Below are 72,089 nucleotides of genomic sequence, written 5' to 3' on the forward strand. Positions count from 1 at the left end.
AGTCATGCAGAGTTGCAGAACCCAGAATGATGCAATATATATATATGTAAATAAAGAAATGAATAACACTACATTACATAGGGTGTAGAGGTACATTGGAAAATGAGATTCCCAATCTCTGGCCATGCCTCAGAACAAGTCAACAATATCCTAAGCTGCAGAAGTCTATTATTCGGTCAACAGATTTGGGTTGATTTAAGAAAGAATGAAGACTAGCCTGGATGGTTAGGTGTTATGTTGCTCCTGGTGCCATTGTGCGCTTTGATCTGTGCTGATTTAGGAGCCATTTAATTGGATTTGGATTCTCACTTTTAGGGGGATAGTGACAACTTCAAAACAATATTTTGTGAATTGGAATAAAAAATAGGCTTTTTAATGAAGAAAACCCATTAATGGGGAATATCCTAACAAACTGATGAGCACTTCAATTTTGCTTTTGATTTCAAAATGTTTTTATTGCATTAAAATGGTAACGTAGGTACCAGTATCAGATACAGTTAATTAATCTTGTGGCACTATGCAGATATTAGGAGCATATTTATGAATTTTGTGGCACAGGGCAGCGCAGCAAGTAACAATGCTGCACTGACCTGCTTCCCAGGGAAAGGGCAGGAATGCATTCCTGTCCTTTTCCCTTGTGCTGGTGCCGTTTTGGCAGCCTAGCACCAATGCAGGCACCCTTTCACCATGTGCAAGGGTGCCTGTGTTGTTAACAAGATTATTTTGGGCCGGAAGGTGTACCTTCCTGCACAAAAACAATCCTGAGAGCCTTTTTCCTCTTTTTATTTGTGCTACAAACACAGCACACAGAGAGAGGAAAGAACGAGGGAAAAAATATATATTTCTTCTCGTTACGGCTCTCCTAGGGAGGCCTATCTTTTTGGTGCTTTCCCAGATTTACTGGATCTGCAACACCCATGGAAATGCCTCCCTGGTGCAAAGTAATATAAAGCAGATATTTGCAGTGCATTACATTACTTTTTTTTTATTTTTTTTATTGGTTTTCACAAAGTCGGAGTCTTAACAAAGTTACAAAAGAAAGATAATTCATGACCCCCCCCCCCACCCGCCTCCCACCTTCCATCTTCATTACAAACCAATGGCACAGATACTTATAAACAAAGATGAGGAAAAAAAATAGGATAAAGCTGGAAAAAATGTGACAAGAGAATATGTCTGAAAAAGAAAGAAAAACAAAAGAAGAAGGAAAGAAGAGAGAAAGAGGTAAAAGGAGACAAGGTTTTGTGGATTTCTGGTGGCCCTTCTATGTCTCTATATCCACCTGCCCTTGTTGATCAATCCATTTGGAGAATGCCCCCCAAACTTCAATACCCATCTTCCTTTTTCTTCGTCCTTTCTTAGCATATACAGATTTTTCAAGATGGTATGTGGCAACTAATCTAGCCAACCATTGTGCATAGGAGGGGGACTCTGAGTCTAACCATCCAGAAGAAATGCATATCCTCCATACTGCCATTGAAACAAATATCAGCCCTTCTTCTTTTACTCTCAAGGAGTCCGATTGTGTTCCCAAAAGAATAGTAGTAGGGTTCAGAAGAATTGATTGATTTGTTATTTTACTCAGTAAGTTCTGTATTCTGAGTAGGGTGGAACTAATAGTTGGGCATGTTGCAAATATATGTATAGAGTCGGCCCCTATCTCAGAGCAGCGTGAGCATAATGTTCCTCTCCCAGATCCCCATTTCATGATTTTGCTAGGTGTCATATACAAAAAAAATATAGTTTTAAAATGTTGTGCTTGTAGTTTGGCCGAAATAAGGATTTGCTGTGATAAACACAGGGAGTTGAAAAATATGCTTTGAGGGGAATCAAGTTTAGTGTGCCATTTGGAAGCAATAGTTTCTAGATCATCAGGGGTTTCCTTGTTTATTAATTGGTATATACTTCCAATGCGAGTAGAGGTGTTATTCCGGAGAGTGTTCATAAGCTCAACCTCGGCAAATCCGTTGGCTCCTCCCACTTTCCTGGCAAGGTAATCGTAAATAGCCATATATTTAAATAGGTCTTGACTTTTTAATTTGAATCTAGTCTGCAAAGTTGAGAAGGTCTCAATTCCCCTAGTTGTTATAAGGTCCCCTAATTTTGTAACCCCTGCTCTATGCCATTCGGATAGATAAGATGAACTAAATATAACAGGTAGGTTGTTGTTATTAATTATAGGGGAATAATAGTTATGTCTACCCATTCCAAACGTTTTCCGGACATGGCGAAAAACTTTATAAGAATTCATTAGCGTCTTAAATTTAACACGGTTGTAATATCCATAGGCTGTTTCTCGGACTAGACAGCCCCATTGTTGTTCCCCTAACAAGGACCGGAAGGGTGAGGGCAAAGACGGATCAACTCCACAGGAGGATTCTCTTCACAAAACTGAGCTGTATTGAAGGACTGCCGCCCAGTAATATAGGATGATGTTGGGAAAAGCCCATCCCCCTCTGTCTTTCGGTAACGTAAGATGTTTTAATGCACGTCTAGGTTGAGCGTATGACCAAATGAACTGGGTAAAAATTTGTTGAAATTTAAGTAGATCTTTTTTGCTGAACTCAAGAGGGATACAGCGAAAAAAATAAAGTAATTTAGGAAAATAGGTTATTTTAATGACATTGCACCTGCCAACCAGCGTTAGGTGTAGATTATCTATTTGTTTTAGTGCCTTCTTAGTCTGTACAGCAAGGGGAGCCAAATTAGTTGCAACTATTTCCTCCAGTCTAGGTGTTACTAGTACGCCCAGGTATTTGGCCTTTAGTACCACTCTAGCATCGGCCCAGATGATTTTATTATTTGCTAATATCTGTGTTTTGCTTTTATTTAGGGCGTACCCAGATAATATCCCAAATTTGTGGGCCTCCCTTTCTAGGGCCTGTATAGAATTGGCAGGGTCTGGAGTAGTGATGGCGAGATCGTCAGCATAGGCCAGGATTTTACAGCTGTTTTGAAAATATGTTACTGGAGAAATGTTGTGATTCTTCTCTATTTGTTTAATAAGAGGGTCTAGGTAGAGCGCAAACAGTAACGGGGAGCAGGGGCAGCCCTGCCTAGTACCTCGTGAGATTTTAAAGGGCTGCGTCAGATGTCCATTTATAACGACGCTAGCGGTTGGATTGTGATAAAGTGCCTGCGCCGCCTGCATGAACCTACCCCCGAATCCCATGCTGTCCATTACTCTCCAAAGAAATTGCCAAGAGACCCGGTCGAAGGCCTTTTCGGCGTCGAGTAGTATTAATGACATCGGATCTCCAGCGACTTGAGCAGCATCAAACAGAGTAATAACTCTCCGGACATGTTCAGTGGTCCCTTTCTTAGGTATAAAACCATGTTGCCATTTTGAAACGAGGGGTTCCACTACTCTAGATATTCTAGAGGCTAATACCTTGGAGAAAATTTTAGAGTCGCAGTTGATGAGGGTTATTGGTCTGTAGGAGCTCATATCTAGTGGAGATTTGTCCTTTTTTGGAAAGATAGATATTCTGGCACTAGACCAAGAGCTTGGAGGTAAAGTGCCGCTGAAGATGGAGGTAATTACTTCTGAGAATATAACCTTGATTTGGCTGGCAAAGATTTTAAAAAATTCGACAGGAATGCCGTCAGGGCCAGAAGCTTTTCCGTCAGGAAGACTTTTGAGGGCATCCAGGATTTCTTCCCATGTGGGGGTGAGGTCTAATAGTTCACTTTCTTCTAAGCTAAGCTTGTTCAATTCGATCTCGCTAAGATATTCAAGAATCTTTCTATCTAGAACTTCGGTCATGCAGCAGTTTTCTTCCTTGTATAGCTTAGCATAAAACTCCTGGAACTCAGGTCGGATGCAGCTAGGATCGGAGACCTCGGTGCCTGAAGACAATCTAATTTTGTGTATTTCATTAGAGGTAATTTGTTGTCTCGTCTTAACAGCTAAGTGATGTCCAATACTGTCACTACACTCATATGTCTTCTCTCTTGCTGCTGCCCACTTAGCTGCTATTTTACCCGTAAACACCACCCCTATTTCCGCCCTAGCCAGGATCGCTTCTTGCTGGACTGGCTGGCAATCTAGTCCTGCATGGATTGTTTGAGTTAGCTTCATTTCTATTTTTCTTAATTTTTCCTGGAGATCTTTGACCTGGGCTTTTTCTGTTCTATTTTTTGAGCTGAGAACCTAAGGGTCTCACCTCTAATCCCTGCCTTTAAAGTGTCCCATACTATCATCTGGGAGGCAGAGCCAATATTAATCTCCAGGAACTCTGGGATCCATCCTCGCATATGATTGATGTAGCTTGGATCATATAATAACGCTTTCTCAAAGCTCCATCTAGAAGCCTCTCTGGGTTGCCCAAACTCTCTTATAGTAAGAATGATGGGATTATGATCGGACATAAATCCGGGTGCTATATCTATAGTAAAACTAGAAGCTAATGATGCGGAAACAAAAAAATAGTCCAGCCTAACCAATACTTGGTGCGGAGCCGAATAAAAAGTATATCCAGATAGTGAAGGATTTTTGCTCGCCCAACTATCTATCAGTCCATGAGTTTGTAAAAGGTTGGTTAGGGCTTGGAAGACTTGGGGTTTCCTTCCTTTGTATTTCCAGGTTGTGTTAACATCCCAATTACCTGGTAGGTGTATGTTAAAATCCCCGCATAACACTATCGGGGTGGGCCAGTGTGCTAATTCATTTGAGACCTGATTAATAACCCCGGGATCATCAGCATTGCTCCCGTATAGTGAGCAAAGAGTAAAAGAGATGTTGTTAGGGAGTTGAATCTGGGTGATAGCCCACCTTCCTGATGGATCTGATTTAGTTCGTGGGTTGCTAATAGCAAATTTTCTATCGGTTAAGATTCCGACCCCCTTTGTTTTAGCTCCTTGTGTGGTGGCGCCCACTACTTTGAACCCTAATGTGTTTAGCAGATGTTTTTGGGATTGTTCTACATGGGTTTCCTGTAAACATATTATATTTCCCCCAAGCGTTCGCAAACCCATAGCCACCTTTTGTCTGTTTGATGTATCATTCAGGCCACAGACATTGACTGAGACAATTCGTAGTGGATCTAACCTAGCCATCTAAAGGGTGTTGGAATGGTCATCTGGATTCCATAAAAAATTTGGTGTGTGTATGTGTGTGTACAGTGAGTATCTCTATGTGCCTGCAGTAACCCAACCCTCCCCTCCCACCCCACCCCCCAAGGACCCCCCTCCACCCACCCACCCTCCCCCTTATGTGAGCAATCAGGCTGAGCCTGAATGATGGAGGTCAGTCATGAGCCATGGCCGCCAGCCATGCCAATCATCTGTGAAAAAGTGGCCAATGCTAGACAAAATACTCAAGTGATCCATCATTTAAAGTTACAGTCATCCCCAGTTCCTTCCGTCCCCTTCTTCCCGCCCTTTCCCCATCAAAGGAGGAGTCAGGTTCTGGGAAAGGACATGGGGTACGAGAGAGAGAAGAAAAAAAAAAAAAACAAAGGAGAAAAAATAGACTAATCTAGGGGGAAAAAGGAAAAAGTAGTATTGTTATACACATAGAGTATGCGCAATCCAGAATGTATGTCAATGTTTTCCTTTTCTATTCTATCCCTCTATAGAGTGGGAGATAGCGTCAGATTAACATCAAGTAGCCAATTAGGTCGTTTGTTATTTTGCCCCTTTTTGTCCTTTCTTTCGTTTAATCTCTTCCAGATACTCTTTGGCTTTGATCTCTGATGTAAAGACCTTGGTAGTACCATACAGGATAACTTTCAGTCTTGCCGGGTTCATAAGGTATACCTCTGCACCTAATTGTTGTAAGGGAGAGATCAGCTGTCGCAGGTGCCATCTACGCTCAACAGTCTGATGGCAAAAATCCGGCTTAGAAAAAAAGGTAATCCCATGAGCTCCTTTTTTTTAATTGGGTCGAGCCTTGTCGTATACCAATTGTCTCAGGAGGAAGTTGCCAAAGTATACAAGGAATACCCGGGGCTGACCTTCAGTCACATTACCATTCTTGTATTGCTTCTTCAAAAAAAAGGGAAACCTATGTGCTCGCTGTACTTCACGGTCCCAGTCCCATTCTGAGTGTTCTGGGAACGAGTCTTGCAGCAATTTGACAATGAACTGTCTGGGGTCTTCCCCCTCCTTTCCTTCAGGAATCCCCAGCAGGCGCAGGTTGTTCCGGCGTTGCCTATTTTCATTTTCTTCCATTTTCATCATTAGATCTGTAAGACAAGCAGAGTTGGAATCAGTGACTTGTTTGGTTGCCTCTGCTTCTGTCTCCAAGTGTTCAGTCCTAGCCTCGACCATGCCCACTCTCTCGCTGATGTCTATGCAGGTCTTGTTCAACCGTCTGAGACCACCCTGTAATTTCTTCGCTGCTTTTTGGCTGCCCGATTTTCACCTCTCACCTCTTCCTGGAAATCTTTGATCGAGGTAAGTATGGCGGCGAGTGAGGGTTCCAATACCTCATTTGTTTTAACTTGTAGTCTTCTCGGGCTACGCCTCTGTGATAGTGAGTGTGATGTGGTCGGCGCATCTTCTTCTAGATGATAAGACATCTGTGAGTCCGAGTAGTCCCATTTGAGCTGACTCCTTCGTTTAATCTTATTCCTTGGTTTTTTGGGACGGACGATTGAACCAGTGTTGTCACGGGAGGCCTCGCTTTCCTCTTCACTGGTACTGTTAGTATTGCCTTCGCTTTCTTCTTCTGTCTCGCTTTCCCTTGACGAGCTCGGAGTGCTGTCTGATACTGAATAAAAGGCCTCCTGACCAATTTCTGGGGTCCATGGGGCAGCAGAGCCAGGAGGAACTTCCAAGCTTCGAATAACAGTTTCCGTCTTTGTGGGGTGATCTTTGGTGTTCAGTTTCTCAAGGGGAGTACAAAGGGAGTTAGCATTTTTTCCTTCGTCTAGCTCTGGATGTTCACCTTCCATTGGAAGTGGGGTTAAGAGGGGATCAGGCTGATTAAGGGGACCAAGTGTATGATCAGGTTCTTCAGTTAAGGCTTGCAGTGATAGAGAGGTTTGCTGATTGTCAATCAGATTGGGGAGAACTTCTAGGTTTGAAGAGGCGTTATTGCAGTCCAAACTGACAGCAGGTGTTTGATCAGTGTCCCCATGATCCCTATTCTGCTTAGAGGAGTCATCAATTCATTACTAAGGATTTATGAAGCCACGCTGGCTCACACAAGGTGGCCTTCTGTGGCTTCATAAATCTCATTTTACATTTTCGTCTCTCGTGCACCACGTTGCGTGGTGCAAGAGCGATGCACAGGGGCTCATAAATATGCCCCTCAGATTATAGCACCGAGAAGAATGATGTATCAACATTGTGAACAAAAGCTGATGGATAGCATTCTGTCGATATACTACTTCTATTTAGCTCATTACCAGATATACTCAACCATCCCTCAGCAAAGCATAGCTAAACTGCCTATGTGTCATGGTAGGTGTCCTCATAAGAGAGGTGAGTGGCAGGAACACCGTGAACCTTTTGAGGGAATGCAGCACATGATGACGTTAAGAGTTTTTTCCAGTTAATTAAAATTCTGATCTGCTCCGGTATCCCTAGGCCATTGTTACGAGTGGCCCTGAATTACAATGGTGCTCTTAATGGGAATAATGGCCTAATTTGAATGCAAATCTGGATGCTGCAAGCTTAGGAGAGACCGATTGAGCATTTCAGGGCAACAATGGCTGTCTGCCATTTAAAATAATCTTTGAAGCTCCATAACTATATTTTAGAGATGCTTTAATGAAAGTCTTTGAATAACCAGCTTCTGTTTGTCAGAGCATTTGGGCATGTCTGGATTAACAAACATTGGCAAAGACAAAAGGTCTCACTTTTAAAAGGGGAGAGCAATTGGTTTTTCCATTGCTTGTTTCCCCTGAATGAGTTCTAAAATGGGTACAGTTCCAAGGGCCCAGGAACTAGATTTGGCATCACTTGGCAAGTCATGCTCACAGCAGTAGAGCCCAGGCACTGGTAGGTGAAGTATTTGATGGCCTTGAGACTTCTTAACAGGAGGCAAGTTCATCTCAAACCCTTAGAACATTAGAAGCAAGATGTAGAAAGCAAAGCCCAGTACTTTTATTTCCAGAACAGAAGCAGCAAGCAGCAGGCCAAAAAACAAAGCAACAGGCATAGTGGCAGTCCCTCCTGCGGCATCCAGTTCTTTTTCTTGGCAGACATGTTCTGATTTTGGAGTGCCAGAGGTCCAAAATTATTCCACTTTCTGCCTTTGAAGCAGGCAAACTTCAAAGGAAAGTCTTTGTAGTGCACAAGACCCTTCCTCTCCCTGACCTAGCTCCAGACACACTACTGGGGGGGGGGGAGGTTTAGACAGCTTTGTTTGAAGACAGGCCCAGCCCTATTCAGGTTTCAGTGACAACTTCTCCCACCACTCTAGCTCAGGAAGACCCATCCGCCTGATGGTGGGCCATTAGGATATGCAAAGCACACCTCAGCTTGCTTTGTGTGATTGTCGAGAGTAAAAGCAAAAGAGCCCAACTGTCAGCCAACCCAGACATGTATTCTATAGACAGGACGAGGTACATAATGGTTAAACAAGTAAATGCCGGAAAAAAGGTGTGAACTTTTGCGTGGGCATGGAAGTGCCTATATTTAAAGCTAGAGGTTGACCAAAGAAACACCCCAAAATCTGACAGAGATGGGCAAAATACAGCAGCCTTTATTTGAAGGCGCCATCCCCGATGGCAATGGTTGTTGAGAATGAGGTGCGATAGACATGCTTGCATGTATAATACTGTATGACTTAATAGCGTTGGAGAAATCGAGGCGCGGAAGGGTGAATGTTGGGGAGTACAGCAGGAACATGGCACAGTTTGTTGTATTATTAAATGTTCCTCTGTTTTTTATATGTACTGACATAGATACTACTACCGTACATATGTACATTGCTTTGAATATGTGTGAATTTGGCTATAAAGGCCATTTGTGGTTGTCAGCAGAAATAAAAATCTGTTTTGAAAACAAAAAAAAGATAATGCTCACTTTCTAAAAGTGGCATTTTCAAACATGCAATTTAAAAATCAACTTCACTAAAAGATGCATTTTTAAACTGAGTTCAGAGACCACAAACTCCAAATCTCTATCTGCTCCGAATGGGAATTTACACGTAAAAGATATTCCAAACCAATTGTCATGCTATCCTAAGGGGGAGATAGTCCTTGCAATAGTGATAAACAAAATTAGTGGTATTTCACTACTAGGACATGTAAAACACAAAGAAACATGTCCTACCTATTAATTACACTTAACCCTTCCCATGGGGCTGCCATGCCCTATCGTAGGGGTGATGTACATGTAGTCATGTAGTTAACCCCTTCGACGCTCATGACGAGCTGGGCTCGTCATGGCGTAGCCTCCTCGCACGCTCATGACGAGCCCAGCTCGTCACGTAAAGTGCGCTTTCGCAAAACCCAGCGTACGGGCGGAATTCCGCCCGCACGCATGCGGTTAAAGGGAAGGTTTGGGCCTTGGAAGTGAGTGCACTTGCCAGGTCGAAATGGCAGTTTAAACCAGCAGTCACAGACAACGCAGCGCAGGTCTGATACGTGTTTTCAGGCTACTCATGTAGGTGGCACAATTAGTGCTGCAGGCCCACTAGTAGCATTTGATCTACAGGCCCTGGGCACACATGGTGAACTTTACTAGGGACTTACTAGTAAATCAAATATGCCAATCATGGATAAACCAATCACCAACTTAGACAGGGCCCGATTGCATTTTATCACTGGTCAGCAGTAGTAAATTGCCCATAGTCATAAAGACAGCAAAAACAAAGTCAGAAAAAATACAGGAGGAACGCAAAAAGTTTGGGATTAGCCCTGCAAAAAGTACCAGGTCCAACAGCTCTTTTGCAGGGTAGAAAAGACAGGGGCATCTATTGTAGCATCGAATGTGTCTAGATTGCTGCTTCTATCATTCGTTCATTGTACTTCTGAAAAGTTTATGCCCCCAGATTTTCAAATTTCACCACCCGCCACTGGTGGGGACGCGTAACATTCCTACACATTCCCAGGTCTACCAACGTTGGTAAATCTTGGAATGCATCAAAATCCATGTGTAGAACCGTGGGAAAACACACACCCCTCCCATAGCTCGCCTCCCTGTCGCAGTGTAAAGAAAGGCAGTGATTTGCGCTGCCTTGTGTTCAGTGCTTAATTTGTACCGGTGCTTTCCGGTGCTTAGCACCGACACTTATTTCTCAGGGCCAGGTCTATGTCTCCGAGACACTGGTTGTGACTGCCAATGCTTGTTGGCCGCTGTGTTACATTGCTTTATGGTCCGTTTTCTGTTTCTCTCGTTGCACTATATTGACTCTGCCTCGGAAGCGGAAGTCGAGTTGCGGTTGAACCGAGGGGAGAAGAGAAGTTTTCCTGCTGGGACACTGCTTGTTCTGGATGAGCTTACTGAAGACGGAGAGAAGACCCATTGCTCCATCAATGGTATGTTTTGAATGGTGGGAGCGGGGGAAGAGGCACAAAGTGATTGAGGAAGGTGTGATTTTTGCTGCCTCCTTCCACTGTGAGTTCTCGGCAAACTGCGAGATTTGTTTGAAAGGTGGCACTCTGTTATGCTTAAATGTAGTGCGTCATTAGTTAATGTAAGAAATTAACGAGCAACAAGGTGTCATTTTCTCATTAACAGGCGTCATATGGCTACAGAGCATACCTTGGAGTTAAATGTCTACCACTTACTATTGTTAATACAGCAATTAGGAGTAAGAATGTTATTTCTTTGCTGTGGAGTGATAGTTTAAGAGCAAATATACCAAGTTTTGTATAGATGTGCAAGGTTTTGGACAATAAATAGGATTCTTAAATGTCGGTCATTGTGCAGTCGTCCTCACCGCTCCAAGTAAGGTACACACCGGACACAGTTCTGAACGCTGTGATGCCTTAATAAAGCAATCGGTGAAAGGCGACCAGTTGACCTTCACAGAATGTCCGAATTTGCATCCTGCTTTCCATGTGCAACGTTTAAGTAATTTGTGACCTATTTCAGCTTGAAACATGTTGTTTGAGGATGTCTGCAATTTATGCAAAGGATTTCATACCTAAGCACGAAATGCTGGAGCTGCAGACTTTGAACAATCCCCATGGCCTTACGTGTAATCAACTACAAATAGTAGAGCTGAAGACAGTGGGGATAAATGCACGGAGGAAAAAGATGAATCTGGCAAGTCCTCTGTTGGCAAACTCTGTTTTTTAGAGGATCTGTTGCTAGAAACACATTTAGTGGCTGAAGATCAATTGAATTAAGAAGCATAGTGATCACAACCAGTGCCCAAATGCTCAATAATCTCATATTTTATATTCCCCTTGTGTCACCCTCTAGAACAAGGTCACAACATGTGCATACACTTGGGTAGCAGCATACACATGGCTGTGCAACAAGAGCTTAATTTTTTTTTGTTTTTTTGTCCTCATAACCACCATGTAGACCTAATGCCAAAAGGAATTAACAGAGATCAGCTGTCTCAGTTTATCAGAAAAACTGGAAGGGACACAAGCGTAATGGGGGGCCAACCATCCCTCAGCTGTAGTCTGTATTCCAGGGAGGCAGAAGATCTACGATTTACCCATCTACGGCAAACCTTAGTGTAAATGACAGCCAAATCGGGTAACGGCTGTTCCAAGGTGCAAGCATCAGAGGCACCATAGCTTAATTTTTACTGCTATTCTCCAGTGGTCAGCTCTGACCTCCATTTCTAGGCCCTGGCATAGACTTGTGACTACCCTCCATGTGGTTTTACAGTACAGGCTCTAGTAGAGGCAGCAGGCTTTGGGGATATTTGCAGCTTGGTGTGGCCTGAACTTAATACTGTGTCATTCACAACACATTCTGCAATTGTAAGCAAATAACTTTATTCTCCCTGATTGCGATACTACTGCGATTGCAGACCGATTCCTTTCCTTTAAGTTCTACTGCCCCACGCACATTTGTTTTTATTCCATGTGTTTGAGAAGTTAAACTACAATAGATATTCTATGTACAGCATTTCACTGCTCTTACAAATTAGACTTCTGTTAGTATCAAGCAAAAGAGATTAAGCACTAGCAAAACCAATAGGTTGGACTTTTGAATAGTCGAAGCGCAAATGCATGCAAACACACAATATTGATGGGCATATTAACACAAATCAGCCTAGTCTGCAAGTGTGGTGCCCCCATGACTGGCAGCAAAGTTCCTCTGAAGTGGAGTACCAGAGCAGGAAATAACAGGAAGGTGCGTATATGAAGACCCAGGTCTTCAGCTTCTTGCAGAACTCAAGAAGTGAGGAACTGGTTGTGATGTGTTGGGGCTTGTGGATGTGGGTGGAGCCATACAGGAAGTGAGTGGGGCCGGTGGATGAAGGGGCGGAGCCGGGAGAGTTGGTGTGGCCTCCGGCGAAAAACGTCAGCACCTGCATTTAATATTTTTCAAATTAAGCACTGCTTGTATTACTCTTGATTTATCAATCCACACAGGGACATGCAAGGTGGTATTTCATGGCTTGATGAATCTCATTTTGGTATTGCGATGCCCTTGCGTCCCCTTGTATGGCGCAATGGCGAGGCAAAACCTTGATAAATATGCCCCTAATACTTTACCAATTCCTTGAAGGAGATAATAATCTATTCACAAATGGAAAGGGGTCCCAGTGGGATTTTTTCCCATTTGTGAATGGAAAAAAAAAATCTTTCAAGAGCAGGCAGTGGTCTCGCGGACCACTGCCTACTCCAACAAAATGAAACTTCAAAGTTTCACTTTCTGTTTTTTAAATGCATCCTGTTTTCCTTTTAGGGTAAATGGACCACACTTAAAAAAAAATTGCTTTATTAAAAAGCAATTACAAACATCATGGTCTGCTGACTCCCAGCAGGTAACTATCCCTGTGATGCCTATCATTCCAATTTGGTCATAAACTATGGCCACTCATTAATATTCATGAGTTAGTTCGATCTGCGACCCACTAGGAATAGCTATTTGAAAAGTATATGTTTTCTTACATCAGAAATTATGATTCGGTAAGGATCGTTATTCGGAATTTCCAATTCTAGATAGTTCATTTGGCTCTAAATTAATAAAACTTGATTGTGGCAATCCCTTGGAAATTTTAAGCATTTCCCTATTGGCCTAAAATATGTCTAAATTATTAATATTTTTTTATAAGTATTGCCTTATTCAAATCGGTTGTTAGTGCCTAAATAAGTATCAATAGTTATATACAGTAGCATTGCCGAATGCGATGCAGCGCACGCAAAGAAATTCGTTTTATTTGTTTACTTATCTCCGTTCGGCCCTATTCCATAGTTTACTAACCCCCACCCGGCCCGTACCCCGCCTGCCCCTCCGCCCCATTGAACTCCCTCCACGGGCTGCTACTGGTTATATATCTAGGGAGATGCGTCACGTTGTAAAGCCCCGTGTCACATTATACCTGCGTCAGGTATAATGTATGCAGGCTGGGCGTTCTCACACAAAAAGCCAAGTAGAACTGCTGCAGCGAAATCTTGTAGATTTCACTGCCGCACTCTATGCCGTCACTGCGTCAAAATTCGTACGCCTGCCCAGATCAGGCCTAATGAATGATGCAGGGCTTTTTGATTGGGACTCACCCATCTATGTGGTGCACTTCTTTTTATTTTTTGCAGAGTTTTATATAGCGCAAACTAGAACCAAACCGAATCAGTTATCAGAGCGCTTTACATAGCACCCGTTACGTTACATGAGGACACACTTTCATCATTTTTTTTAGGCACGGGGAGATTAATTGATTTGCCCAGAATCACAGGTTTTTTTTTTTTTTTTTGGTGTCGTTACCGAGACTCGAACCCATATCCCCTGGTCCGAGGTCGAGCGCCTTACCCGTTAGGCCAACCCCTCTCCCCATTGCTGGAGTTGCGTCACTTTCATGAGCAACATCAGCAATGTGTCACTTATATGCCAACAGATGTGTCAGAATTTCTGACGCATCTGTTAATCCTTGCTGCATGGAGCACTGTATTGTAAATACTGTGCATCCATAGTGGCTCAAGAACATTCAGCGCTGACGTAGGGAAACTGACCTTGTAAATCTGCCCCTCTGGAGCTTACTTACAAGCCCATTGCGCCGCTACGTCACTTTTTGCCATATTAAAAGTGGCGCACTGGCGGAGCAAGAGGCTTGTAAATAAGCCACTTTTACTTCTAGAGACATAGCGCCAAGGCAGAACATGTATTTTATTTTGCATGGCTTGCTCATTCAAAGTTACCTAACCACTGCTGCACCAACAATAACATAAGCAGTTATTTGCTGTTTGGTTGTTGCTCCAGTCATATATTTTAAAACGGAAATATGCATGTCAATCTGCTCCGAAATTTCACAATAAGGAGTGAAAAAAGGTGCACAGCTGAACTTTCGATTTCATATGTCTATAACCATAGGTACAGGGTCGAAAAACAAGGGGTCCTTTGCAACTAAGCCACAAAGATCGCAAACTTACCGGGACATTCTAAAAGCCATTCAACAACCATCTATCAAAAGCCTTTATGTAATCTGGGTATGCTAATTGAAATAGCGAATTGTACTAACTGTTATATGTATGCATATATTCTGTCAAAGAAAAACAATAAAAATATATTACAAAAAAAAAGTGATTATATAAAAAGTGTACACTATTTTTCAATTATTCATCTCAGCACAATTGGAAAATGTTTAGTTGAAAAATCTAGAGATGTGCATGTTTTTCATTAAAACTAGTAAAATGCAACAACAATAAAACATTAATCAACTGGTTGCGCGATTATTGCTGCAGAGCGTAAATCATTGCATACGCTTCGTGTTAGAGAGAGCACATCGTACCATTAGGACACGGCAATGTTTTGAATGAATACAATCGAAATTAAGATAGTGTCTATTAGCACAGTAAAACAGTACCTAATGAAAATCCATATGTTGAATTTGCAAATAAAAGTACGTTGGAAAATTAAATACATAATATTGATCCCATGCTGCCATCTAGTGGTGAAATGCTGTTAAATATGTTTTCTTTTGAATGTACAATTTAATAGAATTTGAAATTATCATCGGTCAAATTCGTAAAATCAGGTAATCTTTATCTGATAAATTGACCCCTGCATTTTTATCGTCAATTCCCTAAAAGTGGAGAGCATCTTTAAAAAATAACCACGATGTTCAAGTACGCATATTTATGGAAAAAACAAATCAAAAGAGGCGTTCAAAAGACAAATCTTCAAACACTGTTTAGAATTCTACTTTAAGAACTATTACTCAATCCAACAAAAACAATAAAAGCAAAAACATACATTTTAGAAAGCACACATGTGTGGGGGTGGAAGGGAAGAGTTAAAACTGCAGAACAAGTGAAATAAAAATGTATGTATTTTTCTGGGTAGTAATAATTTGCAAATGTAATTTAGAACCAAGAGCCTGCTGTATAAACCCCTGAAAACGCGATTCAGAAATAACGAAAACTAATGAATCGCAATTTTACAAACACAAAATAATATGCAATAAGCACATCTTTGCCAATTAGGGATTTCTTATCATTCGGAATTCCTAAATACCAGTTTCTAAACTGATATTCACTATGCATTGCAAATTAAAGATTGGGGCTCGAAAATTGAGAACGTCACGGCGACTGGAAGTTATACACAAGCATTGCTTATGACCCTAGTTGAGGCACACACCTTACAATCACTGCAATCAAAATTTAGAAGATTACATCATATCAAGCCAGAAGGCACACGAGGAGACGAAGAGAACGAAAAAGAGAAAAATCTATGACCAAGATTGAGGGGTATATTATCAAGGGGTTTTATCTCCGCTTTTTTGGCTTTAAAAGCCAAGAAAGCGGAGATAAAATTATCTCCCTATTACCAAGCTGTCGCTAACACCAGTTAGCGACAGCTAATAGGAGATAGCGACCATCATGGGCCCCACTTTGCATGTCAGTGATATTTATCACTAATGATATGCAAAGTGGGCGTGCCAAGATGTTAGCGACTGGAAACAGTCGCTAACATCGCTATCTCCTATTACCAACTTTTGGAGATATTTGCGCTAAGCGCGAATATCTCCAAAAGCTAACACCTGCCCTGAGCAGTTCTTAGCCATGTTATCCAATGGGAGGTGGATAACATGGCTAAGAGCATTTGCTCGATAATGCATGAATATCGCTGACTTTTCAGCGATATTCATGCATTGCGGGCGTTTTTTATCGCATTTGCGATAAACCTTGCTAATAGCAAGGTTTATCTGCGATAAAAATCGCCGATGTGCGGCGATAATTTTTGTCTCTAAACAAGTTAGAGACAAAAATTATCGCTAGTTGTTGGTAATATGCCCCTGAGTTTGTGCCTAAGTAAGATAAACGTTCTGGAAGGCTCTCACTCACCGTTCCATAGGATGCTAAAGAGAGATTTAGAATCGCATCCAACAACAAATAAGTACTGTAGGGGATGCTAACAAGAGTGTGGAGGAAATCTGAAAATATTAATTTGACCTAAGGTCCAGAACAAAGAGGCGAATTACAACCCAGAGGCCTGATGCAGATGAAACTGTCATGAGACTCGGCACTGAAACTCCACCAACACCACTTGGACAATTGATTCAGTCCACTTTCCAGCCATGGTGTTACCGGAGTGTCTGTATAAAACAGGGGGAGCATAAATGACACCTCCAAGCCTTTGGCAAATCAAATACTCGAGAAACACAACTGGCCTTTGAGGAATAAATGGTACCGTATTTTGTATATCAACAATAGTCTGTTAGTTACTATTGGACATTATTTATTTGCTTGAGTTTCTTGCTTGGATCAGTTATTGTCAAACATTACCCCCAATATCTTGAAATCAGGGGCATATTATCAAGCCTGTGCGATAAAATTATCGCCGCTTTATCAGACTTGATAATATGCCCCTCAGTTCGTTATTTTCTTTTTATCTTTCAATGTGATATCAATATTGCATATTATTCTAAAGTATAGAATACATCCCTAATATACCAACAATTTCAAATAACACACTCTTTCCTCTTATGAATTTTTGTCAAAACAAAAGGGCGGCCCATCTCCTGCTATGTTTGCTGGGTCCACCTTTTTTGGTAATCCGCTAATGTATCCAGTCAACACATTAGTTCCATGTCCATAAATTTCTATGTATATGGTGTTCTTTGACTTGTGTTTCTTGTCCAACTCTTTCTTTAATCTATTGTGGACTCCGATTATGAAGAAGTTGACACGTTTCAGCCCGGTTGCTTCCGGCCTTCTCAGGACTGTACAAGGGTTTGGAATCTTCATTTCAAAACTTGAAATCAAATAAAACAAAATAACCCTATATGAATATGTGGATATTATTAAAAATAGCACATGTATATTTACACGTAGAATTTGTCAGTGTGAAAATATCTCACATGCCAGAAACATAAGTGTTTAATTAAAAAAATGTAATATATACACACAGCCATGGACTCATCATGCTCAAGAACTTGCCACACCCACGAGCTTTAAAATGTGCAGACGCATGTATCCTAACATGCCACAGACGGGTTACCTCGTGCATGTCTAGCATTACAGCTGGGAGTCCCTTTGTAGTTCTCACTCCTCTAGGGATTCTAGGTGCAGAGGCACACTAAAGTTGGTGTGAGGGAAGATGGGGCTGAGTGGAGGTGCTGTTTTTTTAAGTTAGCTTATTGAGGTCTCATGCTACATGGAATATGTCCCCCAACATACACTCACTTTCACACGTTATTTCCCTGTGAGATGCCGGCTCAGCGAGTCAAAAGATCACCTGAGCTTCATCAAGAGGAAAAACAGTCTCTACTTAGAGTCTATAGATGTCCTGTGTGGAAACGAGAAAATATACACTTCTTTAGTCACATTGTCCGTGTATATAGATGGAGATGGAGTGAGTGTGTGTGTGGGGGGTTAATTGTTCAAAACATACCCCATAAAATACAAGCACGGGTGCAGGTGGGTTTTCATCCCGCCTTCTGTCAGCATCGACATAATCAAAACTGAGGGGCAGATCTACGAGGAAGTGCCGCAGCGTGGCACCGCAAGCCCTTTGGCTGCGCCACGCTGCAGCACTTCCGAAGCACCGGGATACAACATATTTACAAGAATATGTCGCATCTCTGTGCATCCCCCTGCGTGGCGCACAAACTGAAGCCATGCGCTGGAGCAGGCACCCTTGCACCCTGGTGCAAAGATGCATGCGTCATGGGGAGATTGTTTTTGTGCAGGAAGAGGCACCTTCCTGCACAAAAATAATCACTACAGGCATTTTCCTCTTTCAATGCGTGTTGTAGAATGTAGCACACATTGAAAGTGGAAAAAAAGAGGAGAAATGAAAACATTTCTCCTCGTTGCGCCTCGCTACGCCACCTCTAGGATTGCGTAGCATTTACACGCATCTCCAGATTTACGATTTCTCGTAAATCTGGAGATGTGTCTTGTTCCTTGGGTGTTGCGTGGGAACACCCACAGCAACACCCATGGAACGCCCCTTCAACGCAAAATGCTGTGTGTGAAGGGGCCGTATTTACAAGGAGAGAAATTGTCACGCAGGGTGGCTTTTCTCCTCTCCTTGTAAATTTGGAGGAGACCCCTCCGCCACCAGTACGTCACAAACAGTGACGTACTGGTAGCGCATTGGGGCTTGTAAATCTGCCCCTATAAATCTTCATGACCAACATCGGTCATTCGTTTTTTGGGGAAACAAACGGAGAGGCACTGTCTCGCAATTACACTTACTGTGCTCTCTCCTGATGACAAAAAAAATGACCCTGCACAGAATAGAAATCAAATTTATGTGGTGCTGCTGATTTAAGCTCACATGGCGGAAACTATTTCCCTAGTCTTACCGGTAGGGTGTGAAGACAGTGGCATCCAACCGTGCTCTCCTGTTATTCACAAGGAATGTGTTGTGGTTGCATCAGTGTCGCATTTCAATGGTGGAGGGGAGGCGCGTGACCGAAAGTGGCATGCATGCATCCCAGTCTTTATTTAAATATAAGTAAACCGTCAACATATGGCCATGCTGTTACTTTTACTACTAGTCAGTGAGACAGGGCAAATACCTATCAAAGTATTTGTAAAACCCCCAAGGGGATTGCTCCAAAGGTACGTGTCAGTGTATACATAACCAAGAAAATATGTTTCAAAGTTGCTTATGTATAAATACCATGGAAATCTAGTCCCAATAATAAATACGGTAAGTTAAAATATTTGTACATCTCAATGTTTTGCCTAATAGAAACAGTACTCTTTGTCATGCTCCATATATATACTTCATCGCGAATGGCAGAACTCCCCCTTACAATCAGATTACATCTTATAAGGTTGCAATAATGGTTATGAATCATGCACGGTTGTTAAACATGTTACCTTTTGCCCATCTTATAAGGTTGCCGTTATATTAATTTTAAAAGCTAATTTCTAAAAAGTCCTAGGTACAAGGGTACTGTGGGGAGCTGGAACACGCTTCCTCATATTGCGGCTGCTGCGGCGGCATCACGCTTCTCTCTCGTTCTGTCGCGCTTCCAGCTCCACACAGTACCCTTGTACCTAGGACTTTTTAGAAATTAGCTTTTAAAATTAGCTTTTCCTGACACAGCATGGCAGACTGTAATCGCCTAGACACCTCTGGGTAATAGTACGCATAATAAATTGTTATAACATAACATAATAGTAAAGCATATCTAACATGCATAATTTTATACGTTGATCAATGTCCACATCTTGTCATGCTCATTTCGGGCCATATTATCAAGACGGGGTGATAAAATTATCGCCACTTTATCGGCAGGAAACTGCTGCTAAAGTGGCGATAAGGGGCTTGATAATATTCGCCAATGGCACAAATTGTCATCTGATATTTGGGCCCGTTCTCTGACCGAGTCCACTCCCGAGCTTTCCTCGGACCCAAATCTGGCCGATAAACAATTCAGTGACTGGATTACGTCGTCCCTGGACACTCTGCTTCCAAAAATCACCACCCTTAAACAACCAAAAAAGATATCCCCTGCTCCGTGGTACACTCCAGAGCTTAAAACCTTACGGCAAGAATGCAAAAAGACCGAACGCTCATGGAGACGTGATAAAACAGGAGCGAATAAAAATATCTACTCCATCTCTCTTCTCAATTATAAAACCGCTATCCGGAATACCAAAAGCGTGTTTTTCCAGGAGAGAATAGAGAGAGCAGGTGGCTCCGGGAAGGAAGCATTCGCTATCCTGAAAGAACTTTCGAAACCACCAGAACAAGATCAGGGACCCCCCTCTGACCCTAAAGCTGATCAAGAGAAATGCCAACAACTGGCTAACTTCTTTCGGGACAAAATTCGGTTAATCCTGGATTCAATTCCTCCTCTGTGCCCGAGGGAAGAAACCGTTTCTCCACATTCGACTTTTCCCACCGGCCTATCCACATGGGGCCAGGTCACTTCAGATGAAGTGCGGACAACGCTTAATTCTATGAAAAGTGGTTCCCCCAGAGATCCAGCTCCTCTTTGGATCCTTAAAGAGGTAGCCCCTTCTATCATCCCCGCCCTCACCCAGTTGATTAATACGTCACTTCAACAGGGAGTTGTGCCCCAGAGTTGGAAGAAGGCAGTAGTAAAGGCCTTATTAAAGAAACCCACTCTGGACCCTGAAAACCTGGCGAATTATCGGCCCATTTCCTTACTCCCCGGAGTAAGTAAAATTGCGGAAAAACTCATCAACAAAAAACTCTCCGAATATCTAGAAGCTAACAACAAACTGAAAAACTCCCAGACGGGCTTTCGACCAGGACAGGGCACGGACATCGCCCTCCTGGCGGCGGTAGAGGAAGCCAGAACGCTGCTAGATGGGGGAGGATCAGTGGCAGTGATCCTCCTCGACCTTAGTGCAGCGTTCGACACTGTGGACCACCAGCTCCTCATCGAAAGACTGGCAAAAGTTGGTCTAGAAGGCACAGCCATATCCTGGCTCTCATCCTTCTTGACACAACGATCTTATCAGATCTGGGAGAAAAACGCACGTTCCTCCGAAATGCCCCTCCAATGTGGTGTGCCTCAGGGCTCCTCCCTGAGCCCTACATTATTTAACATATATATGTCCACATTGGAGGAAGTCATCACCCCTTTCGGAGTGAGTGTCATCAGCTACGCTGATGACACACAATTAGTGGTGTCTCTGTCCCACCCTAAGCAACAGAAAGTCGATCTCCTTAACTGCCTCACGCAGGTCCATCATTGGATGAATATATCAGCGCTAAAATTAAACGGGGCAAAAACCGAGGTCCTTGTACTCGGCCCAAAAGGAACCTCACTTCCTCTGAACATGTGGCCAACATGTCTAGGTCCTCCCCCAGACCCAAAGACAGAGGTGAAAAGTCTGGGTGTCTGGATCGACTCGGAACTCTCCTTTGCCCTACAAGCAAAAAAGGTCGTAGGGACCTGTTTCGGTCTGCTAAAATCCCTGAGGAAAGTCCTGCCCCTTCTTCCTCCGAAATCGCAAAAACTTTTAGTCCAGGGTCTTATTATATCAAGACTGGACTATAGTAATGCGATCTATTTGGGTGCCCCGGAAGCAACATTGACTAAACTGCAGAGGATCCAGAATACCGCTGCTCGGATCATTACCAACACCCCGGCCAGAGCATCGGCCAAGCCTGCCCTCAAACTTCTGCATTGGCTTCCCATAAGGGAGAGAATTAAATTTAAAGCCCTGTGTCTGGTGCACAAAACCCTGAACAACCAAGGCCCTCCAATTCTCCGAAACTTCATTACCCCTTACATAGCCACAAGATCCCTTCGCTCTAATGCAGAAAATCTTATCAATGCCCCAAGGTTTAGGAAAGCGCGGTCAGGAGGAAGACGATTCTCGGTCCATGCGGCCCGTCTTTGGAACTCCCTCCCGCGAGATCTTCGTCTGGAACCCCAATACCTCCGTTTTAGGAAACGATTAAAGACACATCTTTTCCCCTAGCCCTTTGCCCCTCTCGTAAACTCAGTCCTCAGTTCATGTCTCTAAGGTTCCTCAGCGCTGGGATACTTCCGGGTGACTACGCGCTTTATAAAAATAAATAATAATAATAATAATAATAATAATATTCTCTATAGAATTCCAATAGAAACCCAGGTTAGACATCTAACCTGGGCTTCTATGGAAATTCTCTAGGGCATATTATCAAGCCCCTTATTGCCACTTTAGCGGCAGTTTCCTGCCGATAAAGTGGCGATAATTGTATCGCCCATTCTTGATAATATGCCCCCTAGGTCTTGTGTAGCAGTATGGAATCTTTCAACCATTCAAGCTTCTATTCTGTGGAGTAAGGACTCAACTGCTTCACCTTTGACTCCTACATATAGAACGGACCCTTCCATATCGTTTTCAGTGTGGCCTGTTGTACCATTGCGCAAGACTGTGTTTTACACCTCACCCTTGACCTGTGCTGCAGGATCCTGTTTTTTACGGGTTAAGCTGTTTGCCCAAAGTATACTTTCTTACCTGGTTAGTGTTGCAGTTCGCGAAAGTATTCTGGTGCTAAATTTGTCCCCATTGCGCAATACACTTTTGCTGTTCTTAGTGAAGTTACAAGCCAGGCAATTTCTGCACTTGTAGTACTCCTCTATAGGTGGAAGTACAAAAAAAATAATGTAAATCCGTATTTGTAAAGAGCGAACTACTCACCCTTACGGGTCTCAAGTCGCTGGGGGCAGTTGTGGAAATTAAGTGAGCTATTGCCCAGAGAAACATGCGCTGAGCTGAATTGCTGCCGGAGCTAGGGATCGAAGAATGACCCTTGTGCTTAGAAGTCAGCTGCCCTGGCCACTGCACCACACTTCTCCACTAGTCCCAGGATCTGTGGTAGGAATCTATCTTCTATTTACCTAGCTGCTTTCACTAGGTGTTGACATACGTTTTTATGCCGTTTTATCCCTCCTGAATGCAAACAGGGGTTTAAGAATGTAAAAAGAATTAGGTAGGTAGATGTTAAAATCTATGATTTTCTTAATCTTTTTGGCAGTAGGGAAAAATGTCAGCGCACATGTTAACGTGTGTAGCATTTGGTTAATCTTTGGGGGGTCAATGAACCCACGCGAGGTATAAAACAGAGGGGGATATTCACAAGAAGCTATCGCCAAATTAAGGCACTTTATCGCAGCCAAAGTTGTGATACATTTACCCCACCATTCACAAGCAGATCCTAACAGCCCACAGCACCACTTTTTCCGTGATAGCAGCAGTAAAAAACTTAATTCAAGGTCCCCACAACTATCGCTAATGAGATGCAGAGTAGTCGTTCCCCTGCCAAAACCCACGACAACACCACACCTCAACATTCACAACGGCCAGCCAGATTGGCGATAAGGACACAAAACACGCGATAAGGCTCTTTAGCAGCAGGAAATTTACACCTGCTCTGAGCTGGTGTAAAGTCGAATGGCAGCCTGCACCACAACAGGGCGTCATCGGAAGGGCAACAGATGCCATGGAGCAACTGGTTATGCCGGCCGGACACCCAAGAGGGTCTCAACACTCACCGCCACCACCCCCAGGAACCCCCCCCCAGTCCCCCCTCAAGGAAAGGGCATGCCACATCACCTACACCTAAACATGTACCAAATAATTCGCCTGATGCCGCACAATAACAACTGGTGACATGCATGTATCGGCACAGAAATGAGCATCACACATTCATTTTCGAAGCAAACAATGAAACTTTATTGAAACAACACAGAAATCAAATGAAGACACATGGCGGCTCCCCTCGACACAATCCGTAGGTCACAACCTGCAAGACAAAAAACATGATGAGAAGGTGTGTCCTGTGCACATCAAAGGACTGAGAGAGAGCGAAGGAGAGAGAGACAAAAAGAGAGGGGAGAGAGAGAGGTAAGAAGAGAGGGGGAGAGAGAGAGAGAGAGAGAGAGAGAGAAGAAGAGAGGAGGAAAGCGAGAGAAAGAAGAAGAGAGGGGCAGAGAGAGAGAGACGACCTTGTGCACCCAGGCCACACTGCTCACCTGCTGCCACCGGTGTGTCTCCAATGATTTGACGGTACTTATAGCAGCACACCAGTTCCTACATCCAAGACAGAGCCGTCATCTGAAACAGAGTCCAGAGACATGACTGGCACAGTACACACACTTGCAGAAGACAACATCTCCCACCCGCCCATGCACACCCAGGCAGAGGCATCTCAGCCCCTCCCGCCTCCCATCGGAGCATGCCTGTCCATGAACACCCGGGCAACACTACTCACCTTCCGCCACCGGCGTGTAGACTGCAGGTCCCACCATGTACCGCTGCAAGCCACAAGCCCACGGCCCGCAGACAGGGCACCCTCTACACCATGCATCCACGCTGCGCTGGCCACCAGGTAACACGCCAGGTGCTGGGACTATATTACACCACGGCTTGGTATGAACCAGGGCACCCAGCAACATCGCAGCCTGCACAGCCGCTCAGCCCAATGGGTGTCACTAACTCTGTGACCCCGGAAGCGGGGCCATGTGGCGGAAGGCCCGTGCTGAATGCTGGCGCTGCCTACACTGCAGTTCAGCAAGGCACAAAAATCCTAAGCAGTCCGGACCACCAGGATGGGCCATCATCACAGGCTGCACACCCACTCAGCAGCTCAACGTGCCAAAGCCTCAGTACACCCTAAGTCACCGTCCCGTGGCGGGGTGCCTGTGCTGAATGCAATGCAGCGTCTGCCACAAACCCTGTCCAACCCCAGTCAGCGCCCCATGGCGGGGTGCCTGTGCAGGCCGCATCGCAGCTTCTGCCACAAACCCTGTCCAACCCCATTCAGTGTCCCATGGTGAGGTGCCTGTGCAGGTCACAACGCAGCATCTGCCACAAATCCTATCCAACCCCAGTCAGTGCCACGTGGTGCTAGGCTTGTGCAGGCTGCAATGCAGCGTCTGCCACAAACCCTGTTCAAACCCAGTCAGAGTCACGTGGTGCTCGGCCCGTGCCGGCCTCAAGGCCTTGGGTCCGTCATCCAGTCACCACCAGCAGAGGGGTATGTGACGTCATCTGCCCCTTATATTTGCGGGCTCATATGGCCTGTGACAACTGTGCCGGGTGGGTGCGGTGTGCTTGCAAACCTGCCCTCAGGGAGTGGCTGTAACATGCTAACAACTAGACCAGTGACCTGCACACCACCAGTGAGTACGCCTGCGATGGGTAGCAATGAGGCCCCCCTGGGAGCATGAGCGGAGTGGTCTGGCATGCCATACGCCGAAACAGGGCAGGGTTTACAAACATGACTCATAGGCACTGGGTGTGGTTCAGTCCATGTATGGACAAGAAAGTGGCTGGTGTGTGTGTCACTGTTGTGGTGTCCACAGGACCCGTGACACAATTTGCTATATAGCACCCTCTGACTGGCATCCCACAGGATGCGCATAATTGACACAAGGGAAATCACTGTCCCTACATTATTCCACACATACATACATGAATGATGAAAGACATGACACAGCAGTGCGTCACTGGATGTTTATTGTACATCAGTGCTTTTCAGCAGCTGGAGCGGTACAGGGCACTGCCGAATGAATACACAACATTATATGGGCCCGTAGAGGGCCAGCCAGAGTCCAGCCCTGGAAGACAAGTACTGCGGAAAAGGAGGAGTGCAGTCCGCACTCTGGTCACCGTGTCATTGCTCATCAAACAGGATGTGGTGGTCCATGTCGCAGTCCAAGGTGATTGCATCTGAGTGAATCGGGGGTTAGGGGAAGGTAATGAGGTCATGTATGGAACCAAACAGGAACAGGCCAGGTGTCGTAAATTAATGCTACTGAGCCCTTCTGATCACAAGTCCAGCCATGACCTGGCTCTTCGAACAGTAGCAGCACCCCCCCCCCAGCGTCTTGAGACCCTCACGGGTAAGTAGTGCGCTCTATAAGTACTATGATTGATTGATTGTGGGGGGGGTGCTGCTACTGTTCGAAGAGCCAGGTCTTGAAGAGTCTTCTGAAGATGAGCAGGTCCTGGGTCAGTCATAGGTGGGTGGGGAGGGTGTTCCAGGTCTTGGCAGCGAGGAAGGAGAAGGATCTGCCGCCGGAGGTTGTATGTTGGATGTGGGGGACAGCGGCAAGGGCAAGGCTGGCAGAGCGGAGCTGTCGGGTGGGGGTGTAGAAGCTGAGTCGGCCGCTGAGGTAGGCTGGTCCGGTGTTGTGGAGGGCTTTGTGTGCGTGGGTGAGTAGCTTGAAGGTGATCCTATTTTTGACGGGGAGTCAGTGTAGGTTTTTCAGGTGTGGGGTGGTGTGGCTGTGGCGAGGGACGTTGAGGATCAGTCGGGCGGATGCGCTTTGAATGCGTTGCAATCGTCGTAAGTGTTTGGCTGGGATACCTGCGTAGAGTGCGTTGCCATAGTCCAGCCTGCTGCTGACGAGGGCCTGGGTTACTGTTTTTCTTGTTTCGGTGGGGATCCACTTGTAGATTCTGTGGAGCATGCGGAGGGTATTGTAGCAGGAGGAGGAGATGGCATTGACCTGCTTCGACATGGAGAGGAAGGATTCAAAGATGATTCCGAGGTTGCGTGCGTGGTCGGTGGGTGTCGGTGCTGTTCCCAGCATGGTTGGCCACCAGGAGTTATCCCTGGCTGAGGGGGTGGATCCGAGGATGAGGACCTCCGTTTTGACTGTGTTCAGCTTCAGTCGGCTGTTCTTCAACCATTCGGCGACGGCCTTCATTCCCTCGTGGAGGTTGGTTTTGGCGGTGTGCGGGTCTTTGGTGAGGGAGAGGATCAGCTGGGTGTCGTCGGCGTATGATATGATGTTGAGAATGTGCTGGCGGGCGACGTGGGGGAGGGGGGCCATGTAGACGCTGAACAGTGTCGGGCTGAGGGATGAGCCCTGGGTAACACCGCAGATGGTGTCTGTGGCTTTGGAGCGTAAGGGGCGAGGCGGATGCTCTGGGTTCTGCCGGAGAGGAAGGAGGTGGTCCAGTCCAGGGCCTTCTCTTGAATTCCAGCTTCTTGGAGGTGTGTCTTTAGTGTGCGTTGCCAGACCGTGTCGAAGGCGGCTGACAGGTACAGAAGGATGAGGGCTGATGTTACACCATTGTCTAGTTGGATTCTGATGTCGTCTGTGGCGGCGATGAGGGCTGTCTCGGTGCTGTGGTTTCTTCAGAATCTGGACTGGGATGAGTCAAGAATGTTGTTGTCCTCGAGGTAGCGGGTCAGTTGCGTGTTGACGACTTTCTCTATGACCTTCTCCGGGACCGGGAGCAGGGAGATGGGCCGAAAGTTCTTGAGGTCCTTGGGGTCTGCCTTGGGTTTCTTGAGAAGGGCGCTGATCTCGGCGTGCTTCCAGCTTTCCGGGAATGTGACTGTCTCGAGGGAGATGTTGATTACTTTCAGTAGTTGAGGTGTGATGGCTGTATCTGCTTTGTTGAGTATGTGGTGTGGGCAGGGGTCAGATGGAGATCCTGAGTGGATGCCATGGAGTGGGGCTACACACCCAAGGATGGCATCAAGTTTGGTTGCCATGTTGCCGAAGCCGCCCAACCGCACCTGTTCCGCGTTCTCCCTCTGGCACTCCAGCGCACAGTGTTGAAAGTCCATGTGTTGTTCCTGGGAGTCTTGGGGGTGCCGGGGCTGTGGGTGCCTCCTGCTGGGTGCTTCGGGTATGGGTGGGGTCTCCTCAATGCAGCTGGCCTGCCCTGATCCTGAAGGTGAGTTACGGATGAGGTCCATGATGTCTTGGATGGCTTGGGTGTCAATGCTGGTGTTGTCCTCCTCGTCATCAGTGAAAAGTGGCTGGGACTGCTCTGCAGGAGGTGTTGACAGTGCCACTGCTATTTGAAGGGGAGATTGTATATTAAGATGTGTCCACATGTATGTAGCCGCATGGTACATGTTGACATTCAGACAGCATGGCATTGTACATTGTGACAGTCTGTGGATCTTGGTGAGGACCCAGAGTCATTGTGGGTGGGCACTGTGCTCTGCTTGATTGTGCATGTGTGCCTTTGTGCCCATCTCCACCCGTCCTCCCAGTACCTGGTGGTCACTTACCCTGTTGCGGTTGTGTCCTGTCGAGTAGTGTCCGATCCCCCAACTCCGGCCAGAGTCTCCACACTGATGACTGTCGCCACCAGCTCCTCCATGTCATCCAGCTCGAGCTGTGGTGCTGGGCCTCCACCTCCAGTCTGCGTTGCTGCCTTCATGTTGGTGGAGAGTTTCTCCTTGGTCCGCCGCTTGATGTCATTCCATCGCCTCTTGACCTCATCCATTGTCCTCTTGTGCTCCCCGACGGCCTTCACCTTGCCCTTGATGTCCCGCCATATTCCGTTTTTAGTGCCCAATGACACGTTGGAGGTGACAAACAGTTGTTGATGGTGTTCCATCACCTCCGTGATTATGATCCTGTTCGACTACCGACTGAACTTTGTCTTCCTCTTCTTCTTTTCCTTGCCCTTCCCTGTCCTTGAGGTTCCGGGCTGGTTGTCCGGTGTACTTGTGGGGTTGCGCTCTTCCTCTGCACCTGCTCTGGCTGCCTCCATGGTGCTTGGGTGTTGGTCAGTTTGTGTTTGGCTTTTTTTTCTACTTTTATGGTGATTTTTTTCACCTGCCAGATGTGTGTTGCAGGCCTAGCGCTGCTTATTGCTGGTACCCTCATCACGCTTGGGCCCATCGCAGGTTTTTTGGTATTGTGGTTTTTTCTCCAACGAGGTGGTTGTATCGCGGACTTTGTTTGCGGTTTCCGCAGACTATCGCATGCTACCGACGTGTTGTGAATTCCACGTTGACACTGGATTACTGGATTATTTTCCCGCTATGGGCTGCGATGTTGAAAGTTGCGTTACTTGTTTCAGTGAGTTCTTTACCAGTTTTCTGGGATGTCCTCTCTGTATGAATTTTCTGCACAGTATTTATCCATTCATAAAATAATCTTTCGTTTTGGAGCAATTCCTAAGGATCCTTAAGAAATACTCGTAAGGTAGATTTCCTTAAGTGTTCTAGGGTGTCTGGTCTCAAAATGCAGAAAGGTGTTTCTGCCTGTCAGCTTGGTGTAAAGGTTGACTAAAAGTTTATTGTCTTCTGCAAGAATCCACAGGTCAAGAAAGTTACATTTTCCTCTATCATATATCATTGTGAATCACGATGCAAAGCCCTTCATAAACGTACCCCTCAGTTTCACTGCAGCATTCTGACTGGTTGTTGGTCTTAGATGATTTATACAGTTATATGCTTCTGCTGTAAAGCCAATGAGAATGTTATGATATGAAAAAGGCAAGAACTTCCTCATAACCTTTAGCTGAAAGTCATCTGGTATCCAGAGTTAAGTAATTGGAAACCTTCAAATTAAATAACTTTCAAATGTACAGGGAACGTGTCGCTAAAAGGAAGCCAGGATTTATGCTCCCATGAGAAAGGGAAGAGGTGAGCAGGACCTCCGTCTTCCTATGGTTAAGGTTTCAGAAAGTTAGTGAAAATCAACATTTGATCGATGCCAAGCAAGTGGTAAGGAAGGTAGGTGCACTGTCATAACACTTAATCCAGACACCTTACTGAGGCTGTGCTTCATCTGCATTCAAATAAAAGCATGCTATGGCTTGTGAAAAAGGATTTCTAAAGGAATCATTGCAAAAAAGAAAGGGTGATAAAATCCAACACAGTGAGACATTCCAATTGTGCACTTGGAGGAGAACAATAAACTGTTCTGTGTTAGATTAAAACATTTTAGCCAGTTTGCATTGTGTATTGTAAGCCCACTTAGCTCAAACTCAGATCAGCGGGGAGTGGTTCATGGTATTGAAGGGCACTGACAGCTCTAACTGGTTAAGGGGCCAAATATTGTCTATTCCCTGTCTTAGTTTATTAACTACAGAAAGAACTCCTGATCAATTGCTCATTCATGAATAGGACCCAGCCTGGTGAGGATATTGTCATCATATACAAAGTTCTGGAGTGGTAATGTAAGGAGATGCTTCTTTTTGTATGGTCACCCCCAAGTTTCAAGACTGATGCTGCTGGTTTTTTGACTCAGAAAGTGCACTGGGGCCGGCCTGCTAAACATATCTTAGTGCCAATGCCCTGAGCCTACAGAGTATGTCAAATTGGCTGTACCCAATTGGAAATGGCTAACTTACCTACATAGATGGTACCCTTGTACCGAGGACATTTAAGTTAGAGGGGTACCCCTGGGCTTGAGCACTAATTGTGCCACCCTGGAGGTCCCCCAAGTAAAATGAGTACTCTAGTCTTGACTACAGACTGGTAGAGCAGCTCTGCACTCCTAGCCCAACTTTGCCACTGAAAGCAACGACAAAGTCACTGTTAGAAATGAGGGTCTCTAGTTGGCAGAGTTAGGTACCGTTGTCCAAATAGGGACCTTTGCTTCCAGTCAGGGTAAGGGGGATACACACTTTAGAAAACCCCTGCTCACCCCCTTAGTAGCTTGGCACGAGCAGACAGGCTTATCCCAAAGGCAATGTGTAAAGTATTTGTACCAACACTCACAGTAACACAGTGAAAACACCACAAATGGACACCACACCAGTTTAGAAAAATAAATAATCTTTATCTAAACTAAAGACCAAAACGACAATAATCCAACATACAAGAAGTCAGTAGAATGTCGTTTGAAAGGTTGTTGCAAAAATAAACTTGTAGATGATGAAATGCGACACTTTACTCACAAAGTACCTGGGATGCGTAACACAAAACAAACCAAAGAGTCGCAGAGAAGGCAATACGTCGATTCTTCCTGCACTCCTGTTCCGATGCATCAAGATAGTGCCTCGATGCGTTGCGACAATCCGGTGTGATGTGAGAAAATGGCATCTCTGTTGCGATGCGACAACGTGGAGGCCATACGTGTGCTCCCGACGGCCGTGTTGCAAACTCGGTGGTTTTCTGAGCCACTACAGGCCCTGTCACACGATTCCCCGGTGATGAGACGACACCCTCAGTGACTGCGAGACGCTTCTCCGGTGATGCGATGGCACCCTCTGTGGCGGCGGCACACTTCGATGGTGATGCGACGGCTAACAGTGGCAGCGGCGACACGCTTCATCGATGATGCGACAGCAACTGCTGCGGCAGCATCACGCTTCTCTTGTTGCGTGCTGTTCCAGCTCCCCACTGCAAAAAGGCCTGACAAACAGTTACAGGCCATCCTGACAGACTGGAACTCCCAGCAAGGAAGTTGTGGGAAGCTGGGGGTGAAGTCCTTTTGTGCTTGGGACTTCAGAAAAAGGAGGCCAGCTCTTCACAGGCCCTGGAACACTTTTCTTCAATTGACACAGCACACAGCAAAGTGTTTCTTCAAGCAGGGGACACAGCACACAGCAAAGTCCCTTAGTCCTGTCCTCATTAGAAACAGCAAACTGCAGGTCAACCCCAGACACACAGCAAGGGCAGTACTTCTCCTCAGTCTCTTCAGCTGATCTTCTTTGGCAGGGATTCCTCTTGATCACAAAGTAGTCTAAAGTTAAGGGGTTTTAGCTCTCATTTTTTCACCCCAAAAGTCTTTGTCCTCTATGTGTGAGGGGTCCTGGACCCAGTTCAAACCAGTTTTGGGTGCACTCTGCCAGTGCACAACTTCTTCCTTTGTCAGTGTGGGCCAGGATCATCAGATGCACCACAGGAGGTGGAGCCAGCATTGTGGAAGGCAGACACAGCCCTATACAGGCCCAAGTGCTCCTCCTCCCGCCACTCCAAATGCAGATAGGTCTATTCAGCCTAGTGCTGATTCACCCAGACGTCTGGAGCCACCCCATCCCCTGACACTCTCAAACCAGACAGCCAATCCACAAACAGGCAGAGGCACACAGAAATGTTGAACAAGTAAATAGCCACTTCCTAAAAGTGCTATTTTCAAACACAGCATTTAAAAGCCATCCTTCCTAAAATTCTGAGTTCAGGGATACCAGACTCCAATTTTCTATCTCACTCCTATGGGAAGATATGTAGGTAAACATGGTACACAGCATTCCCCATTTTGTCCTATGGGCAATATAGCGTTTCAATAGTGAAAAACGAAATTGGCAGTTTTTCACTTTCAGGACGTTTTACACACACTAGTACATGTCCTTCCCTTTACATACACTGCACCCTGCCCAGGGGGGTACCTTGGGCCTACTTAGGGGTATCATATGTGAAAGAAAAGGGAAGGGTAAGGCCTGGCAAGTGGGTACACTGGCTAGGTCAACATGGCAGTTAGCAAAGTGGTCACAGGCACGGCAGTGGCAGGCCTGAGACCTCTCTTTGGGGCTACTTATGTGGGTGGCACAATCAGTGCTGCAGGCCCATTAGTAGCATTTGATTTACCAGCCCTGGCACACTCAGTGGACTTTACTAGGGACCTACTGGTAAAGCAAATATACCAATCATGGATAACCAATTACAATAACAATTTACACAGAGAGCATATTCACTTTAGCACTGATCAGCAGTGGTAAAGTGCCCAGAGTCCTATAACCAACAACCACAGGTCAGAAAAAACAAAGAAGGAAAAAGCAAAATGTTTGGAGATAACCCTGAAAAAAGGGCCATTTCCAACAGTCAGCAATTCCTCTGCCCATCTGTATAAATCAACCCTCTGGCTGGCCTACCAAGTCCTAAAGGTGATGTGCAACGTAAGGCACAGGCAGGACATGTACTTTATATGTTCTGACAGTAAACACACAAAACCATAGTTTGACTGTGGAAAAACTTGGTTGTCCAATTGGCGAGTGGAGGCTTACACGATGACCCCTCAGCTGGGCTAAGTCCTGAATGGTGCGACCAAAGTGGGCACTCGAAAGTATCAAATAACTTATAACATTGAGCCCAACTTGTTTCTAAAATAGGAATTAATGCAACTTGTTACAGTGTGCTACTTTGCAATGCTGCCACCTTGTTGCCTTTAAAACTCCTTTGTGGGGAGCGCTTGAGAGGTCTGTAAGCTGTGAGAGGAGTTTCACCATCTTGGGAGTGAGCAGAATGGTGCATCCTGGGATAGCGAGATGCCACACTCCAAAGGATGTAGTCACCAAGTGGGAGGAAACGTGGTAGCCCGTTGGCTTCCAACTGCATCCTGCCAAGAGAGCACTTTCCAAGCATAATGAGGGCACCCCTGTCACCCAGAACTCAGTTCTTTTCAGGCTTGGAAGTAGGAGCAAAGAAGGACTGCCCTTCTGCACCGAGGGACCAGCAAAGAGAGGCTGCACCATTGAAGACTGCACGTGCTGCACCTGGTGGCTAGCGAAGAGAGAGCAACTGTGTCTGCCATGTCTGCTCAATGAGAAGTTGTATCCAGAGCCCAGTCAAGCTAAGAGACTCCAAAGGTCAGCCAACTGGCCTCCTGTTTGCAGCAGAGGGACACAACAGCTGGAGAATTCTGCTGGGGCAATTTGGGAGCCCAAAGTTTTACGTTCGCTACCATCACCGTTGTGCAGCACCAAAGACCAAGACCCGACACAGAGTTGCACCTGAGTTCACTGAATCCAGGAGTGCTGTTGGAGACTTGCTGGGACCCTCAGAAGGCAAGTTATTGACCCAGAAAGGATTGTCCTGTGACCGAGACACAAGACAACTGGTAATCCATTGGCAACTATACTTTGGCCAGACGGGAGAGGACCTCATGGAACCAGGACCCCCAACCCATCTTCATGGACAGAGGAATCCCGTAGCTTCTGAAGTGGCCTCATTAATCAGTGATGGCTTTGGAAGTCATGGTAAGGTGCGAAAGAGGCGTGATGCAGCCAAAATGCCAGACGAGGCTGCTCCTGTGGGCAGGCTGGGTGTGAATTTTATGGAAGAGTATGGTAGCTCTCTTCCTACACTGCCTCATGTGAGCTTAGAATCTCAGCATTGCCAATTGCCTTGCAGCTCCAAGTAGAGCTCTTTTCAATGCTTTACTCACTTAGGGTATTTTCTCTGACATTTGGAATGGTACAGCAGTGACGTGTTTGTTAAAAAAGCCATGTATGAATTTGTTTTGTGCTCCTTTTCACTGTTTCCCTCTCTAGTGCAAATGCTGAAAATAATTGGATCAGCAAACTACAGAATCTTCCTGAAGCAAACAGCTTCTTTTATGGGCATCAAGCTAGGTGTTGTCCAGGACATAACACTAAATTAATATTTTTGTTTTCACTGACTGACTTAAGGAGGCTTGAACATATTGACGGTGTTCAAATGCTAAATCATGTTAGACTTATTGACAACTTTTAACACAATCAACAACAAAGTCCTGTTCTGCACTTTAGAATAAGCTGGCTTCAGATTTCTGTCCTCCAGTGGATCAAATCCTTCCTTACAGGATGAACCCAAGTGGTGGTGTTGCCACCTTTTGCATCAGTGGGAGGTCCTCACATGGGTATATTCTATCCCCCTTTAAAATCTTTGTTTGTAACCCCTTTTCTCATTGCTTCTTCAAATGGGATCTGTTTCTTTGCTTTTTTACATACATGCAGATGCCACCTTATCTTTTGTCAACCAGGCTCATGTGGGCAATCCTAACCAGGTCAATGTTTTAGTTGCACATCCAAAGCACTAGCCATTGTTCTGTGGTGGATGTCCAACAATGTCTAGTGACTGAATCCATTAAAAACTAAGATTGTACTCCTTGAGGGAGTGCAGCTAGGTAGGGTGAATCATGAAGTCCAGACATCATGGACCTTTCACCTACCTCTTTCAAGCTAGTCCACAGCCTTCAAGTTCTAATGGATGACACACTGCCCATCAAAACCCAGTCCTTAAGGGTCTACCATAAATGCTTTGCCAACTTAAGATCTTAAATAGGATTCCACCATTCATTGAGACCAATTTACTCGTCATTGTGATAAATGCATTCATTGTGATATATGCACTCATTCAATTAATACTAAACCAAGCAAACACCATCTACCTGCAGGCCCCCAAAAAGCTTTTCACTGTCCACAGTGCATCCAAAACACAGCTGTCTGCATATTGACAGGCACTGCAAGAAGAGAGCACAATACCCCTGTGCCTAGCTCTCTTTGTTGATTGCAGATTCATTTTTAAAGTCATGTCAATCTTGAACATAGCTAATCACACTAAACACCTGCTGCTTGGCTTCAAAGTTCTCACTTTATCATCTTTGGTGAGGTTTTAGGACAGTAAAATGAGGGTTTCTCAAACTTCCTAGAGTATGAATTGTTATCTTTGGACTCCAGATTTTTGCTCAAAGTCCGTAGCCTCTGTAATTCCCTTTCTTCAGCCGTTTGCCTTGAACAAAACCAGTTTCATTATAGGTGATCATTAGAAAGTTGGCTTTTATAATTTTATGTTTTATGTTACAATACAGTTTCTTTCCTTAGTTATGTGTCTCTTTTAGAGCCCAAACTGTTTTTGAGTACATTGTGCTCTATAAATAAATATATCACAACATATCCATCATGCTCCTTATCTTCTTACCTTAGCAGCCAGATCCAGGCAATTCTGGATAGGAGCAGCTGCAGAAGTAGGTGTTGGAAGTAGAAGTATGGGAGATGTAACCCATGTCCATCTTTGAGGGATGTAAGCAATAATGACTTGCCCCCATGTGTTGTTCCACCAACATTTTTCATTATTTCAGCAGGCAAACTCCCCTCCCAACTTGCTTCTCCACTGACTGCTGATAAAGCATCGTGACTGGACCAAAGGTTAGAGTACCTGTAGTTTTCAGCTAGACCATTACACACTCATTTTACTTCATTCACTCACTTAGAAATGGCCCATTGACACAGGCACTGGAAGTAGGGCTGCTGGGGGTGCTGCAGCACCTCCAGAAATAATCATACTGGAGTTCAGTAGCTGAATGAGTAATAAAGATGCCTTTTACGTTTGTGTTTACCTTGTCATATCTGCTGCACATTCAAATAAAATGGTGAAATATCAGGCTGCATACTATGCTCTTACCACTCTCCTGCTGAATGAGCATAACACATTTCCTACACTTGTTTTTTTGTATCATGCTTTGATCTTTCACAATCCTTATGTGTGAGAAATTGGATTGCTGTTTGCCTGGGGTGTGAGACCTGGTCAATCAACAGCAGCAATCTCTAGCATGGTGAACACAGAAAGTCACTAAATTAACCTGTGCTTAACCGTGGGTAGCTTGGTACAAAAAGTAGTAAGGCTTAACTTAGAGTCAATGTGTGAAGTATTTATACAGCACACAAACCATAACAAAGGGAAAACAGAACATATGGAAATCCCCACATTATCCTACAAAAGAGAGTGCATGTTAATAAATTATTTGACACCAAGATGACAAACATCCAACCAGTAGAACCAAAGGTATGAATTTGTAAAGTTTTTAGAAAAACTAGTACATAGAAGATCAAAGCACCAACTGCAGACATCTAGTAACGCAAGACCGACCAATGTCGGAAAATTTAGCTATCTGCAATGGAGCATGAGTCAAATACAAGAAGTGGATTGGGCCCCGTCAAAGCATACCTTCAAACTTAGAAGAAATACTGGTGAAAAAGTTCTGAGAAGGTAAAGTTCAGCAGTGCAAGGCTGTACGCAGTATCCAAGAAGGAGGCATCGTCATCAGAGGGCAGTTGCATAAAGTAACAGTGAAGATTTCTGAATTCGGACGTAATCACCTTTATGGAAGGTAAAAATCTCCAGCGGGACGAGGCAGGAAGCTGTGGCTGATGAGTGTTTCAGGAGATCCAGATACCCCACTGAACAGGATTTGCTGCTGTGGAGGAAAACATACTGGGAACAGCAGCGAAATCCGACCAACCGGTGATGCACCATGGGCGGATCAACAAGAAGGTTGGACAAGATTTTCCCTCAATTCTCAGAGCAGTTTTTGCCAACATTTTTTTAAGTCATAAGTTTGGGATTTTGGCTATCTGGACACCTTCAGAATCTCCATCAACGGCCCAGGAATGTAGGAGCACCACTTGGGGGCTAGGATTCACTCAGGCTGTGCCCAGGTGCAGGTTCAAGATGGTGGGAGCCTGTTTTGTTGTTGTGGCTCTGAACGGGAGTCCAGCAAACTAGCTCTTGGATTTTTTCGCGAAGACCTGGATTTAGGTTGAGAAACGAGGGCTCAAGCAGCAGGGCTGCCCTCTGAGGGTTCAAGGCAGGCTCTAAGCAGCACAACAGTCCTTCCAGGTGCAGCACCACAATCTTGTGGATTACTCAGCAGGCCACAGCAACAGGCAGTCCACTGACAGATCTTCTGCAGTCCAGAAAGTGAACCGAAGGTGGGCTATGAGAACTTTATTTTTATGCATAGTGCATAGTGGTTGAAGTTTCAAGATGTTTGTCTTTGTAGTGCTTGGAATTTCCTGATTCCCCCTGGCACAAAGCTGGCTGCGCAGACAATGCAGTAGTAACAAGTCCTTTATTTGAAGGGAGACCACAGCCTATTCAGTTGCAAGTGGGGCTGTGCCCAGCTCCAACCCCCCTCATTCTGCCAGCAGGGAACCCATTCAGGCACACTAAATCCCTCTATTGTGTGAATGTCTGGGAAGAATTCACACATTCCTAACTGCCAACTACATCCAGTCATTTGACCCAGGAGAGGTTGCAGGCACCAAATGGCAGAGACAGAAAAATGCCAACATTCTAAAAATCGGTACAAAAGGGGGTGGTGATGGACGGAGCATCCGAACCAATCAAACACTCACACCCAGTCAAAAATTCTGGGTTTAATCCATCACCGTTCTTTAGCCCACTCCGCCACCCCAGTTCAGACATGGCTATATGCAAATCAGTCTGACCCTGTGCCTCATGGGAACAGTCCAGCCCGAACTGCCAAGCCATGCCTTCCCTGGACCGGAAACAAGCTTCCGAGGACCGGTTTCTGGCATTACAGCCGTCTTCAGCCCGGCTTGCTTGAATCCAGTGGCAAAGTGAGCAAGGGACTCACGTCTGAGCATACCCTGCCACACTTATGGCGGCCAAAAGCGGTACAAAAGGGGGTGGTGATGGACGGAGCATCCGAACCAATCAAACACTCACACCCAGTCAAAAGATCTGGGTTTAATCCATCACCGTTCTTTAGCCCACTCTGCCACCCCAGTTCAGACATGGCTATATGCAAATCAGTCTGACCCTGTGCCTCATGGGAATAGTCCAGCCCGAACTGCCAAGCCATGCCTTCCCTGGACAGGAAACAAGCTTCCGAGGACCGGTTTCTGGCATTACAGCCGTCTTCAGCCCGGCTTGCTTGAATCCAGTGGCAAAGTGAGCAAGGGACTCACGTCTGAGCATACCCTGCCACACTTATGGCGGCCAAAAGCGGTACAAAAGGGGGTGGTGATGGACGGAGCATCTGAACCAATCAAACACTCACACCCAGTCAAAAGATCTGGGTTTAATCCATCACCGTTCTATAGCCCACTCTGCCACCCCAGTTCAGACATGGCTATATGCAAATCAGTCTGACCCTGTGCCTCATGGGAACAGTCCAGCCCGAACTGCCAAGCCATGCCTTCCCTGGACCGGAAACAAGCTTCCGAGGACCGGTTTCAGGCATTACAGCCGTCTTCAGCCCGGCTTGCTTGAATCCAGTGGCAAAGTGAGCAAGGGACTCACGTCTGAGCATACCCTGCCACACTTATGGCGGCCAAAAGCGGTACAAAAGGGGGTGGGGATGGACGGAGCATCCGAACCAATCAAACACTCACACCCAGTCAAAAGATCTGGGTTTAATCCATCACCGTTGTTTAGCCCACTCTGCCACCCCAGTTCAGACATGGCTATATGCAAATCAGTCTGACCCTGTGCCTCATGGGAACAGTCCAACCCGAACTGCCAAGCCATGCCTTCCCCGGACCGGAAACAAGCTTCCGAGGACCGGTTTCTGGCATTACAGCCGTCTTCAGCCCGGCTTGCTTGAATCCAGTGGCAAAGTGAGCAAGGGACTCACGTCTGAGCATACCCTGCCAAGCTTATGGCGGCCAAAAGCGGTACAAAAGGGGGTGGTGATGGACGGAGCATCCGAACCAATCAAACACTCACACCCAGTCAAAAGATCTGGGTTTAATCCATCACTGTTCATTAGCCCACTCTGCCACCCCAGTTCAGACATGGCTATATGCAAATCAGTCTGACCCTGTGTCTGACACTGTGCCTCGTGGGAACAGTCCAGCCCGAACTGCCCGAACTGCCAAGCCATGCCTTCCCTGGACCAGAAACAAGCTTCCGAGTAGCTTCACTTGGCCGCCATAAGTGTGGCAGGGTATGCTCAGACGTGAGTCCCTTGCTCACTTTGCCACTGGATTCAAGCAAGCCGGGCTAAAGACGGCAGTAATGCCAGAAACCGGTCCTCGGAAGCTTGTTTCCGGTCCAGGGAAGGCATGGCTTGGCAGTTCGGGCTGGACTGTTCCCATGAGGCACAAGGTCAGACTGATTTGCATATAGCCATGTCTGAACTGGGGTGGCAGAGTGGGCTAAAGAACGGTGATGGATTAAACCCAGATCTTTTGACTGGGTGTGAGTGTTTGATTGGTTCAGATGCTCCGTCCATCACCACCACCTTTTGTACCGCTTTGGCCACCATAAGTGTGGCAGGGTATGCTCAGACGTGAGTCCCTTGCTCACTTTGCCACTGGATTCAAGCAAGCCGGGCTGAAGACGGCTGTAATGCCAGAAACCGGTCCTCGGAAGCTTGTTTCCGGTCCAGGGAAGGCATGGCTTGGCAGTTAGGGCTGGACTGTTCCCATGAGGCACAGGGTCAGACTGATTTGCATATAGCCATGTCTGAACTGGGGTGGCAGAGTGGGCTAAAGAACGGTGATGGATTAAACCCAGATCTTTTGACTGGGTGTGAGTGTTTGATTGGTTCAGAGGCTCCATCCATCACCACCACCTTTTGTACCGCTTTGGCCGCCATAAGTGTGGCAGGGTATGCTCAGACGTGAGTCCCTTGCTCACTTTGCCACTGGATTCAAGCAAGCCAGGCTGAAGACGGCAGTAATGCCAGAAACCGGTCCTCGGAAGCTTGTTTCCGGTCCAGGGAAGGCATGGCTTGGCAGTTCGGGCTGGACTGTTCCCATGAGGCACAAGGTCAGACTGATTTGCATATAGCCATGTCTGAACTGGGGTGGCAGAGTGGGCTAAAGAACGGTGATGGATTAAACCCAGATCTTTTGACTGGGTGTGAGTGTTTGATTGGTTCAGATGCTCCGTCCATCACCACCACCTTTTGTACCGCTTTGGCCGCCATAAGTGTGGCAGGGTATGCTCAGACGTGAGTCCCTTGCTCACTTTGCCACTGGATTCAAGCAAGCTGGGCTGAAGACGGCTGAAATGCCAGAAACCGGTCCTCGGAAGCTTGTTTCCGGTCCAGGGAAGGCATGGCTTGGCAGTTAGGGCTGGACTGTTCCCATGAGGCACAGGGTCAGACTGATTTGCATATAGCCATGTCTGAACTGGGGTGGCAGAGTGGGCTAAAGAACGGTGATGGATTAAACCCAGATCTTTTGACTGGGTGTGAGTGTTTGATTGGTTCAGAGGCTCCATCCATCACCACCACCTTTTGTACCGCTTTGGCCGCCATAAGTGTGGCAGGGTATGCTCAGACGTGAGTCCCTTGCTCACTTTGCCACTGGATTCAAGCAAGCCAGGCTGAAGACGGCTGTAATGCCAGAAACCGGTCCTCGGAAGCTTGTTTCCGGTCCAGGGAAGGCATGGCTTGGCAGTTTGGGCTGGACTGTTCCCATGAGGCACAGGGTCAGACTGATTTGCATATAGCCATGTCTGAACTGGGGTGGCAGAGTGGGCTAAAGAACGGTGATGGATTAAACCCAGATCTTTTGACTGGGTGTGAGTGTTTGATTGGTTCAGATGCTCCGTCCATCACCACCACCTTTAGTACCGCTTTGGCCGCCATAAGTGTGGCAGGGTATGCTCAGACGTGAGTCCCTTGCTCACTTTGCCACTGGATTCAAGCAAGCCGGGCTGAAGACGGCTGTAATGCCAGAAACCGGTCCTCGGAAGCTTGTTTCCGGTCCAGGGAAGGCATGGCTTGGCAGTTCGGGCTGGACTGTTCCCATGAGGCACAGGGTCAGACTGATTTGCATATAGCCATGTCTGAACTGGGGTGGCAGAGTGGGCTAAAGAACGGTGATGAATTAAACCCAGATCTTTTGACTGGGTGTGAGTGTTTGATTGGTACAGATGCTCCGTCCATCACCACCACCTTTTGTACCGCTTTGGCCGCCATAAGTATGGCAGGGTATGCTCAGACGTGAGTCCCTTGCTCACTTTGCCACTGGATTCAAGCAAGCCGGGCTGAAGACGGCTGTAATGCCAGAAACCGGTCCTCGGAAGCTTGTTTCCGGTCCAGGGAAGGCATGGCTTGGCAGTTCGGCCTGGACTGTTCCCATGAGGCACAGGGTCAGACTGATTGGCATATAGCCATGTCTGAACTGGGGTGCAGAGTGGGCTAAAGAACGGTGATGGATTAAACCCAGATCTTTTGACTGGGTGTGAGTGTTTGATTGGTTCAGATGCTCCGTCCATCACTACCACCTTTTGTACCGCTTTGGCCGCCATAAGTGTGGCAGGGTATGGTCAGACTTGAGTCCCTTGCTCACTTTGCCACTGGATTCAAGCAAGCCGGGCTGAAGACGGCTGTAATGCCAGAAACCGGTCCTCGGAAGCTTGTTTCCGGTCCAGGGAAGGCATGGCTTGGCAGTTCGGGTTGGACTGTTCCCATGAGGCACAGGGTCAGACTGATTTGCATATAGCCATGTCTGAACTGGGGTGGGGTGAGTGGGCTAAAGAACGGTGATGGATTAAACCCAGATCTTTTGACTGGGTGTGAGTGTTTGATTGGTTCAGATGCTCCGTCCATCACCACCACCTTTTGTACCAACTTTCTAAAAATGGCATTTTCAAAATTGTAATCTAAAATCTGACTTTACCAGTAAAGAGGATTGTTTATTACAATATTATGGATACCAAATATGATATGCCTATCTGTCCACAATTAAAAGTTAGCACTTATTAAATGTAATAAGGTAATGCAATGTTATCCTATGGGACAGGTAAATCTCAAAGTAGTGAAAAGCGGATCTAAGAGTTTTTCACTACTAGGACATGTAAAATGTATAAGTACATGTCCAACATTAACTTACAATGAACCCTGCTCTATGGGCTTCCTAGAGCCTACCTTAGGGGGGCTTATTTAAGGGGAGTTTAGGGCTTGGCAAGTTGGTTATATTACCAAGTTGAATTGGCAGTTTAAAAATACATTCAGGCTGCAATGACAGACCTGGGACATGTTTTAAGGGGCTTCTTAAATGGGTGGCACAATCAGTGCTGCATGCCCATTAGCAGCATTTAATTTACAGGCTATGTGTATATGGTGTACCACTGTACAAGGGAATTATAAGTAAATTAATTAGGCCACAAAGTTGTAAGCCAATCTTATGATATTTAAATGAGAGATCACAAGCACTTTAGCACTGGTTAGCAGCTGTAGAGTGCCCAGAGTCCTAAGGCCAACAAAAACGAACTCAGTAAAAAAAAGATAGAGGGTAAAGGCAAAATGTATGGGGGTGACCCTGCAGAGAAGGCCAGGTCCAACACTATGACTTCAGTGATATAACATTAATGGCAGTGTCCCATCTGTAAATATTGTTCCAGCTCCACTGCCCATTGGCCCCTGGTTCCATGCAACTGCAAAACAGCCCAATCTAAACATCTAGTCGCATGAGACCTGGTCAAATCTGCGATGCCCAGATTTTTAGCACTACTTTTCTGTAAATCAGTGCCTCCTTTTGTTTGTGTTTATAATTGCAGTTTTTTAATAATGCAAATACTGTGTTAATTTCTGGAAATGTAACATATTTTATAAAGAAAATGTGTCACCCATATATCTGCAATAAGTTTTAACCAAAGCATTGTTGCAAGTATTTTTAATGATTCCTGGAAACCAATCAATTGAATGGGAAGATTGGATTGAAACATTTGAGAATTATCAACAGGCATTATATTGGTTTGATTTTTCATCCATCAGGAATAATGCACTTCTTCTGGAGTCATCAGGTAATGAAGGTTAGCACATATTTAAGTATTTACCAGTGGTGAGCGATGACCAAGGAAAATAAATTGCAGATATGTATAAAGAAGCACAATTGTTCTTACAAACCTACCGTGTTCTGCTTGTTAGGAATGCTGAGGTGTCAGGTAGGCATGTATATACTTCTTTTATTACTGCACTCGTGATCTCTGCTTCGTGTCCCACATCTGGTATCATGCCCTGCCCTTGCAGTAATGCGTTCCTCCCCACTCCCTTGATCGTAAGTGGTGTCTAGTTCTCATGCCCTCCCCACCAGTCGGGTACAGGGTCCTAGTGCCCTTGTGCCCAGGCACGACATCTCCCCTTTTGTTGCAGGAAAATGGTGGCAGAAAGTGGTGAGAGATATAGAGGTATAGAGGGAGAGAGAGAGAGAGAGAGAGAGAGAGAGAGAAAGAGATAGAAGAGACGTTTCAGTGTCCCCATCATCACATTTCTTCGATCAGTCATTTTGGTCGCATGACCACCGCGTCCCCTTGCTTGAGGTGCGATGGAGTGGCATGTCTCCTGGTGTCGGCATAAGCCTTCATTTTTTCCTTGGCCTCATGGTCTCTGACAGCAATGCTGGAATTATCTGGTGGTGCAGTTGCTTAGAGCTGTGGTAGCCTTGTCCTGCTTGTTCTGCCCAGCACCAGCTAAGTGGGGCATCGTCCCCTGGAACTGTGAGGGATGTTTCCATAATCTCTTAGTACTTGACAAAGGGCCTGCCCTTTTGATATCTGCGCCAGCTTTGCTCTTTGGACAGCCTTTTTTATGTTCCCCATGAACCTTTCCACCATGTAATTTGCTTGTGGCCACAGAGGTGTTATCTTCCTGTGACAAATGTCTAGGTAGTCCATGAACTTTCAAAACTCCTCCCCTGAGAATGGCGGACCATTATCCATTTTTAGTGTTTGTGGGGAGCCCCAGGTTGCGAATATGTCATCCAGTATTTGCAGTGTTGCACATGCTGATGTCGACGAGACTAGGCGCACAATGGGAAATCTTGAGTATTCATCAATAATCACAAGCAAATAGTTGCCCATATCTAGAGGTCCATAAAGTCTGCTGCCAGTTCTGTCCACACTGACTGTGGGAGTTCTGACATTTGTAGTGGTTCAGGCTTTGCTGGCTGCCCTTTCGTTTGGCAGATGTGACAATTTATAATAGTGTCCTCCACCATCTTGTCCAAACCAGGGAACCACACTTTCTCCCATAGCAGCTTCTTTGTCGCAACCATGTCTCTTTGTGATTCCTGTGCCAAGTTTACAGTTTGTCTGCCTAAGGCCCTTGGCATAACTATTCTTGTTCTTCTCATTACTATTCTGTTCATGGTCTTTGATAGTTCATCGTGAATCTTTTTGAACGTCAGTATCTCCTCCATGCTGACTCCTTCTTGCATGATGCTGTTGTTGTTGACATGTCTCAATCTCTGCAGTCTCGTCACCATTTTTACCGCTTGCATCATGGCATCCCTACCTGTTTCTTGCTCAAGTTCTGCTATCGTTATTGATGCTGGAGTGTTTTGCTTTAGCACAAAGTTTAGAAATTCCTCCGCTATTGATGTGCCCAGAGATGTCTGTGGTAAGGGATGCCGTGACATGTAGTCCGCCGGGTTATGTTCTTTTCCCGGTTTGCGTACGATCTTGAAATCTTAGTCCATCAGTCTTATGCCCCATCGCTCGATGCGAGGCGGTATTTTTGCATTTGGATTTCCATAGATTGTAACTAGGGCCTGATGGTCTGTGATGATAGTGAATTGTTAAGATAAACATGTGATAGTGTTTGCACACCCATACTACTGCTAGGCTTTCTTTTTCTGGCTGCAAGTATGCCCTCTCAATGTCAGACAGGCTTTTTATTGCGTATGCCATGATCTTCCTTGGAGAATCTTTGCCTGGCATGTGTTGTGCTAAGATCTCTCCTAGTCCTACCGGGCTGGCGTACCCGTCAGTTCCATACATGGCAGTGGATCAAAGTAGGCAAGATGGTCCACCACTATCACAGTATGTCTGAAGGCCTCAAACGTCTTGTTACATTCTTGTGTTTAGCTGAATTTTTGACCCTGCTTCGTTAGTTCCCTGAGTGGTGTGCTCACTGTGGCAAAGTCTTTTATGTATCGAGCACAAAAGCTGGAGAGCCCAAGAAGTGACCTCACTTCTGCGACGTCTGCCGGAGCACTCGCTTTTTCCAGCTGCTCCACTTTGCTGTGGTCCAGTCTCATTCTTTTTCTGGAGAAGATGCGTCTGAAGAGTACCAGTTCATTTCTCCCTATTTCGCTCTTGTCTTCATTTAGCCTTAGGCCTGCTTATTCCAGATGCGAACATATTTCTCGCAAAGCCCTGTCATGCTCCTCATCTGATTGACCAAACACCAGACTGTCATCACTGTAGTTTAGGCTGTTCTTTACTGTCCTTATGACCTGCCCTATTGTTTCCTTAAATATCTCGGCTGCCGATAAAATGCCAAAACTCAGTCGTTTGTAGCGAAACAGACCCGTGTGTGTGGAGCATGTGGTAGTGTACCTTGATTGTGGGTCAAGCTCCAGCTGATTATACCCTTTACACAGGTCCAGCTTTGAAAACCGGCAGGCACCAGTGAGGCAGTGAGGCAGCTGATCATATTATTTAGGTATGGTCCAGGGTGTATTTCCCTTTCAATTGCTGTGTTTGGTATCCTTATGTCTACACATATGCGAATCTTGGATGTGTTCTCCTTTGGAACTGGCACTATTGGCGACACCCATGGGGTCGTCCCGTCTGCAGGCTCTTTAACATCTTGGTTCAACAGGCTTTGTATTTCCTCTTCTACCTGTGGCTGCAGGTGTATCGGTACTCGTTGGTGATGCTGAGCCAAAGGTTTTACTTCATTGATGTGCAGTGTTCTTTGCTGTCCTTTTAGTTTTCCTAGTCCTTGCAGTATTGCTGGATATTCTCGCAAGATGATCTGTTTTTCTGACATGTGGTATGTCATTGCGAGGAGACCTCTCACCTGTGCCGTGACGTTGCTCAGCAGACATAGTGTTGGAATGTCGCCCCGTAGTACATGTATTTCTTCATTGCTTGATCGATCTTTGTACATCAGTGTCTCTGCAAACTTCCCGATGTTGATCACTGTTTTCTTTGAACCCCAGGTAAATACATCAACAGTGGATGGTAATAGCGTTGGCTTTATTTTCATCTTCTCGTATTCTGACACACACACTATGTTGCATGTGGCACCGCTGTCCAGCACGAATCGTACGCTGTGTCTTCCCACAGTCCCTTGCTCACTTTGCCACTGGATTCAAGCAAGCTGGGCTGAAGACGGCTGTAATGCCAGAAACCGGTCCTCGGAAGCTTGTTTCCGGTCCAGGGAAGGCATGGCTTGGCAGTTAGGGCTGGACTGTTCCCATGAGGCACAGGGTCAGACTGATTTGCATATAGCCATGTCTGAACTGGGGTGGCAGAGTGGGCTAAAGAACGGTGATGGATTAAACCCAGACCTTTTGACTGGGTGTGAGTGTTTGATTGGTTCAGATGCTCCGTCCATCACCACCACCTTTTGTACCGCTTTGGCCGCCATAAGTGTGGCAGGGTATGCTCAGACGTGAGTCCCTTGCTCACTTTGCCACTGGATTCAAGCAAGCCGGGCTGAAGACGGCTGTAATGACAGAAACCGGTCCTCGGAAGCTTGTTTCCGGTCCAGGGAAGGCATGGCTTGGCAGTTCGGGCTGGACTGTTCCCATGAGGCACAGGGTCAGACTGATTTGCATATAGCCATGTCTGAACTGGGGTGGCAGAGTGGGCTAAAGAACGGTGATGGATTAAACCCAGATCTTTTGACTGGGTGTGAGTGTTTGATTGGTTCAGATGCTCCGTCCATCACCACCACCTTTTGTACCGCTTTGGCCGCCATAAGTATGGCAGGGTATGCTCAGACATGAGTCCCTTGCTCACTTTGCCACTGGATTCAAGCAAGCCGGGCTGAAGACGGCTGTAATGCCAGAAACCGGTCGTCGGAAGCTTGTTTCCGGTCCAGGGAAGGCATGGCTTGGCAGTTCGGCCTGGACTGTTCCCATGAGGCACAGGGTCAGACTGATTGGCATATAGCCATGTCTGAACTGGGGTGGCAGAGTGGGCTAAAGAACGGTGATGGATTAAACCCAGATCTTTTGACTGGGTGTGAGTGTTTGATTGGTTCAGATGCTCCGTCCATCACCACCACCTTTTGTACCGCTTTGGCCGCCATAAGTGTGGCAGGGTATGGTCAGACTTGAGTCCCTTGCTCACTTTGCCACTGGATTCAAGCAAGCCGGGCTGAAGACGGCTGTAATGCCAGAAACCGGTCCTCGGAAGCTTGTTTCCGGTCCAGGGAAGGCATGGCTTGGCAGTTCGGGTTGGACTGTTCCCATGAGGCACAGGGTCAGACTGATTTGCATATAGCCATGTCTGAACTGGGGTGGGGTGAGTGGGCTAAAGAACGGTGATGGATTAAACCCAGATCTTTTGACTGGGTGTGAGTGTTTGATTGGTTCAGATGCTCCGTCCATCACCACCACCTTTTGTACCAACTTTCTAAAAATGGCATTTTCAAAATTGTAATCTAAAATCTGACTTTACCAGTAAAGAGGATTGTTATTACAATATTATGGATACCAAATATGATATGCCTATCTGTCCCCAATTAAAAGTTAGCACTTATTAAATGTAATAAGGTAATGCAATGTTATCCTATAGGACAGGTAAATCTCAAAGTAGTGAAAAGCGGATCTAAGAGTTTTTCACTACTAGGACATGTAAAATGTATAAGTACATGTCCAACATTAACTTACAATGAACCCTGCTCTATGGGCTTCCTAGAGCCTACCTTAGGGGGGCTTATTTAAGGGGAGTTTAGGGCTTGGCAAGTTGGTTATATTACCAAGTTGAATTGGCAGTTTAAAAATACATTCAGGCTGCAATGACAGACCTGGGACATGTTTTAAGGGGCTTCTTAAATGGGTGGCACAATCAGTGCTGCAGGCCCATTAGCAGCATTTAATTTACAGGCTATGTGTATATGGTGTACCACTGTACAAGGGAATTATAAGTAAATTAATTAGGCCACAAAGTTGTAAGCCAATCTTATGATATTTAAATGAGAGATCACAAGCACTTTAGCACTGGTTAGCAGCTGTAGAGTGCCCAGAGTCCTAAGGCCAACAAAAACGAACTCAGTAAAAAAAAGATAGAGGGTAAAGGCAAAATGTATGGGGGTGACCCTGCAGAGAAGGCCAGGTCCAACACTATGACTTCAGTGATATAACATTAATGGCAGTGTCCCATCTGTAAATATTGTTCCAGCTCCACTGCCCATTGGCCCCTGGTTCCATGCAACTGCAAAACAGCCCAATCTAAACATCTAGTCGCATGAGACCTGGTCAAATCTGCGATGCCCAGATTTTTAGCACTACTTTTCTGTAAATCAGTGCCTCCTTTTGCTTGTGTTTATAATTGCAGTTTTTTAATAATGCAAATACTGTGTTACTTTCTGGAAATGTAACATATTTTATAAAGAAAATGTGTCACCCATATATCTGCAATAAGTTTTAACCAAAGCATTGTTGCAAGTATTTTTAATGATTCCTGGAAACCAATCAATTGAATGGGAAGATTGGATTGAAACATTTGAGAATTATCAACAGGCATTATATTGGTTTGATTTTTCATCCATCAGGAATAATGCACTTCTTCTGGAGTCATCAGGTAATGAAGGTTAGCACATATTTAAGTATTTACCAGTGGTGAGCGATGACCAAGGAAAATAAATTGCAGATATGTATAAAGAAGCACAATTGTTCTTACAAACCTACCGTGTTCTGCTTGTTAGGAATGCTGAGGTGTCAGGTAGGCATGTATATACTTCTTTTATTACTGCACTCGTGATCTCTGCTTCGTGTCCCACATCTGGTATCATGCCCTGCCCTTGCAGTAATGCGTTCCTCCCCACTCCCTTGATCGTAAGTGGTGTCTAGTTCTCATGCCCTCCCCACCAGTCGGGTACAGGGTCCTAGTGCCCTTGTGCCCAGGCACGACATCTCCCCTTTTGTTGCAGGAAAATGGTGGCAGAAAGTGGTGAGAGATATAGAGGTATAGAGGGAGAGAGAGAGAGAGAGAGAGAGAGAGAGAGAGAGAGAGAGAGAGAGAGAGAGAGAGAAAGAGATAGAAGAGACGTTTCAGTGTCCCCATCATCACATTTCTTCGATCAGTCATTTTGGTCGCACGACCACCGCGTCCCCTTGCTTGAGGTGCGATGGAGTGGCATGTCTCCTGGTGTCGGCATAAGCCTTCATTTTTTCCTTGGCCTCATGGTCTCTGACAGCAATGCTGGAATTATCTGGTGGTGCAGTTGCTTATAGCTGTGGTAGCCTTGTCCTGCTTGTTCTGCCCAGCACCAGCTAAGTGGGGCATCGTCCCCTGGAACTGTGAGGGATGTTTCCATAATCTCTTAGTACTTGACAAAGGGCCTGCCCTTTTGATATCTGCGCCAGCTTTGCTCTTTGGACAGCCTTTTTTATGTTCCCCATGAACCTTTCCACCATGTAATTTGCTTGTGGCCACAGAGGTGTTATCTTCCTGTGACAAATGTCTAGGTAGTCCATGAACTTTTGAAACTCCTCCCCTGAGAATGGCGGACCATTATCCATTTTTAGTGTTTGTGGGGAGCCCCAGGTTGCGAATATGTCATCCAGTATTTGCAGTGTTGCACATGCTGATGTCGACGAGACTTGGCGCACAATGGGAAATCTTGAGTATTCGTCAATAATCACAAGCAAATAGTTGCCCATATCTAGAGGTCCATAAAGTCTGCTGCCAGTTCTGTCCACACTGACTGTGGGAGTTCTGACATTTGTAGTGGTTCAGGCTTTGCTGGCTGCCCTTTCGTTTGGCAGATGTGACAACTTATAATAGTGTCCTCCACCATCTTGTCCAAACCAGGGAACCACACTTTCTCCCGTAGCAGCTTCTTTGTCGCAACCATGTCTCTTTGAGATTCCTGTGCCAAGTTTACAGTTTGTCTGCCTATGGCCCTTGGCATAACTATTCTTGTTCTTCTCATTACTATTCTGTTCATGGTCTTTGATAGTTCATCGTGAATCTTTTTGAACGCCAGTATCTCCTCCATGCTGACTCCTTCTTGCATGATGCTGTTGTTGTTGACATGTCTCAATCTCTGCAGTCTCGTCACCATTTTTACCGCTTGCATCATGGCATCCCTACCTGTTTCTTGCTCAAGTTCTGCTATCGTTATTGATGCTGGAGTGTTTTGCTTTAGCACAAAGTTTAGTTATTCCTCCGCTATTGATGTGCCCAGAGATGTCTGTGGTAAGGGATGCCGTGACATGTAGTCCGCCGGGTTATGTTCTTTTCCCGGTTTGCGTACGATCTTGAAATCATAGTCCATCAGTCTTATGCCCCATCGCTCGATGCGAGGCGGTATTTTTGCATTTGGATTTCCATAGATTGTGACTAGGGCCTGATGGTCTGTGATGATAGTGAATTGTTAAGATAAACATGTGATAGTGTTTGCACACCCATACTACTGCTAGGCTTTCTTTTTCTGGCTGCAAGTATGCCCTCTCAATGTCAGACAGGCTTTTTTATTGCGTATGCCATGATCTTCCTTGGAGAATCTTTGCCTGGCATGTGTTGTGCTAAGATCTCTCCTAGTCCTACCGGGCTGGCGTACCCGTCAGTTCCATACATGGCAGTGGATCAAAGTAGGCAAGATGGTCCACCACTATCACAGTATGTCTGAAGGCCTCAAACGTCTTGTTACATTCTTGTGTTTAGCTGAATTTTTGACCCTGCTTCGTTAGTTCCCTGAGTGGTGTGCTCACTGTGGCAAAGTCTTTTATGTATCGAGCACAAAAGCTGGAGAGCCCAAGAAGTGACCTCACTTCTGCGACGTCTGCCGGAGCACTCGCTTTTTCCAGCTTCTCCACTTTGCTGTGGTCCAGTCTCATTCTTTTTCTGGAAACGATGCGTCTGAAGAGTACCAGTTCATTTCTCCCTATTTCGCTCTTGTCTTCATTTAGCCTTAGGCCTGCTTATTCCAGATGCGAACATATTTCTCGCAAAGCCCTGTCATGCTCCTCATCTGATTGACCAAACACCAGACTGTCATCACTGTAGTTTAGGCTGTTCTTTACTGTCCTTATGACCTGCCCTATTGTTTCCTTAAATATCTTGGCTGCTGATAAAATGCCAAAACTCAGTCGTTTGTAGCGAAACAGACCCGTGTGTGTGGAGCATGTGGTAGTGTACCTTGATTGTGGGTCAAGCTCCAGCTGATTACACCCTTTACACAGGTCCAGCTTTGAAAACCGGCACGCACCAGTGAGGCAGTGAGGCAGCTGATCATATTATTTAGGTATGGTCCAGGGTGTATTTCCCTTTCAATTGCTGTGTTTGGTATCCTTATGTCTACACATATGCGAATCTTGGATGTGTTCTCCTTTGGAACTGCCACTATTGGCGACACCCATGGGGTCGTCCCGTCTGCAGGCTCTTTAACATCTTGGTTCAACAGGCTTTGTATTTCCTCTTCTACCTGTGGCTGCAGGTGTATCGGTACTCGTTGGTGATGCTGAGCCAAAGGTTTTACTTCATTGATGTGCAGTGTTCTTTGCTGTCCTTTTAGTTTTCCTAGTCCTTGCAGTATTGCTGGATATTCTCGCAAGATGATCTGTTTTTCTGACATGTGGTATGTCATTGCGAGGAGACCTCTCACCTGTGCCGTGACGTTGCTCAGCAGACATAGTGTTGGAATGTCGCCCCGTAGTACATGTATTTCTTCATTGCTTGATCGATCTTTGTACATCAGTGTCTCTGCAAACTTCCCGATGTTGATCACTGTTTTCTTTGAACCCCAGGTAAATACATCAACAGTGGATGGTAATAGCGTTGGCTTTATTTTCATCTTCTCGTATTCTGACACACACACTATGTTGCATGTGGCACCGCTGTCCAGCACGAATCGTACGCTGTGTCTTCCCACATCATTGTCTACCGTCATCCTTTTCTTTACTTGATGTTTCTCCATTAGATGGATGCGCTCTTGCTCTCTGTCTTCCAGAGGGGCATCGGACATCAGGTATAGTCATTCCACGTCCTCCTGTACGACCTCTCCATCCGACTCAGCTGACGAGCTGCGATTTGCCGTTTCCATGTGTCTGGCATATCTGTTTGTTGCTGTTCGTGGTCTTCCGAGTCGTCCTCTCTCACTTTTGAATTGCGCACCCATGCAGGCACTTGCAAAGTGGTTGTCCCTGTTGCATTCTCTGCATCTCTGACCCATTGCTGGGCAGGCGCTGACGTGTGGAATCTCGTGTTCTTTCATGTGGTTTTCTTGGCAGGTGCTCAGTGTTATCTTTCTTCCTGTTGCTTCCGGTCATGAGGCTGCTTCCGGCCATGCAGTTAGCTTGTTCTAGTCTTCTTTCTTTTCCCAGTTCCATGTGCTTTGCATGCGTGGTTGCTCTCGCTTCTGCCTGGGCCATGGTCAGATTTTTCTCCAACGAGGTTGGTTCTTTCAGAATTTGTGTGTGGAACTACACGGACTGACTGCCTTCAATGATGCGCAGTCGAATTGCTTGTTCGTTGACAAACTTATCGAATTTGCAGTGTGTAAACAATTTTCGCAGTCGGGATGCTGATTGGTTGCTCCCGCCTTGACCCAAGATGTCCGCCGTCTTCACGCGATACTTCAATTAGCACGTGCTGACTTTAATGCGGCAGGCCATTTGAATTAGATGCACTGATTTTCATGCAGCGGGTGGCTTTAATCGTATGCCGGGTGCACCTCTTTGGCTTCTCTTGCCGGCAATGCCTATGCGCTCAGGTGGGTGCACCTCTCAAAGGTCGGGCCTCTTACCGCTTGCCTGCTGCGGTCAGGGTGGGCTTCCGTGTCGTTTCTTCTTGTCTCCGCACTCGGACCAGGATGGGCTCCTGGCTCTGTTTCTTCTTTCCAGCGGATGGCGCCGATTATCCTTCACGTTATCGCCGGCAGACCAGGGTGAGATCCTGGCTCCGTTTCTTGAACACGAGGGACCCAGGGCACACGCGTTGCCCTCTTAATCCCACCCTCATCAACAGTTGTCATATTCTGCTTGTTAGGGATACTGGGGAGTCAGGTAGGCATGTATGTACTTCTTTTATTATTACACTCGTGATCACTGCTTCGTGTCCCACATCTGGTATCATCCCCTGCCCTCGCAGTAATGTGTTCCTCCCCACTCCCTTGACCAGAAGTGGTGTCCGGTTCTCATCCCCTCCCAACCAGTCGGGTACAGGGTCCTAGTGCCCTTGTGCCCAGGTCACGACATCACCTGTTCTGCCAAGTTTGTAAATATCATTATGTTTCATCAGAAATTTTACATTCCACCACAAAAGGCGACTGAGTCAATTAATGATTTTGTGGCTAGTCTACGAGAACTTGCTGGCAAATGTCACAGTTGGCAAGTGACAGAAGAATTAATAAGAGACCAACTGACTGTACAGAGCTATAGCAAAAAAATACAACAACATTTGTAGGTTGCAAGTCATTACGTGGTTTAAGGATGCTAAAACAATTGTAAGGTAGTTGAAGAAAGTGATAAGTACATGAAGGAAATCCAGCGCTTGTACCTCAAGAGTCGATCTGAGGTAGCCAAATTGCATAATAATCTTTTAGAAAATAAATCTTGTGGGGTAAAAGACATTTGGTGTGCAGAACACCAACAATAAAGGAATGAATTCCAGAAAAATGGGTGCATCAAATATCACTGTCCACGGGTTTATGTCATAGGTGTGGAAGTCAGTTCCATATGGTGGACTCCAAGAATTGGTATGCTATAGGCAATGAATGCAGGAAATGTGGCAAGAAGGGACACTTTGCCAGAATTTGCAGGGCTGTAAACAAAAGAAGTGTATCTGTGGTGGATGAGGTGAAGGAAGAGGTCAAAAACAGATGGTTGACATGGATGATGTCAATGACTTGAGGGTGAGGCGCAGAGGAAAATCTGTCCTTGTGCCATTTTTACCATCAAGATGTTTAATTGATGATGGATTCAGGGTCATTATTTAACATAATACCAAAACAGATTTTTTATGTCACTTAGCCTGATATCAGTCTCAACTCAACTGATGATATTCTGAAAGGCTCTCAAGGGAGCAAATGTTGGTGTGATTAATTTTATCCAGTCAACGTTTAAATCCAAAGGTTTTTGGGGGACTGGGTGTGGGGAATATTCACAATATTGTGGTGTGTCAGGGCGCTGTACCTGGCATACACGTTGTAAGGAAAGTTACCATGATGGTTCACACTGATGTTAAGGCCATTTTGGACCAGTTGGTGGATGACAAAATAATAGAAGAGTTAGAAGCTGATGAGTGGATTTATCTTGTGGTGATAACAAAGGAAGCTGATGGCTCACTAAGGTTCTATGTGGACTTGTGCAGTATCAACAAGAATATCTTCACTGACTGTTTTCCAGTCCTGAACATTAACAAATTAATTGTGTTGCTGTCTGGAAGAAGGTATTTCTCTAAACTAGATTTGAGGAGTGCTTACCATCAGATTATGCTTCATTTAGAATCAAGACATCTGACAGGCTTATTAACAACCGAGGAGATGTTTCAGTTCAACAGATTGCCATTTGCGTTGTCATCAGAAGCCAGTGTTTTTCAAAGATATGCTGGCGGGTGTGAAAAATGTTTTGTTTTTCCAGGATGACATATTCATCTTTGGTGACAGCATTTCTGCTCATAATGAGGTGTTGTGTGAGGTACTGTTTAGCATTGCTAATTTCGGTCTGACTGTATAGAAAGACAAACGTTGATTTTTGGTAGAGGAAGCTGAGTATTTGGGGTATCTCATCTCAGGAGGAGGAGTTAAGCCTGAATTGAAGTTGGTGAATGCTATTGTGATTGCTGAAGTGTTGGATGACAGAGAAAATGATGCGTTCATGGGTCTGGTTAGGTATTATTCGAAGTTTGTACATGATTTTACTGATAAGTCAGAACCTTTGAGAATATTGGTGAGGAGAGGGAACAAGTGTGAATGGGGGATGGCCCAACATACAGCTTTTCATTAGATAAAAAATAACATTGCTAATACAGGAGTTCTAATCCTGTTTCAGATCGGTTTTAAGACTATTGTGACCGTCAATGTCAGTGGCGTTGGGTGTGGAGCAGACTATCCCTGGTACAGGGTGCTTCTAAAAAAACTGCTGCATTTGCTTTAAGGTCTTTGCATGAGGCATTGGTAGTTTCTTGGGCCACAAACTATTTTTGACCAATTATTTGGGAACTAGGACGATTGTGAGAACTAATCATAAACTGTTATTTAATGTCCCTGGACCTTCAGGTGTGAAAAAAAATTCCGGACGACGTGCAAGGTTGGCAGTGAAGTTTCAGGACAGTGATTGCAGTGTGGGATTTTTTCCAGTTTGGAAAAACATGTTAGCGGGCAGTTTATCATATTTACTGAATAGTACAGCAGAAGAGTGTAAGTTTAAAACTGTGGAAATGGTGGACTATGTGTGAGATGCTATGGAGGGATGGGAGGGCATTGTTTCTAAAGAGGATTGGATGATGGGCATAGATGAGGATAATACCCTAAAGGCAATGGTTACCTTGGTGAAAGGTACTGTCAAGCACGAGTGTGTTGCTTGATGGTGTGAGACCATATTGCAAGGTGATTGACAAGTTATTCTTGTATGGAGACAAGGTAATCATGGGGGATGATAGGTGTGTACCTCCATTTGGAGTTAGAACCAAGTCAATTCATCTGCCACATGAGGGTCATTTGAGACAGACTTTGACTCTTAAGAGTTTGAAAGAAAGAATTTGGTGACCAGCAGTAGATGCCCAGGTGAAGAAGTGGGTGCAGGAATGTGAAATTTGTTGTAATTCAGAAAACCTATTGAAAGTTGGAGTGGGTGCAGTGGATGTTGAGCAACATGTAAGTGAAGCTAGATAGGTTTGTGAGAAAGCGTGCTGAGAGTTTATTGGCCCATGGGATAATTTTCCTTAACAGGAGAGGTATGCAGTGGTCATGGTGGGTGTAAAGTCTAGGAGGGATGAGGTGATGTTTATGAGGAATATTATGACCAGGTCCAACATTGTAAGGTTCAAAGACATTTTCAGGTGAGAAGGTGAGAGATACAGGCAGTGTTGGCAACTGATAATGGTACTCAACTGACATCAGTAGAAATGAAGGCGTTGGAGTACAAAATGTATACATCTCTCTGTATAACCCTAAAAAAATGGTCAAGTGGAGAGGGTTAATAGAGTGGTGAAAGGAACTTTGAAAATGGCTTGTAATGGAAGTTTGGTGGTTCGGGATTTGGTTAAGGACATGTTGTTGGTTCATCGGGCTACTGTAAATGTCAACACATGAAAGTTGTGTTTTGAGATGATGCAGGAGACAACCAGGTACTAAATTACTACCTTCTTAGTTGAGTTTTTTGAAAGTGAAAGTGCGAAATGGAGGGGCAGTACAGGTGCCTGTGAATAGATACATTGAGGTGAGAGATTGGGTAAAGGTGAAACTGGGTGTCTTTAGCAATAGTGTGTCTGAAGTACTAAAAAAATATATACCATAGACCTATACTTAGCAATAGCCCATATACCTTATTTACCAAGAATAAGTCAGTCGGCAATGGAGAACGTTCAGTCGTTTATTTTGCAAAGCGCCCTATATAATCAATCAATGACACTTATAGAGCGCGCTACATACCCATAGGGTCTCAAGGCGCTGGGGGAGGGGGGGGGGGTGCCGCTACTGCTCGAACAGCCAGGTCTTCAGCTTCTTCCTGAAGGAGAGGTGGTCTTGGGTCAGGCGGAGGTCGGGAGGGAGGGAGTTCCAGGTCTTGGCGGCCAGGTAGGAGAAGGACCTTCCTCCTGTCGTCGATCTTCGGATGCCGGGGACGGCGGCGAGGGCGTGGTTGGCTGATCGGAGGTGGCGTTTGGGAGCGTAGAAGTTGATCCGGCTGTTGAGGTAGCTCGGGCCTTGGTCGTGTAGGGCTTTGTGTGCGTGGGTGAGGAGGCGGAAGGTGATTCTTTTGTTGACGGGGAGCCAGTGAAGGTCTCTCAGATGTCCGGAGATGTGGCTGGTTCGTGGGATGTCGAGGATGAGTCTGGCTGAGGCGTTCTGGATTCGCTGGAGTCTCTTCTGGAGTTTGGCGGTGGTGCCGGCGTAGAGGGCGTTGCCGTAGTCCAGTCGGCTGGTGACGAGGGCCTGGGTGACGGTCTTCCTGGTCTCGGTGGGGATCCACCAGAAGATCTTCCGTAGCATGCGTAGGATGTTGAAGCACGCCGAGGAGACGTTGTTGACTTGCCTGGTCATGGAGAGGGAGGAGTCCAGGATGAAGCCCAGGTTGCGTGCATGGTCCGTCGGTTTGGGTGCGGTGCCCAGGGCGGGAGGCCACCAGGAGTCGTCGCAGGCGGAGGGTGATGAGCCCAGGATGAGGACCTCCGTCTTGTCAGAGTTCAGTTTCAGGCGGCTGGTCGTCATCCACTCGGCTACCTCTTTCATCCCTTCGTGCAGGTTGGCTCTGGCGGAGGCGGGGTCGTTGGTCAGGGAGAGGATCAGCTGGGTGTCGTCGGCGTAGGAGATAATGCTGAGGTTGTGTTGGCGTGCGATGGCCGCGAGGGGGCTCATGTAGACGTTGAAGAGGGTGGGGCTCAGAGAGGATCCTTGGGGGACGCCGCAGATGACTTCGGAGGCCTCTGACTTGTACGGTGGTAGGCGGACTCTCTGAGTTCTTCCGTCGGGGGGGCCTCACTATCGCCTTCACCCTCAAAGGGGCGCAGAGGAGACTGCTGGATTACATTCAAAACAGTACATATATACTTTCAGCATACCTCATGAAAACCCCGTACATGGAAAAGTACCATTTCTCGTGAAGCCAACAGGAAAACCCATATAAGGCACAATTGATTGATTCGAAACTCAGCTCAAACTATTTCGGGGGTAGGTCAGTAAAGGTGCCTCCCTTTCGTTCTCGGGCACGGGAGTACAGGCATGGCGCCTGCAAGAATGTGCTCATCCTACAAGAAAGACAGATGCGACCTTGAGTTTCCTAAGTTAGAATCAATGGTCCGTTCATAGCTCAGACCGGCCTCTCAGACTCTCTTCACAGTAGCATGTCACGTGTTTTCCTAACTAACGAAAGAAGTACAAGGAAATGAAACCAAAACGGCGTTTGTTCGGTCTAGGCCCGATTCTTAATGTATGCATGGTTCAAGCGTATTTACAAGGGGTTTTCCTAAGGTGGCATGTTGATATATTGGATACATTAGGTCAACATTATATAATATTGATTTGATATTCCTTCATGTCCAAGTTGAGAAGGCAATTCAAGGTGGTGAAGGTTAGTAGCAATTGTGCAAAGTTGGAAAATGGTCATACCTGGAATTTGAGGAGAGTGGCCTTGTTTCTGAGGACTACAAAGGGTCCTGCATTTTTACAAAGAGCAGGAGGGAGAATGTAATGATCCGATGTTCATGAAGGGCTGTGGGAAGTTGCTGTTGATAGAAGTAGTGATGTGTGTGTGTGTGACCCAGAGGATGCGTTGCTCAGTGGACGGGTGGTCAGATCCAGTAGACTGCTGAGGTGGTTGGGTGATTTTCTGTGCAGTTGAGTTACTTATGGTATATTTATTTTGTTTTCTTAGGGCTGGTTCTTCTTTTATAATAGCTTTTGTATGTGTCATGTACGTTTTGGTTAGTAGTTAGTGCCTGTTTATTGTTGTAGCGTTTCGATGTGTCACGTAGGTGTTAGTGCCTTTTTCTATTCTTGGAATCTTTTTTTTTGGCATTTTTGTCCTTTTGTATTGTCTGCGTGAGATTGTTTGACTCTGTTGTGTCTGGGAAAGAAGGGTGATGTATTGTATATTTTAGTAAAGTAATGCTGGAATCTTTTGGAACCTTAGATGTATATTAGAATGTTGTTGTGGATTCCATTCCTGCGGATTAAGCATTTTCTGATAAATGGATAGTAAATTGCTGTAATGTCATTTATTCCAATATTTCAGGCACTCAGACAAGGATGACTCCTCTATATTTCTTCTCACTGTAATACAGTGCACTACTTAACTACTAGGGGGCTGATTTCTGTTAACTGGCGCATCCCCAGGGATGCGCCAGTTAATGTGCGCCACAGTGCGCCACAGCTCCGCCACCCATGGTGCAAGGCAGGGAAGATGCGTGACGCATCTTTCGGCGTACGGGCGGCGCATTGCTGGAGTCATGTCGCAAGTGCGACATGACTCCTGCAATGCACAGGGGCCACCCCTAAAATGTATGGTGCGTCACCCTTATGCCTGCTTTAAGCAGGCGTAAGGAGGCGCTTCAAGGCTCTTCAAGCAGGCGTAAGGAATTGACGTAGAAAGTGACTGAGTGAAATCTCATAGATTTCACTCAGCCACTTTTAGGAGGCGTTCCTGCGCAGGAACGCCCCCCCCTGTGCAGGAACGCCTCCTTATGCGCAGGGCTTTCCAACGTGACGCATCTCCTAGTTGCGTCACGTTGTAAATAGGGCGCATTGTTTGTGCCGCTGTTGCGTCATGCGGCGCAAAGAGGCGCAAGGGCCTCATAAATCTGCCCCTAGTTTTTTATCCACTAAAACCCTAACTCTGCATGAAGCTATGTCCTCAAGCCTGATTTATATCTTGTTCTCTCCTACATTCTGACAGAGTTTGGGGACTGCTATGTCTCTCTTTTCAATATGTAGGTTTACAATATTAATAGAATTTAGCAAAGATATTTTCCAGTTGGCTCATGTCATATTTCCTGTATGCAGCATTTTCCAAGCACCGCCATGTTTAACTTCACTTTATATTTACATAAGTGGTCCAGGTGCTTTTAATCTCATTTCGTAGTACCGTGGCTTACGTTGCATACATGAGTTTTTCAATTACCCAGAATGATTTATCTAAGCCACAGTACCTGCCTGGAGTTTTTACCTCCGAAATAACGTGCCTCATAATTCATATAATTTAATTATCACATATTTTCACAGCCCATTAACTCATGTGTGTTCAGTGCTGCTTTGCAAATACGCTCCTTCTTCGCATGGCAGGGTTCTTCGTGTTTATGTGCAAGTAACATATGGATGACTTACTTCTGATTTGGGCTGAAATAGTGAATGCACACTAATGAAAACGAGTTGCTGTGTAAGAAGCAGTTTTATTTGGGAAATTGTTTTTTTGGAACAGTCTTTCACAAAGTACTAGACCAAGGCACTCTTCTTGAGTTTGGAGCAAAACCATAACAATAGCACCAATTCGGCAATTATATGACTGCAGTTGGGATGTGGGGTTTTGCTTTAAATAGAATGTTCAGATAAATGGATGGTAAATTGCTATAATGACAATTTTTCTATATTTCATTAGAAATGTGTAGTGATTCTAATACTAGCCTTTAGCTGATGTTGTTCTGCATGTCCTTAATGTGCATTAAAATGTATTACTGCATTTTGGGAAAGCAGTAATAAGCATGACTCTACATCAGCTGAATGGAATAAAAGTGTGGTAATCAGAAACCATTTATCACGAATGTGACGCTCTAAATCACGGTCTCGTTTTAATGGTATCCATTTTATTTTTAAATGCACAATTATTTTGTATGAAATGACAGGGCACCGAGGACGCCAAAGCTCATTCTTTACAATACCTGGATAATATGGAAGACTAGATCAGGGCTTTGAGCAGGTTGGTTTCATGTTTCTTTCCGAAGGTGTTTATGTTCTGATTGTAAAGGTGAATACCAGTGTGACGCCCTCCTTTGTTAATGCAGCGGTGGGTAAAATTGAGGCTGTGCACTACAAATACTTTAATTTATTGCAGAGGGCACCTATTAATGCTTCTTAATCCACAGTCAATCAGGAAGGTGACATCACAATGACTTTATTTTGCCCATTCATAACATTTCACAAAAGTCAGGGCGCAGATTTACAAACACTTTGCATCCAGTTTGTGCTACCTTCTTAGCACGAATCAGATGCAAACGGTTGTTGTGGGATTTACAATCAAAGATATATCGTAATTTGTGTGGAATTGTAACCCACCCTCATGCAGAGCTGTGCAGTGAGCTGCACTGTGTTACTCTGTATCAAGCTGGAGTTCCAAGGGTGCTGCATAGGCGTTCCTCTGCAACCACTCAAGCAGTGGTGTAACGATACCTGAGGGGGCCCCCCTGCAAAGGACATGGAGGGGGCCCCCTGACCCACCGCCCATCACTTTGCCCCACCGCCAAAAAATCTGGTATATTTTTAATTGAAACCTCTAACATTTAATGAAATGCCTCGATATTTGCCTACTCAAAATTCTAATAAGAAAGTAGGAAACACTCCTACCATATAAGCTAGACCATTTGTAACATTATTGGCAAGAGCAGATTATTTAACTGAGACAGGAATCAGAGCAATGCCAAGGAGCGGTTGTATTGTCTGAGGAACTGGCTATCGCTGAAGAACAAGGAACAACTACATAGGGTCTGAATTAGAATTGACATTGATGAAAAATAACTAGAAATTTTGAAAGACAAACCCAATTCCACCACTATAAGGATAGTACTTTGGGTGCCCCTCCTTGTCCAACAATACCGCATACTGTAAGACAGACCTGTGACATGGAGCACCCGCATGATACGTGCTCACCTATGAGAAAAAAATCTACATTAGGGTCCAGTGCTTTAAATGGGCCGGTACTCACCAGTACTGAGTACCAGCACTTCTCAGTTTTCTCCCCCTGAGTACTGGAACTTGTTTTTGGGCAAGGAATGTACCAGTACTCCCAGAAGCAGCAGGGCTCATGCCTTGAAGTACGGGTATGTGCAATGCAAAACCTACTGAAAATAACCCTTTCAGATGGAGCATGTTTAAGTGCCACTCTGTTAGTTTCTAATTGGCATCGCAACACGAAGGAGGATGTGGCCAGAGCTGCCGACAGTGGAAGTGGAGAACCAGGTTCGAATCCCAACGTCGGCTCATCATCTTGTGATTCTGGACAACTCCCCTAACCAGTGGTGCTTAAAAAAAGTATGCTTTAATGGAAATGTTCTGACTGCCATGTAAAGCACTTAAATGTCCATAGCCCAAATTTGCGCAATATCAAACTGCCAAAAATTAGGCCTTGCATCTATGACATTGGAGCTGATGCTTGCCATGTCTTCTGTGTAAGGAGGCAGTTTGATATTGTACGAATTTGGCCCATGGGCATTCAAGTACTTTACATGACAATCAGAAAATGTGCATTAAAGCTTACTTATGTGGCTATTGTTAAATTCCTGGCTCATAGCCACGCCCCGAACGGCCCACCGAGTCTAATTAGTGAGTACCAGCACTTCTCATCTTCCATTTAAAGCACTGACTCCAATTGATTGCCTCCCTCTTCTTCTCTTGGGGTGATAGCGGTTCTGTTTACTCCAAGTAGAATGCTGCATTTGAACCCAGATGTGCCTTAATATAGAAGATATGTATCTGCACGCAGAGTTAGGCCAGGGACTACGCTTAATCATTTGATTAATCATTTGAGGAAGAGGTAGCCTTGTGTAGAAAGTTTCTAGAGTATAAAGAAGGCTATTTGGTTTGAATAACTTGGGGAAAATAGGAATCTGCAACTAAGCATTTGAGGTGCTGAATCTGAAACACCAATACTTTATATAGCACGTCCCAATATAATGTCGTTAATATACTTATACATATATACAGTGCCTTAAATGAGGCGGTACTCGCCGTTACTAAGTAGCACTTCTACATTTACTGCTCTTGAGTACCGGAACTTCTCCGTGTCCAAAGAGAGTACTGGTACTCATGGGGTAGCATGCCAAGCTCAGTGCAATTTGGCATGTACAAAAAGAAGCGCGACATACCTAACTAGTCAGCCTGTTTTCGTGAAGCACTCTGATAATCGAGTGCTAATCTGCACTCAGTGTGCTAACTGCGGGGCGGCCGTATGCATTTATTTAGAGCTGGCAGGAAGTTTGGGAGGGGCCCGAGTCACACTGTACTATTTGGCACTCAGGCTCTGTGGCATCAATAGCACTGTAGGTGTGTGAGCAGGCCCTACTAGTAAGAATATTGTCACTGTGGGAAATCTAAGAAAGGATTCCTGCTGGCATAGCAGAGTATGGATGCACTTGTTTGAAGTCAGATTGAGGAGGAAGGTGTTGTTCTCAGCAGAGAACTAAATCAAATAAACGTAAACTTGAGGAGGAAGGTGCTGATAGTGAAATTGTAGCACAGCCGATGGGAATCAAGGTTAGTAATGTGGGCAGCAGACAGGGATGGATTGGCAAAGCCCATGGGCCCTGCCTTAGTGTCACCTGTGGGCTGGTTTCATGGAGGACAACCAACCACAATATCCTACCGGCCACCCAGGCCCCACTATGTCCACCTGACTATGTCACTATGCACGGCTTTAGCGCTGGTGGCGCCCTGTGCGACAATGTCTGTTGCCCCCCCAATGACCACCTCTGCCACGGATTCCCTCACTAGCACCCTTTAGTTTTATAGCACCACTCATTGCAGCGTAAGGTTTCAGAGCACTTTACACCACACACACATTGCACAGAGACACTCATATGTGTGTAAATCAGTGTATGGGAAATGTTACATCAGATAGGACTTCAAGGTGTAGTTTAGGAGTGACATGTCATCGATACTGGTAGGCAGTATAGTTTGAGTCCTTATTCTGAAAAAGCACAAATTCAGAATTTAAAAGGTAACATCATTGTTAGGAGTTCTCTTTCACAATAAGAATTGTTTTTCTCCCAAATGAACCCTTTTCGCAAGATTAGGATGATGAAAGACGGGGCAAAAAACCTATAGCTCTAACATATCCCTTGCAGTTTGCATGCAGCTCTAGGATAACAGTTAATAGCTCAATGTTCTATATTAGGATTTTGCCTTAGAAACAACAAGTAACAAAAGTAGCTCTCTTACAGAAGCAATTACCCACTGACCTATTTACATTATGTGCACTTCGTTATCTGCATGGTACACGTTCTTAGCAGCAGGCATCTTAACCCTCTACACTACCTTAAGATGAGTCAAAAATTTCACTAGACAAACCTCGGGTCTCTTTCCAGGAAGATGATAAATCACCAGAGTTATATTGACGTTTTAATTGATGTCTGAAAATTGCTGGAGGCCAGGAACACGGCAACAGGTGCTTTTAAAATGATAGTATAATTTTTTTTTTAAATGACGCCCCCAACCCAAGTCAACGTCCGGTGCAGTCGCACCGATCGCACCGCCCTAGAGCCAGCCCTGCCACTATGGAATGTGTAGGTGGGCCGCAACACAAAAGGCTGTGCTTAGAGGTGGGGAGACGAGACGAGTGAGAGGCCAGTTTTGTGGCCGTAGTTTTCGGCCGTCTTCACCTTAGCCCAGACCCCACAAGCAGTGCTATTCCACATTCCTTCCTGCCACTCCGTCACACTGTGCCTTAATAGATGTGGTCGGGGCATGGCAGGTGTTCCTCTGGTCATTAGGCCATTCAAAACTCGGCCACTCCGGGACAAGGGGCTCGGTAGGTGGAACAGCTAAAACCAAAAGCAGTGTCTTTGCAGTACTCCTCTGCCAAGCACTCCTCGCACTGAGGCCATGGCAGGCGGGGGAGAAGAGAGTGTGAGGAGGCTGAGAAGCCACCCAGGGAGGCCAGGCCAGGTGTTGGGGCCGTAGGGTCATTCAGCAGCCTAAAGGTTGTGTTTTTACCATGCTCCCTACCAGGCAGGCCCTTCACATTCATCCTGTGGTAGGCAGGGAGTGCAGATACCATTCAGAGGCCTTCCTGAAAGGCCAGGTTTGGCTCTACCTTTTGGGTCATTCCCACATCATCCCTGAGGGGCGAGCCCAGTGCAGAAGCAATTTATTTCGGCTGACCTCTCTGCCAGGCCATCGCATTCAGGCAATGGTGGGTGCGGGAGTGTGCAAAGGCGCTGAGGCCTTGCTGGGAGGCCAGGTGTGTTGTTGGCGCCATTAAGACATTTTAAAATCGACCGAAGTTTCAATAATTAGGTTACCTGCACATTTTCCGTTTTCCAAACACCAACAAAAGTACTTGCCAAAAAGATCTGTGCTTTATCTGATAACAGTTTTGACTCATCCTAAGTTAGCACAGAGGGTTCATGTGCTTGCTGCAAAACACAACATGCTGATCCCAGATTTGTATTTTATGTACATAGGCATGTGGGTTACTAGTTTTGCACACCAAATCATTCTCAATCAAATCAAATGTGTGCCCCTGGCCGGGTCTCTTAGCACTCCATGTAGCCCCGCCCCATAGCCTCCCCTCCGCCCAAGCCCCACCCCCTAATCACATCTTAATATGGTGAGTACCTGCACTTATTTTTTTCCATTTAAAGCACTGTATATATATATATGTACATCCATCTATGTCAATAGTATGATTTTAATTATCTTGAAGCCCTGGAAAGCTACATTGCCCAGAAGATAGATAGTAAGCCAAAACCCAACATTGGAACATTGGAAGCATAACACTGCTGCTTTAAATAGTATGTGTTTCTTCGAACCATAGCTCATGCTGGCTTGTTTTTCAGCCCTTAAGTAACATGCTTACTGAAAGCTGGCCTGGCTCAATATTCATTAGCCTGGGCAGAGAAGAGGTTAAAGTCAGCAGCACATTTCAGAGTCTATTTGTTACACATTTTGCACAAAAGCATATTTGTTCACAAGGCAACACGTGCGAACCGGCGGGCACATGGCCTCTTGTTTATTATGAGGCTGGGTAAGCATCATGCCCCAGACATACTGTATACCCTTATTGCAAACCACTATGAAGTATCACCTCAGCACCCCTTCTTTATATGATCACCTCCACCCCACTCTCAGCCAGCACCCTTTTTGCTTGAGGTTGCCTCCACCTCCTTCACCTCCGTTCCAAGAGTGCGTCCTGGGACCTGGGTACATAGAGAACTGAATAAGAGGAGCGAAGGGGTCCGCAGAGGGGCATCTCGAGCAACGGACTGCCGGCTCTCTGCACAGGAGAGACATTCGGCCATCGCCAGGCTCCTAGTGGTGCCCTTAGGAGGTTAGGGGGGGGAACGCAGTGCAACATGAGGCAGACAATAAAACTCAAACTGACAACAAAAGAAGACGCATTTCCATGCATTAATGTAAAAAAGACGTGTGTTGCTAATGTGTTGCAAAAGGTGCTGGCTTTCTAATGTACCTGCCTGTTTTGTTATTGTGGCAGTTTGTGTTTGGAAGCAGGTGGGGGATGCACACAGGGCAAGCGCCATGTGCCAGGTTTGCTTCAAGCAAACATCTCGTCACTGCGTCGCCTGCGCAAAGCTCAATGGCTACAAACTGTGGCGTGCCCATGGCACAACAGGGCACAATGCCAGCAAGGGATGTGTGCCTTCAAACCCCTATTGAGTAATAAAAGACAAACAGTACTGGGGTGCAACTGCCCCGTTACGCACTTGGGCTCCGGCACCAGTGCACCTGCTGCCCTATCGATAACTACGGCTATGGTGGCTAACATTTAAATCATAGCTGCCAAGGTTTCAAATTGCTTATATGTGACATTTTCATAACTTCAGTGTAATTAACAGTGACATTCAGCGAGTATGAGTGACATCTTGGTCGCAAGCAAAATCCAACAAGGAAGACGAGAGAAACATATAAATGTCAGAAATTACACCCATTGAAGCAATGAGAAACTCTAAGAAGAGCCTAAAACTGCTACATAGCACCAGAAATAGAATCCAATAACCTAGTGCCCTTACATAGGGGTGCTGCACGGAGGGTGCTCATCGCTGCAGCCAGGCTCCAGATTCAGGTGTTTTGAGGGAAGGAAGAGGTGTGAGAAGGATACATGGGTTTGCTGCCTGGAGATTGTGTGTCGCTGCAGTCAGTCCCCAGGTTCAGGGGTCTGAGGAAAGAAGGAGGTGAGAGAAGGCGTGATAAATGGGGGTGCTGCCTGGAGAATGTTTTTGCTGAAGCAAGGCCCCAGTTTCAGGGGTTTTGAGGGAAGCAGAGGGGTGTGAGAAAGCTTCATACACATTGCTGCCAAGTTTTCCGATTGTGTGACATTTCCATGGTTTCAGTGCATGAGTGATACTCAACTGCCAAATTTGTGTCACTTAAGTGTAACATTTTCCTGTGAGCAAAACCAAGCAATAAAGTGGTTGGTAAAAGATAAATATTAGAAATTACACTTTTTTAATCAATGAGAAGCCCTAAAATATCTTTCAACTGCAGTCAAATTCCTGAAATGGAAGGTTAAAATACTGATACAAAGCTTTATATACTAAGAAAATGTAAAAGTAAAGCAATTCTCATAAAACTCTCACATTCCCCCCCCCACCATGTCATTGCACTTCATTGCATCCTAATAATACAGTTAAGTACCTGCTGCAGAAATCAAATAAACACAGGGTGGATATTCTGATGTTCCAGTCAGTACAAGAAAAGCAAAATCACAGCTGGTACATATTTTTACCGTTTATCTGTATACTTCAGGATAAATATATAAATAGAAAGCACGTTTAAATGTGTTATAGGGATAATACTTAAAGTAAACAAACACATAAATTGCAGTTACAAATTAATACATAGGATTCGGTTCCAGTTAATATAAGTCATGTCCAGGATCCAGGCATTTGCAGACTTGAAAGTACAACTAATGGCCGGTAGTTTTCTCTTGGAAAGATGTCAACACTAAACAGAAACGCATGACAAATGACTCACCGGAGTGCTGCCATTCCACAGTCTGTCTCAGAGCACACGGCGAGTCACACAGAGGCAGCTCTCCAAAGTATCTCGCTCTGGCTGGCGGTAGTTTTCAGTGATTAGGGGAAAACTGGAATGTTATTTTCCCGCGGGCCAAGCAGCATTGAAGCAGGCAGGATAGCAAATCTGGGGGGCCCAGTGACGTATGCCAACAACCCTCTAAAGGCTCAAGTGCACACAGAGGGCATTGACAATTTCATGTGCTGTGAACCTGAGCCTCGCACGCGCGCTCAATCTGAGGAGGAATAAGAAAGTGAAAGTTGAATTTGCCTCCACTCATTTATCGGCTATAATGTTACCAGTACAAACTGATAGTGCCGGTGGCGCCAGTGGCAGAGTTTATAATCAACACAAGGCACAGCCCCGGCGTCCGATTTATTCAGGACAGGTCTACTGGGTATGATTTTCAGAATCTATGACAAAATATCGAAAGACACAATATCGTAGTACAAAATTATCGACACAAATATATCGACATCAAATATATCGTCATCCTATACTTAACTAAAAACATACACAAATATCGGAAATAAAATATCGCAATACATAAGCATCGATATCAATTATATCGACTACATATATATCGCAATATTTATTTATCGATCATTAAAATATATAAACACTACGTAAAAAATATCGACAGTAAAAATATCGGCAACAATAATATCGTATTTTAAGAAACATCGAACATTTTCATTAATATTCTATAACACTTTTAAACATTAAAAAAATTCTATAAACACTAAAATAAACATTTTACAACAAACTATGAATATATTTATTTTCACAATTAAAATAAAATGATTTACACATTTATAAATTATTTATTAAACATATTATATAAAGTTATGTATGCAAAACATTATTTAGCGTTAACCTTATATGGTAAATAATTACACAAACAGTTTTTCAAAAATACAAACGAACCAATAAAAACACTACTAACATAAATTAACCAATAGCTAACTAATTACTAACTCCTAAACACTATATAAACAATTACATCCAACAAACAAACTACCTGACTAAAGTAGAAGACAGGAGAGAATACTGTGGATACATTCGACAACGCCTACAAGAAAACCAAGATTCAACCTACCAATCAGAGGATTAAAAGTAAGTAACAAAAAGTAACTTAAGTAAAGTAACTGCTAAAATTACATAATTACTAAAAAGGACAAATAACTCATACATATGTATGTATATTATCTCCTACCACTACAGAAAAATTCACTACTAAAGAACAGAAAAAACAACGAAGAAAACTAAGAAACAACTAAAAAAGTAAGCATGTTCATATATTACTCGAACGACATTAAATAATTTAATTATTAAAATTATAACAGCAAACAGAACTGCAACCTAAAATATTTTTCTAAACATTGAGAATAATTTTTTTTTTTTTTTACAGATAAAGACATCAAAGAAAATGTAGGCCACAACTGGAAATTGAACAGATTGCCTTACACCTACAAGAACATTAAAACTCAGCATAACAAGCAACTAATAAAAAGTAAGTCAATTAAAATGATGTGACAAAAACTAACTGCTAAAAACGTTAAAATTACTAACATATTGTAATAATTAATGCATATATCCTTTTTATTTTGTAGCACCACTACAACATCCTCTACCAACAAATATCAAAGAACTGAATTCAACAAACAAAGATACAACTAACAAAGTAAGTATATCCAAACACTTTTCAAAAAGCTCAAATAAGTAAAAGCTTAAACCTATAGCAAAACATGTAAAAGCAACCCAAAAAAATATAACTAAACAATTAACACAAATAAATGTATTTTTTCCAGCAAAGAATAACCAGAAAATACAGACCACAAGGAAAAGAGTAAAGAACATCAAAATCACAGACTAAACTTCAACCAAAGGTAAGCATGCACAATATAAATATTTATAATTCCAACTTAAAATACATATAACTATAATTATAATAACTATAACATATATTTCTTATAGATTAAAAAAGAACAAAATGACAGAAGGAGCTGAATTTGTTACCAGTCAAAAAGGGAAACTATTACTCTGCTACATGGGTTACACTTATACCCAAGAGAAACAATTTGGGATGAAAGTAAATTCGAAATGTTGCAAATATTACTCCAACAAATGTTATGGAAGAGCAACAACTAGAGAAGCAACTGTCCTTACACCAGGGAACACAACCACCCTCCAAATGTAACAGAAATAGAAGTCAGAACAGCATTAGAAAACCTTAAAGAAGCTAGTACAGGTTCCCAAAAACCAACAAGCCTAATTTTAAAAAAACAAATTCCCTAAAACAGCCACTACCCAAATGCCTAATATAATTTCTCTCAAAAGAACAATATCACGTACCAAAAAAGCAACTACTACTACCACTCCACCTCCTAAAACATAATGGGGTTGATTCCGATTCGGGAAAAAAACCGTCCGTACGATTTGTATCCGGAGCCCTCTCAGTACGAATCGTACCCGTCCGTCCGAGTCGCGAAGTACGATCCGTATTCCGTGAATCCGTCCGAATCGTCGCGATCCGTACGTATTGCAAGGCTGAAACCGTGAACCATACGACTCGTACACATACCGTACGACTGGTACACATGCCGTACGACCCGACGAGTACGATCCGGACCGGGGTATGAGGACGCTATTCGTACGGTCCACGTCAGGTAAGGGCGAGTCGTACGGAAAAGCACACAAACACATACACACCTTACGGTCCGTACTCCCCATAATCACAGGGGTGTACGAGCCGTACCCCCATTGTACGATCGGTGTACGAGCCGTACCCCCAATGTACGATCGGTGTACGAGCCGTACCCCATGTACGATCGGTGTACGAGCCGTACCCCCATCGTACATCGATCGTACAATGGGGGTACGGCTCGTACACCGATTGTACAATGGGGGTACGGCTCATACACCGATCGTACAATGGGGGTATGGCTCGTACACCGATCGTACATGGGGTACGGCTCGTACACGATCGTACAATGGGGGTACGGCTCGTACACCGATCGTACAATGGGGGTACGGCTCGTACACCGATCGTACATGGGGTATGGCTCGTACACTGATCGTACATGGGGTATGGCTCGTACACCAATCGTACATTGGGGGTACGGCTCGTACACCGAGGCGCAAACTCTGCTTTTACGGCTGTTTTCAGCTCCCGTAGAAAAAGGGGCGTACGGTGCGTACCCGACACGTATCGTACTTGCTGGGTCGTAAAAACCAGCCGCGAACCGTACAAATGTCGCGTACAGCAGGTTCCGAGGGAGAATCGTACGGAGATTAGAGTCGTACGGTGTCTTGTACGACTCGTACGGAGTACGGCTCCTGGTACGAATCGTACTTCGTCGTACGTATGGGACGTTTACAGGTACGATTCGTACGGGGAAAAAACGCTCCGTACAACGATTCAGAGTGCTTTTTACCGGATCGGAATCGACCCCATAGTGATATAAATTTAAATCATGACCAAACTATAACATTAAACAAAATACCTTTTATAATTTACGACAATGAAAACAATGAGAAAAAACTAATATTCTTTGGTACTGCCATAAACCTAATAAAACTCCAACAATGCCAATTTTGGATGATGGACGGTACTTTTAACATCTGTCCCAGACCTTTCTACCAACTTTACACAATACATGGCTTATATCAAAACTGTAATATACCTCTACTGTATGCACTGCTTCCAAATAAAACGAATTCAACATATATGGAATTATTAAACATTATCAAACAAAAAACAAATGACTATTCCCCTGAAAAAATAATACTGGATTTTGAACAAGCAATGCTCTCAGCTATTTTAAAAATACACCCCCATACCTGTATCCAAGGCTGCTATTATCATTTTAATCAGTGTCTTTGGAGACATTTACAAAAAACAACTCTAAGCATAGAATATGCAACAAGCTCATCTTTTGCATATCAAATAAAAAAAACTGATACCACTAGCTTACGTTCCTGAAACAGATGTGGCCGAACACTACAACCTTTTAATAGACAGCCAATTTTACAAACAAAATAAAGCAAAGTTAAGTCCTCTCTTAGACTACTTTGAGGACACTTGGATAGGTAGGCTCCATAGATCTGGCCACAGGAGAAATCCAAAAATCTTAATACCCAGGTGGAATGTTTACAGAAGCACCTTAAATGGAGAATCTAAAACCAACAACGCAGTTGAAGGTTGGCACAATGCCTTTCTCCAATCAACAGGCCGAACTAAACCAACATTAGAAAAATTCATTAAATGCCTCCAGAAAGAGCAAAGTTATCAGGAATTCAGAATGGAGCAATCCATTACTGAACTAACTCCAAAAACATCCAAACAAACAAAGCAAATGCACAAATACCTAGAGCAACA

This window comes from Lissotriton helveticus, chromosome 8 (genome assembly GCF_964261635.1).
Source record: "Lissotriton helveticus chromosome 8, aLisHel1.1, whole genome shotgun sequence".
Classification (NCBI taxonomy): Eukaryota; Metazoa; Chordata; class Amphibia; order Caudata; family Salamandridae; genus Lissotriton; species Lissotriton helveticus.